At 41.3% G+C, this 71466-nt stretch overlaps 1 protein-coding gene and 3 long non-coding RNA genes across 4 annotated transcripts; 2 read left to right on the forward strand and 2 right to left on the reverse strand.

Annotated features, from left to right (window-relative positions):
- Window positions 1-1148: 1148 nt before the first annotated feature.
- On the reverse strand, window positions 1149-4331 carry LOC126990099 (uncharacterized). Its single transcript, XM_050848654.1, has 4 exons — window positions 4172-4331; window positions 3700-4030; window positions 3248-3382; window positions 1149-2838 (listed from the first exon to the last, which is right to left on the reverse strand). The coding sequence occupies exons 2-4, from the start codon at window positions 4020-4022 to the stop codon at window positions 1974-1976; spliced, it is 1323 nt and encodes a 440-aa protein (XP_050704611.1). The 5' UTR covers window positions 4023-4030; window positions 4172-4331; the 3' UTR covers window positions 1149-1973.
- Window positions 4332-20760: 16429 nt separating this feature from the next.
- Window positions 20761-23876, forward strand: LOC126990111 (uncharacterized). Its single transcript, XR_007744020.1, has 4 exons — window positions 20761-21218; window positions 21611-21778; window positions 22888-23021; window positions 23358-23876. It is a non-coding gene; the product is annotated as an uncharacterized LOC126990111 (long non-coding RNA).
- A 13380-nt stretch (window positions 23877-37256) lies between these two features.
- Window positions 37257-50758, reverse strand: LOC126990100 (uncharacterized). The gene is made up of 4 exons (XR_007744009.1): window positions 50146-50758; window positions 37740-37860; window positions 37464-37642; window positions 37257-37336 (listed from the first exon to the last, which is right to left on the reverse strand). It is a non-coding gene; the product is annotated as an uncharacterized LOC126990100 (long non-coding RNA).
- A 439-nt stretch (window positions 50759-51197) lies between these two features.
- Window positions 51198-60741, forward strand: LOC126990101 (uncharacterized). The gene is made up of 7 exons (XR_007744010.1): window positions 51198-51318; window positions 53621-53779; window positions 54953-55158; window positions 55945-56203; window positions 56871-57068; window positions 57709-57897; window positions 60131-60741. It is a non-coding gene; the product is annotated as an uncharacterized LOC126990101 (long non-coding RNA).
- The last annotated feature ends 10725 nt before the right edge of the window (window positions 60742-71466 follow it).

Consider the following 71466-nt stretch of genomic DNA (forward strand, 5'->3'; position numbering starts at 1 on the left):
TTCTGTTGTCAAGTATTATTGTAATTGTGCCGTGCTAAATAAGTCTGCATTCTCTTTTTAGCCCGAGACAATTAGTATTAGAATAATACCTACTTAGTTCACCAGCCCCTCTCGCTCATGTCAACAAATTTAACCTTCTATTATCAATTATTATTTTATTCGTGCCATGCTAAATAGACAATTAGTATTAGAATAATACCTACATAGTTCACCTGCCTCTCTCACTCATGTCAACAAATTTAACCTTAACATTCATGTAGTATCATTACGCGTATCTCAACCTTATGGTGCACCTCGGGTGATGTGTAAGTATAATTTTAGAAAACGCACAACCTGGCATTAAGTCGCTAACTCCACAAAATTGCATGTATAAACAATATCACAGCTGAGCATCATGATAGAACTAAAATATAAGAGCATCAATCTATTGCATGTAATATATACTACAAATACGGAATCAAATATAATTGCAAATAATATAAACGCATTACTGCTCTAGAGAGTGGAGCGTTCAATGGCGACCTCCCAGTAATCTGGGGTAGAATCGCATTTCAGCATTATTTCTAAAATATACATACATATCAAGTGCTCAATAATTATTAACATGTGCATAATCAGTAAAATACGTGCCTTTACCCCACAATTTGCTTGATGTTCATAGCCCTCCCTTCTGCCTGGTTTTTAGCTTGCTGTTCTAAGGATAATTACTTCTAGGGTAAATTTTATGCATTATCAGTACTTCTTAAGACTAATCAAAGATGGAAACTGCATAGAAGAAAGAAACATCTTAGAATAAGGTGTATCTTATAATAGTGAACTCCTTTTCTTGTTACTACTTCTGTTGAGTTTTCTAAAATAATACCTGATGTATAATTGAATATGTGAGTCATGACATATCTGAATTGTTAACTTTATTTTTTTCATTAAGCATGTTTTTTAATAATAGCATTGTATATCAAACAGTAAAATGAAGCAGTGTTCTAAATTGCATAAATAATTCAACTTTCATTACTAATGCAAATATTCGTTATCCTGTTTTGAGTATAAATTAGACAATTTATTAGGATAATTTGCTTACATCTTCAACTTATGTTGACATGGGTTGGATCATGACGATGTACTCTAAAGCAACAAATAAAACAAGCATCATAATTTCAGAATAGCTATACTTAATTAACAGTCCTAATTTACAGTGGTAATACCATTCAATTTGGTCACCAATGGTACAAAAAAATGGAAGCATATCAGTGTGAGCCTGGAATTAGTGTTTAAAAGGATTTTGGAGCGATGCAGAGTATGGGTTAGCGTACATTGTAGTGCAGTACCAAATGATACGTACTTTTTTTTTTTTACATCATGTGTGGTGGCCAAGGGCAAAACTAAAAGAAATTGATTGATAAACAAAAAAGCCCACTTAGATTGCCACACCCAAAGTGAAGCAGTCACCCATCTTAGGAACAAGCTGTATGAGTAAAAACTTCCAGGATTAAGGAAAAGTAGATTTAGGTAGGCAGAAATGGAAAAGTTTTACCAGGCAGGGTGTGAGCTCAGAAGCACAATTTTTGAGAACAATAGGAAGGACTCCTTCAGGTCCGCAAGTCTCCCGAAGATTAAATCCAGAGAGGGTATGAAAAACATAATTACAAAGAATCTTAATAGTCAGAGTTGGGTGGAGAAGGAGGAACAAGACCAGAATCAGCCAGAGTTGAGTTTTAGGCAAAGGTTTGAGCAAAGAGTTCAGCCTTAGAGATAGAAAGTGACTGATGTGGACCCATCGGGTTGAAATAGAGGACGGAAAGAAGAAGAGAAATTGGAGATTTTTTTGGCTAGATGCCAGAAATCACGAGGGGAGTTAGAAGGTAACAGGTTTTGATATTTTCTATTGATGAAGGAGTTTTTGGCTAATTAGAGATCAGGTTTGGCATGATTTCTGGCAGAAATATAAAGAGCATGAGATTCAGGAGAAGGATGACTTAGTGACCACTACCATGTGATTTGGCATTGGCCACATTGTTCCTAACATTTTCCGCTAGGTTTCGAGGACGTTTAGCTCCCTTTTGCACACACACACCCACACCCACAGTGTGAAGAAAGCTGTTAAATTGATTTGAGGTTTTAACAGATCTTAGCCTCTGGACGAACATTTTAAGAGCTGAGACTGAATCCTCATTACCAAATTTTTTGGATGTTTTTAAAAGCTCTGCTACAGCAATATTGGTCTCATCATGAATGTTGTCAGCTAAAGATGAAGAGCCCCCATGATCACTGCTAGTTTGAGATGACACCGATGCTGTTTCCATACTGCAGCTAGGAGAAATTTCTTCAGCATCCCCTTTGACCTCAAAATTTAATTCACAGGCTTCCTCACTCTTTCCAAACTTCACTGCAGCCTCAATGTTGCTTTTACTAGCTTCATCACTTTTAATTTCTTTCAGTGTCTTGAAGAAATTTTCACTGGGGGCGTCCTTCTGCCCTAGAGCCAACACTGCCAACTGGTGACGGGTATTACTGTTCAGCATAGGCATTTGAGGAACTGTTAGATTTGCACTGTCTGCACATACAGCTTGGTGTTTGCAGACTGCACCAGTATTTCCTTTTGTGCACGTGCAAATACCAATAATTAGATCCACCTCATACATTTGTCCTGGATTAGTTTCACTTCCCACTCGGTACAACCCACTCCCCAAGGGTACAACACTTTCTAAAGGCAGTTTGGTGACATTCATTCTCTTCGTATGCCTTCTGTTGAGTGCTACATCCACTATCCGTTGTTTCATAAAGGAGTTGAAGATTTCAGCCATAAACATTACAAGTTGTGCAGTGTTATATGCCTTACATCTGAAAAAAAAAGAAGAATTAGTTTGGATTTCAGGGGACGGAGGGGGTTAGAAGAGTAGTACCAATTGACATTATGTATGCAGATGATGTGGTTTTGGTTGGTGAGACTAAGCAAGAAATGGAGGAGAGGACAGAGGAGTGGCGAGTAGCATTGGAGAGTCGAGGACTCATCAAAAACAGCGCCCCGTATAAAAACGGGCTAATAACACTGAATAGAAGAAGAAGTATGGATTTCAGGGGCTCTTGAACATTATTTTTCATGGATTTTGCAGGATAAAAATTTAAGATTCTATTGGAGAGCCTGGTAAAAGGATGATGGGTTAAGTAATGCTGTTTACTTGAAGAGTTACTAAATGATTTTTCAGAGAACAGTAACAGAATAGCAAATTCAATTTAGTTTAATCCCTACCTATTAAGGACATTATCCTTTATGATGCACATTGTTGATTTGCAATAGTTATTAGTGTTGTGACCCCTCAACAATGCACCTGCTCTGTAGGCAATTGCCCACTCCTCTCTTCTTTGGTCCAAGGTGTTTAGGTAGCTGAAATTTTGAATTAAAATTACTATTATGTGAATAATTACAGACACCTCACAAGATAAAGGGTAAAAAAGTCAACAATGTGTTCCATGTTTCAGGTAGAAAAAAAAATATACTGGTAGAAGGGCTATTGTCATGAGACTTTTCTTATTTTAATTACTCTTTTGTTATTCAGGCTATGCATTATAGAGTGAGGTGTGAATGCAGAACACCCTATGTGGCTGGATGTGTGGCTGACCTTAATCAAAGGGAAGTCTTAGGGGCAGGTGTATTAGTGTCGTTGGAAGGATTTACATTTAAAACATATATTCTATTATTACCTCTTGAAATTGGGATATTTCTGAAGCAGAGGATGGTGCTGAACTTTCTCCGGTTGATCTTCAAATCTGTCAATTGACTCGGCATGAAGAAGTAGTTTAACTGCACTCATCAATTCTTGTCTATCATTCTTATTGATTCCATGTTTAGAATCAAGAAGCCAGCGCCATACTTGTTGGAGAACATGAAAAATGCAGAGGTATTGTTTTGAATTAGGCCAAATGGCTGCCAATGCATTTCTTTCTGCATTGCAGTTGTCTGTCATGAAATTTTGTGGACCTCCTTGACCAAAAAATCCATCCTCCCCAATCGCCTCCTTTACCATACCAAATCCTGCAAAGGATAAAGTACAAAATTATATTAGCTGCTTTCCTTGACACTTGAATACCTAAAACAGATTTCTAATACTTAAACACTTATACACATTTTAATTGAGAATTAAGAAACAAGCTAGTATAGGCCTACATTAAATACCTTTTGTTAGTGTTGCTTCATCTTGAGATGAGGTGAACAGGACAGCCAATGGTACAGCCCCAGCTGGTCCTGAACAGAGAAGTGGTATCACTGCTGTGTTGACCTGATCAACACAACTTGTTGCATCAACAAATACAACTTCTCCAGCTTCTTGCAACAGCTTGTGCCCTCATCATGAATGGGGTGACCAAAACAACTGCAAATTGATTCCCTTCATTGTGTATCTTTATAATGAGGTCCGGATTTTTTTCAGCGTATGTCTTGATGGCATCAAACATTGACGGCGTATTCAGTCCTCCATGTTCCTTTTTCTTCCATGTACTCCACATATACTCGACGGACTTCGGAGAAGGATTTATTGATTTCTTGGCTTGATTGTACAAGTCTTCGTCGAGTTCCATCTTCAGCAAATGGTGCCTGTAGGCTTGTCCAGGTGCCATACCTGTATGCATAATACTATTGTTATGTTCAACTCAACATACACAGTTATGTGTATATTGTACCTGACACTTACTTATGTAAATTATAACAAAATCAATTGCATACTTTCACAGCATGTAAAATTTCTTCATGCAATTTCTTCTTATTTGTAAAATTAAAACAGTTGATATATGTTCACCTCATTACAGCAACATTAACATGCATCAGGAACAACAAATAATTTCAAATTCCATTGCTTATGCATAAAAAAATCAATATGCATTTTATCATTTACCTTGTCTGAAATAGTTTTCAAACATCTCTGGTGCATGGAGAAACTCTCAGCTGATTTAATACATCAGCTGTATCTAAGGGGTGGTTATGCTGTCCAGTAATCTTCATGAAGCATGGAAAACTTCTTATATCTTCAGGAGATCTTGCATGAACCAACCGGATGGTAGCATCCATGAACACCTTGCAACTGTGAAGTGAAAAAAGACAACAAGCATTAGTAATTTGCAAGAAGAACACAATAATATGAGATACATGCCAGAGTACTTAAGGAGGGTGAAGATATTATTTCTGAGGCACTTAGGTTAATTTTTTATAGATCACTGAGATTTGCAGAGATACCTTAGGACTGGAAGTTAGCTAATGTTACACCAATTAAAAAAAAAAGGTAGGAAGGACCATGCTAGTAATAATAGGTCTGTCTGTTTGACCTGTGTAGTACCTATGTAAGGTATATATTAGAGAAGATTATTATTAAGAATAGCATTTGATATAATTTGAATAAGTATATATTGATTTGAGTAATTTAGCATGGATTTAGATAAGGTAGATCTTGTCTTACTAATTTACTTCTGTTCATAGAGTATATTACCAAACAGTTAGAGGGTAATAGCATAGATGTTACTCATTTAGATTTTAGCAAAGCTCTTGATAAAGTACCACATAAGAGATTAGTGCACAAACTGAGATTACATGGGATAGGAGGTGGATTAGTTAAGTGGATATGTGAGAGGATGAGCGATAGGAACCAGGGAGTAGTATTAAATGTGAAATGTCTAAATGGATAGATAAGTTATGTGAAGGACTGAGCCCTGTTCACGGGCTTTTCATATTGCATTAGCGAGCTGTACTGTACATTTTTGTAGTGTTAATGCATGTATTACATTAGTGTAATGACGAAGTCACTCTGTGACTGACACAGGACAACCTTGTTGGGCCTTGATGACCCTTTGCTGTTCCCTAATATATTTTATGTTACTAATCTCGAGGGAGTTAACTAGAACACTAGAAAACATAACAAAGCATAGCGTAGGACTTACTGATTAAATTAGTACAACTTACCCTGTGTAGGTCTTCTTGATGCCCGCGTGGGTCTCTTTGCCATGGTGACACATCAGTTGTTGGCGAAATAATTTCATTTTTCCTACAGAGAACATCTTGAATGAATTGAAGCACACATTATTCTTTAGGAAAAATGCATTTTTCCAGCGTTCAAAGTCCTCTTCACTTTTAACATTTGTCCTAAATGTTACACAGTCCTTTTGTTTCACAAAATCGTGGATCTCAAAGCCATCCACACGGTAGGTATCATCCACCACACGGTCTTCGCTGATCACAATTACTTCTCCTTCTTCATCCACCTCATGGGACTTCGATGTAAAGTTGTCTGGCCCAACTGCTGGCTCCATGTCCGAAAAGTCTGGCGCCAGTTATTGGGCTACTAAAACCTGATGTTGTTATAAATTACAATATCCTTTGAAGGGCATATATCTTGAACCAAGGGTGTAAAGTGAACGTACATAAATTAACATGATACAAAATTTGCATATGCATGCTTTCCTTTATTTTAAATACAGTATTAGCGTATTTCAGCTAAAAGGTAATCTCGTTTATGTGAGACGGAATTACAGTCAAACTGGCCAAAGCTAACAGTGTTCTCATGTGATGCTCTTGCATTCGGGCATATAAATATAGTGTTTTTACATATTAAATGACACTTGCACATCGTATGACAGAGACATAGTTGTATAGAAATACATATGCATGCATGTATGCATTATAAATGGGCATAAGCACATACTGGCATAGGTTTTTTTTGGTCAAGGTGTTGGCAATACGATCGTGGGAGGAGCCATGCGACCGGAGGGCGGGGCTTGTATGGATTTACCTTGGGTTCAGGAATATGCGAGCGGGCGAGTGAGCCAAGGGAAGGGAAGGGAAGGAATGAAAGGCAGGGGAGGGGCGGGCGAGGGAGCCAAGGAAAGGAAGAAAGGGAAGAGGAGGGAAGGGAAGAAATGAAAGGCAAGGGAGGGGCGGGCGAGGTAGCCGAGGAAAGGAAAGGAAGGGAAGGGAAGGAATGAAAGGCAAGGGAAGAGCGGGCGATGGAGCAGAGGAAGGGAAAGGAAAGGACAGGAAGGGAAGGATTGGGAGGTAATGCAGAGAAAGGGAGGGAGAGCCAGATATTAGCATAGAAGGTCATGAGTGAAAAAAGAGAGTTGGAAAGAATAAGAATAGGAAGAAACTACAAAGAGAAAGAGATTTGAAAGTACTGAATGAAAAAAAACGTGACGATAAACACAAGGAAACGTATAAAACAGAGAAGGAAAAAAATGGGAGAGAAAGAAAAGACAGATTAAACAGACTGAAAAGAAATAAAAGAAACACAATCATATGAAAATTTAGTCTAATAATGTCACTTTTATACTAAGAAAAGGGAAAAGGGGAGAAATAAAAAGGAAAAAGGGGAAAATAATAGGAATAGGAGGGAAACTAAACAAACTAAAGGTAAAGGTAGCGGGCTTTTTTTATGTCTTTTTGTTGCCCTTGCGTTGCTCTCTGTGCTGTAAAAAAAAAAAAAAAAAGGAAGGAAAGAAGAAAGCAGGCGATGACAAGCAAACTGAAAATCGCACAATGGAATCCTGAAATCTTGTTAAGTGGTATTAGCTTTAGAACACTTTGGATCATCAGGTTGATTTCACAAAACTGATGATTGAGAAATATACAGGACGAGCGTGACATTTCATATTGCAGAGACAAGCCCCACACGACCTACACACACACACACACACACACACACACACACACACACACATATCTATTACAGGAAAGGAAGTGAGCCATTGTTGAAAGCGGTATTTGCTCATGGGTATAAAGACATACATATAGAAATTAAAAAAGGTAATATATCCGGTGAGCTTACAATTGTCGGCTGCTTATATATTACAGAAGAGGAAGTAAACAATTGTTGAAAGCGAGTAATTGATCGTGTTTTTAAAGGGATACTCGTTGAAAAAGGAAAGTACACAATGGTCTGACTCAAACGTATTATATCCGGACCACTTAAAATGATCTGTTTCATGTACATTACAAAAGAGGAAGTGAGCCATTGTTGAAAGCGTTAATTGGTGATGATTTTAAAGGGAAACCAGTTGGAAAAAAGGTTAATACATACGTTACACTAAAAAAAATGCCCTAACCCATATACGTTACCGACCAGGATGGTAACTCTATATATTTTTTTACTGTTCCGCGGTTGTTATTTCAGCGGGCTTATGTTTCATTGCGGCGCGGTAAGACAGTATCATCCCACATATCAAAATGGAATCGCCCGAGCTGCCAGTACCGCTCAAAACTTTATATGAAAATCATTTTAATATTTTTTTCAGATGTTTTTTTTATTATCTTAGCGGGGGGGTTTCTACCGGACATTTTTAATAGCAGACTTTTTTTTTAGTGGGCTTGTTTTCTAATGGTCTTCTTTTCTGGCGGGCTGGGGAAGAGTAATCACAAGAGGGAAAGAGTGATGTGAGCTTCCTCGTAGCGTGATGCCAGTAGAGTGGTGATGTATGCTGATCAGATGACTTGGCAATAACTAGGGAAGAGTAATAACAGGAGATAAGAGAAACAGGGTAATTTTTTTATTATTGTTTCCTTTTTTTGTGCCCTTGAGCTGTCTCCTTTGTTGTAAAAAAAAAAAAAAGGAATGGTGAGCTGCTTTAGACTTGACATTGGTTGAAATTGGACGCTGACAAGAGTATATATTGGACTGTATGCTGCCTTGGTGACTTGACAATGACTGGGGAAGAGTAATAACAAGACAAACAGGAGTGACGCGAGCTGCCTTAGACTTAGAAGTGATTGAGGATGGGTGTTTACAGGTGTATAGAACTGTTGTGAGCTGCCCCGGTAAACTGACAATGACTGTGGAAGAGTATTAACAAGTAGAAGTGAAGTGACCTGCCTTGGCAATGACAGGGAAGATTACAACTAAGAGGTAGGAGTGAAGTGAGCTGTCTTAGACTTAACCATGACCGAAAAAGAGCACTAACAGGAGTATAGGAGCTTGTATGTTGTCTAGGTGACTTAGCAAATACTGGGAGGAGTAAGAAAGGAGTGATGTGAGCTGCCTTAGACAAAACAATGATTGAAAACAGTGTTAATAGGAATATCGAAGGGCCTTACAATGGCAATCCGCATTAACAAAAGCATAGAAGTGTTGTTTGCTGGCCTCAAGACTTAACAATCGCTAAGAGTTTTGAGTTAAGTATAAAACTGATGTGTGCTGCTCTGAAAGCACACATCCAAGAGTTGTCACCCTCCCTTACACTTTGAGGACATATCCCCTCTTTCCTTCCTTTCTACAGGTATTCTACCCAGCCTCCAGTCTCAGTCTTCCTCCGATGTTTCAGACACACACACACACACACACACACACACACACACACACACACACACACCAGACTTTACATCCCAATTCCTCGCCGTCGTGTGTGTTCCTATAACGGAGGAAGACCCGAGAGGATTATTTTCCATGCCCGGTCTGTGTTCCGGAGGCCATTCTGTTTTCAATCCCAGATTGGTTTTCTGTGACAAAACCGTAACTCTTCTTAATTTCATAAACTTTCATTCAGCAAACATGGACCTCTTCTTTGTTTGGACGGTCTTCTTAGTGCTGGTGGCCGGGCCTCACGTGGACAGCTCCCGGGTACCGGGGCTGAAGGTGCTCCCGGAGGTGGACTCCTCGTGTGCGGCAGCGGTGAGAGCCGCTCTGGAAGAGTACCGCGCTCTTTTCGAGGGGCAACTTAAAGAAACACCGAATCTGACTGAACTAATGAAGACAAGGTCGGAAATAGCCTCTACCGACACCATTAAGACGATAGAAAGGAAAGTGTTTGTTAATACCGATGAAACGGGGCAAGAAACCGGAAAAAAGACAGTTGTTGAGAAGACGACAGAAACTGACGTAAAACCCAACGGAACTGTATCAAAGACTTCGGAAACCACGATTGATGTAGATGAGGACGGTAAACAACGGGGTGAAAAATCTGTGACCGAGAGTGAAACAGTGACGGGACAGACTCCAGACAACGGGAGCATAGTACAAACGGTTGACGTTAGAAAGGTAATGGACGAAGAGGGTAATGAAATAAAGGAGGAAGTTGTTATTAAGAAGGAATTAATAGTACAGCCTCTTACCAATACAACTGAAGAAAAGCCGCAGGACGATAAAGACGCAAATCTTATCGTTCCAAAAGTAGGGGCGGACGACAAAGGTAAAAACAAAACCGAATCAAAACGAACAGAGCAAAGAAAGGAGATTCTGCCCAGCAATATAACGAATGAAGCAGTTGTGAAAGAGAAAGAAGAACTTCTACCTTCACAGGAAAGCACTAATGTGACATCTGTGGAGGAGAGGAATGTTACAGAGGATGATGGACTTCAGAAGGCTGAACGAACAGAGCAAAAAAAGGAGATTCTGCCCAGCAATATAACGAATGAAATTGTTGTGAAAGAGAAAGAAGAACTTCTACCTTCACAGGAAAGCACGAAAGTGACATCTGTGGAGAAGAAGAATATTACAGAGAAGAGTGATGGAAAAGATGTCGAGAAAGAAACTGTAATTCAAAAAGAAGTCGAAAAGAATGTGTGTAATAGCGACATGAAAGAGGTTCGTAACGAAAAACATCTTAATGAAACAATTGAAGACTTGAAACACCAAGTTGATGACGTGAAAAACAAGATGAAGGAAGAAAAAGCAAAGGCTGAAGAAACAAATACTACGCCAATCACTCAAGACGGTAAAGTCGTTGAAAAGACAGTCCCTGCTGTGACGCCGGCGAAGGTTGTTAGAAAGGATGTGCCCTCGGTGGGAGAAGGAAAAGACTCCGTTGTGACTCGAGTTGTTAAACCCGTTACCCTTTCGGTGGTAGCAGAAAAGGTCCCCGTTGTGACAAATCAGACCGTTGCTGAAAAGATTCCCCCTACGGTGACGGAAGGAAAAGTCCACGTTGTTAAAGAAGAGAAAGTTATTGAAAGGGTTGTGCCCTCGGTGACGGAAGAAAAACTCCCCGTTGTGACAAAGGAGAAGGTTCTTGAGCAGGCTGCCCCTTCGGTGACACAGGAGATCGTAAGTGTCTCTAAGAAGCAAGCAGAACTTCCTCTCGCGGCAGAGGAGAAGAAGGTTATTGAAAAGATTATCCCTCGGTGACAGAAGGAAAAGTCGGTAGTCCCTCAACAGGAGGTTGTTGAAAACGTTGCCCCTTCGACGACAGAAGAAAAAGTTCCTGTTGTGACACAAGAAAGGGTTATTGAGCAGAATGTCCCACAAGAAAGGGTTATTGAACAGTCTGTCCCACAAGAAAGGGTTATTGAAAGGGCTGTCCCACAAGAAAGGGTTATTGAACAGTCTGCCCCACAAGAAAGGGTTATTGAACAGAATGCCCCACAAGAAAGGATTATTGAACAGAATGCCCCACAAGAAAGGGTTATTGAACAGTCTGTCCCACAAGAAAGGGTTATTGAAAGGGTTGTCCCACAAGAAAGGGCTATTGAACAGGCCGCCCCTACGGTGACAGAAGAAAAAGTTCCTGTTGTGACACAAGAAAGGGTTATTGAACAGAACACAAGAAAAGGTTATTGAAGGGTTGCCCCCACAAGAAAGGGTTATTGAACAGGCTGCCCCTACGGCGGCAGAAGGAAAAGTTCCTGTTGTGATAAAAAAGGTTACTGAACAGGCTGCCCCTTCGGTTACAGAAGAGATTGTCACTGTTTCTAAAGAGAAAGAAGAAGTCCCTGTTGTAACAGAGGAAAAGGTTCCCGCTGTGAGAAATGAGACAGTTATTGAAAAGATTACTCCTTCCGTAGCAGAAGAAAAAGTTGTCAATCAACGGATGGTTGTTTCTTACGAAGATGCTACAGAAAATCAGGAAAATAAAGTTACTGGAAATGAAGAAACGGACAAAACTGAATTGAAGTTTATCATCACCATACAAGAGAGAATAGTCCGCGAACAGACAGTCTCGATCATACCCGTGATGGACAAGGGCGCCAACACAAGAAGGAATGGAAAAGTGGCGAAGAAACAACTGAAAAGAATAATGAAGAAGGTGGCCCGCGCCGTACGGGAAGAATTAAGCAAGGAACACAAGACAGCGGGGCAGGGACAGTAGCAGGAGAAGCTGTAACCAGTGTGAGGGAACAGGCTGCCACTCTCCACCAAACCGACAGCCACCACCACCAAAGTGTCCCCTCAACACCCAGCTGCTTGCGATGGGATCCCTAAGAAAGTGTTCCATATTTTCTTGTCTTTTCTTATCTATCTATCTTACTATGGTGTACATTGTAGTATAAACACTTACACTTTGCGTCCCTAGGGAAACCAGGTGTAAGCTCTTTCCAACAGACTGAATCAACTCTTTTTGAGATAGGAGGAGGAGAAGGAGGACGAGGAGGGGGGGGTGGGGGGTGGCCGAGAACGATTTAAAATATGTAAGAAATAAGGAAATAATAATATAAATAAGAGTTAAACTAAATAATGGAGGAGGAGGAGGAGGAGGAGCACGAAGAGGAGGAAAGGAAAGAGAGCGATGCTAGACAAGAAAAAAATGAGATAATTAAGGTAATGGTAAATAGAGGGAGCAAAGGAGTGAAAAACAAGGAAAATGGAGGAGAGAGGAGAAAATCGGGCGTGAAGGAAAATTCAGGAGATCGGGTCGTGGTGACATCGTTCGTACCTGTATGGAGAACAAAAGTGAGTCATTAGAAGCCTCAGCGGAGACCTCGTCCACGGCAGCTGTGATGTCGTCAACTCCAGCTCCGGGAAAACAATAGTTACGCCTACGACGGGGGACTCTGCCACAGAATTCAGCCACCTGATGGCGAATCATAGAGAATCATAGAGAAAAAAAGATGCCCCCCTCCTCCCTCTCCTTCCTCCTCCTCCTTTTCTTAAGTTCTTTTATTCCTCCTCCTCCTCTTATGTTATTGTGTGTCTTCTCCCCCCTGTGTTTTCCTTTCCTCCCTCTCCCACCCTCTTTCACTCCTGTCTCCTCTTCCCTCTTTCTATCTAGTTATTCTGGTATATCTATCTATCTGTCTATCTATCTATGTCTCCCCGCTAAGTTTTCATGGACTTGCGAGCCTGCGGTAAACACAAATTGTTGCGTGTGGCAAATAAAGTTCCCCTACCTACACCTCCCCTCTTCTGCATATTTCCCATTTCTATATCTTGGTCCTGTCCCTCTCCGGTTACGTCACTACTACTACTACTACTACTACTACTACTGGGTATGGGTGCGAGAGGGATTTAGGGGTCTTAGTGAGCTCTGATCTCCGTCCAAGGGCACAATGCATTCAAGCTAGAAATCGAGCAAATAGGGTACTGGGTTTTATTTCAAGGACCGTAAGCAACAGAAGCGCCGAAGTCTTCCTCAAACTATATTTAGCATTAGTTAGACCTCATCTTGACTATGCGGTTCAGTTCTGGTCACCTTACTATAGAATGGATATCAAAATGTTAGAGTCGGTGCAGAGGAGGATGACTAAGATGATTCAAGGTTAAGGAGCTTGCCATACGTGGAAAGACTCAAACAGTTAAACTTGCACTCACTAGAAAGGCGAAGGGTGCGAGGAGACATGATTGAGGTTTATAAATGGATGAAGGGCTTTAATAAGGGGGATATTCATAAGGTTCTGTTGGTAAGAGAACCGGGTAGGACACATAGTAATGGGTTTAAACTGAATAAATTCAGATTCAACAGGGACATAGGCAAAAATGGGTTTACTAAGAGTGGTAGATGAGTGGAACAGGCTGAACAGTCATGTGGTGAGTGCCAATACAATTGTCGCATTAAAAAAATAGATTATGTAAATTCATGGACAGCGATATTAGGTGGAGTTAGATTCACGGGAGCTTAGGTTCAAAGGAGCTGCCTTGTACAGGCCTACCGGCTTCTTGCAGACTTCTACGTTCTTTGTTCTTATGCTCTCTCTCTCTCTCTCTCTCTCTCTCTCTCTCTCTCTCTCTCTCTCTCTCTCTCTCTCTCTCTCTCTCTCTCTCTCTCTCTCTCTCTCTCTCTCTCTCTCTCTCTCTCTCTCTCTCTCTCTCTCTCTCTCTCTCTCTCTCTCTCTCTCTCTCTCTCTCTCTCTCCTGGGGTACTACCTGCCACTCACACGACACGAATAAATGAAAAATTGTTGAAGGTAACCATTCTTAGCTTACCCTTGAAGTCCCTCGTGTGTGTGTGTCTGTGTGTCTGTGTCTGTGTGTGTGTGTGTGTGTGTGTGTGTGTGTGTGTGTGTTCGGGAGGAAAATTCAGTTTATATCTTTTGTGTGTGTTTGTGTGTTTTCTGGCAATAAATGAGAACCAGAAAGTTTCCCGGGGAGTGTTTCTTGACCATAATGGAAGGCTTGAGAGTTGGCCAGTATCTGCAGCGCCACCTGGCCACACTTTAACACACCAGAGAGTAGACGGAGGCAGACTCTTGAATCACCTGGATAGTCTCGCGAAAGGAAAGTGAAAGGAGATCGTGAAAAGGCAGGGAAGGATAGGAAAGAGGGTAGCGACTGAGAGAGAGAGTGATTTACCTGGACTGTCTAGGAAGGAAGGTGAAAGGAGAAAGTGAAAAGGTCAGGAATGAGGGGAGAGAGTGTGTGGGAAGAGTAAACACACACACAACCTATTGAATAAAGAATGGAAGGTGAAAGGGAGAAGGAATAGAGAGGGACAAAACGCAGTTGAAATAGGGAAAAGGTAGAAAGGCCGTAGAAGAAATAGGAGAGGGGGAAGATGACCTCGCTCCTTACTTCTCATTTCGTCGTCATAAATATGTGATTCAGATATTTTTCCTTTCACTATTTCTATTTCTCCTTCTTTCTTTCCTCTCCTTCTCGTCCCCATCTTCTCTTCCGTCTTGCTCCTTTCTTTTCCTTTCGTTATGCCGTCTTAATTCTCTGTATCTTATCCTCTTCTTCCCCACTCTCTTCTCCTTCTCTCTTCCTCGCTTCTTTCTTTTCCGTTCCTTTCTTCGTCTGAAATGTACCACTACCTCCTTCCTTTCCTTTTTTCCTTTATCTTTACGACGAGAGGATTAAACCACAGCGTCTCACACCTCAACGCTTCTCTTTCCACCCATCCCACGTCCACTCTCCTCAACACCTATTCAATACCTTTTTTATGGGTATTTTCTGGCAGCTTTCCTCGATCCATCTTCCAGCGCCACTCTGCCTTTCATAACCTGTTATTACTATTCCGCCTTCCCGCCTCGCCCACAAGAAAAATGAAAGTGGATTGGGAAAGATTTATGCCAGAGTAGATTTCCTTATTCCCGCCGCAATCTGTTATCCGTATAGGTTTCAATGTGATTTTATTCTTCTCCCTTTATTATGGATCCGATTTCCCTCTGTTCTTCTTTAATCTTCCTTACTTCTCAGTGCTATGTTTTTTTTTTGCTTCATTTGCTTCTTTTCATCTTTTCAACAATATGTATTTTTGTGAATCAGCTGTTTTTATTTTTACTAATACCTCGTATTTTTTTTGTCTTTTTCTTTATCAGCTTCCTTCCGTCTTCCTCTTCGTGTTTACCTCAATCTTTTATCGTTCTTTTTTATCTTCTTTTCATCTTCTAAACAACATGTATTTTTGTGAATCAGCTGTTTTTCTTTCTACTAATACCTTTGTTGTTTTTTTTGTCTCTTTCTTTATCAGCTTTCTTCCATCTTCCTCTTCGTCCTTACCTCACTTTTATCGTTCTTATTTCCTCTTCTTCCTCTCCCTTTCCCTCTCCCTTTCTCCTTCTCTCCTCAGCATCACCGCCATCTTTTTCTTATTTTCTTTTTTTCATCTTATAAGCAGTATGTACTTGTGTTTCTTATTCCCATCCCTCCTATTATTTTTTTCTATCTTCTTCCTTTATCAGCTTCCTTCCATCCTCCTCAGATTTACCTCACCCTTTTGTCATTCTTTTTTCTCCTCTTTCTCTCTCTTTCACTCTCTTTTTCTTCGTCCTCAACATCGCCATCACCACCGTTTATTTCTCCTTCCCACTTTATCACCAGTTATCAAACCTTCACTCTCTTCCCATCTGTTTATATCACCTTCCCTCTCTTCCACATTTCTTCTCTTCCTCTTCCTCTTCCTCCTCTTCGCAAAATGAGTCACCTCTAATTCATCACACCACCAGACACACGCTTATTGCATCCTTCCCTTTTCCTCTTCCTTCCTTCCTTCCCTCTCCCCTCAGACTCTATTTATACTCTGCGTATCGTCATGCAACCAGACACATCCTTGCAACATCTCTCTCTCTCTCTCTCTCTCTCTCTCTCTTCGTATCAGTAAAGACGGGACGAAGGAAATAAGAGAGAATGAGAGGTGGTAGGAAGGAGAGAAATGCAAGGACAGGTGGAGTGAGAGAGAGAGAGAGAGAGAGAGAGAGAGAGAGAGAGAGATGAAGTGAGAGGACGAGAGAGAGAGAGATGAGGAGAGGAGAGAGAGAGAGAGAGAGAGAGAGAGAGAGAGAGAGAAGCTGCGGCGTGGTGGAGAGAAGATGAACACAAGGCCCTGAGGGTGAGCCATCGATCAGAGGCAGTCAGTCATCACACACACACACACACACACACACACACACGGAGATACGTCATGTTCTAAGTAGTTGTATAGAAAGCTAGAATTAGAGATAAAATTTAATGATGAATGTGTGACGAGGAAAAAAAAAAATACTCTTGCAATCTGGTAAAAAATATATAAGTGTTACAAATGTTAATAGTATTTCTATTAATAAAGCTCCTTGAATTAATAACACTTATATATATTTTTCACCTGATTTTTCCTAGAAGTATGGTAATGAAAACTGTCTACTACTACTTCTACTAAACCTGGTGCCACTACTACTACTACTACTACTACTTTTATTTATTTATTGATTTTTTTAATTTTTTATTTACGTTGTTGCCTATTGCGCCGGTAGGCATCTTCCCGGTGGGGCCTGATGGTCGGCCCAAGGCTTCTTCCAGGTGGGGCCTGATGATGTACGTAAAGTTTCATGTCATTCATATTATTCACTATATATTATTCCATTCATCATTCCTCTCCGTCTCTTTACTTATTCACACTCCATCACACTCTTTTACTCCTCCACCAATTCAACATCTCTGCCTCCTCCGCCTCCTCCTCTTATTTGTGTAACTCAATGGTAAGACCTCACCTTGAGTGTGCAGTACAGTTATCTCCAAATTACAAGGATGCCAATAAACTACTAGCGAGAGTTCGGCGACGCGCTACGAAAATGATTCCACACTTGAAGACCTGCCTTATGAAGAACGACTCAGGTGACTCAACCTCTTTAGGCTGAAAAAGAGAAGCTTATGATGGGATATAATTAGAGTCTTCAAGTAACTGAGGAGGTTCAGCAACATCGACCACTCTCTCTAAGTATTATTTTTAGCTACAAACCAACTCAAAAACTAGAAATATTGGTCTACTATTCAAGCGAGTCGAGGCAGTACATACATTGGCAGGATTTTTTTCTCAAACCGAGTCATACGCTACTGGAACAACCTTCCTAGAGATTTAGTACGTGCAGGAACCATCAACTCCTTTAAAAATCACATAAACCTTTACTTCTTTGCGTCAGGAGTAAACTGATAATACTCGTACCGATGCGCTTTGAGTGACTGTCGAGCAGATCAGATTACCAGAGCGGGCAATCTCGTAATGAGCCAATGGACTTCCTGTAGCCTATCTTTCCTTGCTTCCATGCTACCTCCTCCTCCTCTCCCTCCTCCTCCTTCTCCTCCTCCTCTTTTCTCTCTCTCTCACTGTCTACTTGTTTTACTTTTCTTCCTCTTTATTTATTTCGACACAATTACTCTCTCCTCCCAAATATTTTTTTGAGCTCCACCCCTTTTTGTCTTCGTTCTCAGGATTCTCTGCTTTTTTTTAATTTCTTCGCTTTTATTTTTCTCTTCACCTTTATCGCCTTCTAAATTTTATCTGCCGACATTCTCCATTTAATTTTGACAATATCTAGTATATCGCAATAATAATTAATTTCATGATATTTACTCCTCTTTTACTTTCCTTTATCTTTTTTCCTTGTTTTTTGCTGCACTCCTCCTCCTCCTCCTCCTCCTCCCCGCCATCAACACGTCCTCCTCTTCATTTTCTTACTCCTCCTCCTTCTCCTCCTATCGTGAGTAGCCAGCTGTCAATACCTCCTCCTCGTTCGCCTTCTCCTCCTCCTCCTCATTTTCTCCTCCTCCTCCTCCCCTTTCTTCTATCTCCCTTCAAGCGCATCGGGCAAAAAAGGAAAAAAAAAAGAGGAAAAAAAGGACTCCAGCTGCCTCTATTTCCGCCGAGGAGAAAACCCAGAAGGTCGGCTCCAAGTTACACTCCATTTTCTTCCCGTTTTCATTAGTGCTAAGTGGGTGACTATTTTTTTATTTCGTCACTGGTGGTGTGGGAAAAGTCAATTATGTTAGTGTTTGTTTAGCTTTTGTGGAGGGGGAAGGTGGGGGGGAAGGCAGGGTGAAGTGTATGGGGAAGGGGTTGTGTGGGGGGAAGGGGGTTGTGTGTGGGAAGGCAGGGTAAAGTGTATGGGGGAAGGGGGTTGTTTGGGGGGGAAGGGGGGTTTGTGTGGGGATGCCGGGTAAAGTGTTTGGGGGAAGGGGGTTGTGTATGGGGGGAAGGGGGTTGTGTGGGGGGAAGGGTAAAGTGTATGGGGGAAGGGGGTTGTGTGTGGGGGGAAGGGGGTTGTGTGTGGGAAGGCAGGGTAAAGTGTATGGGGGGAAGGGGGTTGTGTGTGGGGAGGCAGGGTAAAGTGTATGGGGGAAGGGGGTTGTGTGTGGGGGGAGGAGGGGGTAGTGTGAGTGTGTGTGCGTGTCTGTGTGTGTGTGTGTGTGTGTGTGTGTGTGTTATAATCCCCTACCATTTTTATATTCACAAAAAATGGGTTTTTTTTATTATGGTTATTAATATCATCACTATCACTACTACTATTACTACCACCACTACTACTACTACTACTACTACCACCACCACTCTATCATTATTCGTATTATTATGAAGCGATAATAACCTAAGACACTTTTATCAGTACTAATAAGCTGCCACACATTCATCTCGTTAATGGATTTTTCTGATAATACACTTCATTTCCTCCCCGCACGCCCCCCCACACGATTTTCATTAACGGTTTTACGTCAAAAATATTATGATGATATGATTTTGGAATAGATATTGCCACGTGGATATATATATACACTAGCACGAACACCGTCATTATCACCATGCTACAAGGCCTGCTATCATCACTATCACCACCAGGAAGTCGTAAATTATAATCAACATTACCTAAGTCTGAACAAAACAAATCCAACATTTTCCCGCCTAAACTGCCTCACTCGGGACTTCGTGTTGAGCGGCCAACAACAGATTTCTCCCTATGTTTTGTCTCGTTACCGGGTTTTCCTCTCCCTCTGTTGTGCATTAAGAGATATTGAAGACCCTGCTCGTGGACCAAAGGACAGTGAAATCACGGCAAACAAGGTAAGAATGTGGGTTGTGGGATTGTGGGTGTACCTACATTTGACTCGCCTTGAATGCAGTGATGTTAGGGAAACAGCTGGGTTTTATTTTACAGTATGACAATGCACAAGACTGTAGTTACATCACGTACGTACTACTGTACGTGTAGTACCTATATATAGCAGGGTACAGTTCCAGTTTAACTACTTATTCACTTCTACATTGGAGACCTACCTCAAAGGGTAAGACTCCTTATGCTGAACATTTTGAACCGCATATATGTGTCGCTATAGCAACGCCGCCAGCGATTTTTTAATATTTAACTTTTTATTTGTGAATGCTATCATGGGCGCCCCCCTTGTACCCCCTCAGGATAACCTAACCTAACCTGACCCCAAATTGGTCAGTTGGAAATAATTTCTTGGATGTATCCCAAATTAACTGCTGTGCTTTAGTCTAGCTGTGCAAGTTGCCTGAATGTCTTAAAAACGAGACGAAACCTAATGTAACCGAAACTAACCTGGGTATTTATCCCACTGAGGTCCACCCTGTTGCGTATTGATTTTCTTATCATCTTTATAATCCTCTCATTGAATAGAACAATTTCTTCTAAGTAATCATCCGTCGCAAACTAGTAATAAGCGAGATACGATTTTTTTTAAATATTTATAGTTAAGCGTGTGAGAAGATGCGCCATTACGGCTGTCTAGGAGTCTCTTGGCTGCTGTGTCCCTTCCTCACATGACACTGGGCCTGAGCGAGCTCTTGCAGGAAATTCCTAGATTCCTTCAGCCAATCACCGCCCCTTTTTATTTCTATCAGCTAGTGACATCGTGTCTAGCATCTTCATTCCCTCCCGCTTCATTTTCAAATTCAGTTCCGCTATATGGCTTCCTTGTGTGCCAAATGTCCTAGCTCCGCCTCGTATCTCCAGTGATGAGGACTATGATTCAGACGAATGAGGTGAGCCAGGTTAGGATACAAAGCGTTAAGTTATGTTACGTTACGTTAGTCTAGGTTCAGTTAGGTTATGTTGTTAGGTTTAGTTAGGTTAGGTTGTGTTTGGTGTTTGTTTATTAGTTTCTCATTCAAGAAATTCAGGATGCAATGGTTATTAATGTTTACATGTGATTGCAATATTAATTTCTGCCGTGAATCATTGGTTTCCATTCCCTCACCTCCGGAGGTAATAGCAATAAAACTAATGATTTCTGACAAAAATCAATATTGGAATCACATGTAAAACCCTAATAACCATTGCATTCTGAAATTCTTTAGTGAAAAAGACAGGGTGGACCTCAGTGGGATAATTACCCTAACCTGACCTAACATAACCTAACTGGGGGATACCAAGAAGCTATTTCCGACTGGTAAATGCAACTGATAATGAGATTTAAATGATCAGAATGTTTAAATCCACTGGTAATGTATTGTTATAAACTGCCATTAATAATACCTTTTTTCATAGTCTCCATGTCTGATTTTTGTCTTGATGACGCTAAAGTTCTCTAAGAAACAATGGGTAAAACATAAGGTACTATAGGTTCCCGCCGGAGGTCAATTATATGGGAGACTGAACATATTCTATTGCAATAAGCATGAAATTGATATTTCCAGAATGTGGAAAAGAGCAGTGTGGCTGGAGGGCAGAAAAGAAGAGGAGTGTGTGGTACCATCTACCTGGATAGTTGAAGGCAGACAGATTTTATATTGGCCATCAAAAGTTGATGCTCACAATGCCTTAACTAGTCGAGAAGACCCAGACCCCAAATCATGGAGAAAATTTCCATTGATAAAAGTAAAAATAGCTTCTGGTAAGTAATGCATATTGTATTGACCACAACTGTTAAGCATTGGTAACTGTACTTCATCGGTTCCTTAGCCAAAATTTTATATGAAGTACTACAGTACGCCATCAGTAACGAAGAGGTTAAGGCAGATCGAAAAGATCCTCCCTTATCTGGAAACTCTGCATATCCAATCCAACAAATCTCTGGCCCCATTAATCCAAATACAGGAGGGATTAATGTAATCACTTTCAGTTGTCTTAATTTCTTCCCTCCGTAAATTATATGATCTGTCATTTTTCGCAATAGGGTTAATATACCTGAGGAGTAACACTTTTAAGGGTTTGGAAGTTTAAAAAGTTATTGAGTCATGTTTGCAGTGAAAATCTGAAATAGACAAGCATTTAAATGGGTTTCAGACAGTTACGAGGAATGTGAGCAGTACCAGCTGACATCAGCAGTAGACGGTGACAGAAGCAGCAGTGACCTGGATGGGGAAGACGGTTTGACCTTGCGTGGCAGGAAGAAACGTATGAAGAAAGCTCTGCCAAAGGACTTTGTTAGTAGTCAGGATTTGGATTGTCCACGTAAGTCTGTATTCAGTTACTGACATTTGCAAGCATGCATAAGGTTTTTCTAGACAAAAATATGTACTTACATACATACACTATCTTCTACTCATGCTCATCCCTATACTGTCCAAACCCCTTATGCAAGAGTTAACCAGCATCTTCACTCTTTCATCCCTCACGCTGGTAAACTCTGGAACAATCTTCCTTCATCTGTATTTCCTCCTGCCTACGACTTGAACTCTTTCAAGAGGAGGGTATCAGGACATCTCTCCTCCCGAATTTGACCTTGCTTTTGGACACCTCTTTTGTTTCTTTTTTAGGAGCAGCGAGTAGCGGGCTTTTGTTTTTTTATTGTTTTCTTTTTTGTGTGCCCTTGAGCTGCCTCCTTTGTTGTAAAAAAATAAATAAAAAAATAATGTGATATATATATATATATATATATATATATATATATATATATATATATATATATATATATATATATATATATATATATATATATATATATATGGTGTTGGCGCAGAGAGGGGGTGGCGACGACACGACATACGACTTCCCATTCACACTCCTTCACACCTCTAATCTTCATTCTCATGCAATCAAAACTGTTCTCCATTCGCTTCTGTAACGCACAATCACTCTACTGCTATGCTCTAGTGTCAGTCCCCTTCCCTTAACTGCCTCCTTCACACTATCAATCCATCCCTTTCGCGGCCGCCCTCTCAGATTCCTACCCCTCCCGTTTGAACGTACTATCTTCTTCACCAACCTGTCATCCTCCATTCTTTCAATATGACCAAACCATCTCAGCACACATTGCTTTGCTCTTCCTGCCAAATCTCTCACAACACCTGTTCTCCTTTTCACTTCCTCATTCCTGACTCTATCCATCCATTATATATATATATATATATATATATATATATATATATATATATATATATATATATATATATATATATATATATATATATATATATATATATATATATTATGTATTCTGTATTATGTATATGTCAATGTGTATTTGCTTTATTATAGGTTTGCAGTAGATAAGCATATTTGAATTATTAGATATTACCATAGTAAATTTTGTTTTGTTAACAGCTATTATTTTTTCACAGACTTTGCCTCAGGGCCATCTTTACAAGTAACAGTTGCTCCCCCCCCACCACAAAAGGTTGTCCCATACAACCATCAACACAAAGGCTTGCCAAGTGCAGCAAGAAAAAAATCTGAAAAGACATAATTCTGACAGGTAAGATGTAGCTGTACTCTACAACTAATTTCTTAATGTGATCATGACCTGATGTACAGAAACGAATGCAGTCCAAATGCAGTAAAGGGTCATATTACTGTATTTCTTATATAGGATGAGGTCATCTATGATGTGATCTCAATCTGAGATGAATATAGTATGACAAAATGTAGCTGTGAATCTATCTATCTATATATTGAGGCTGTTTCCCCCATAAAAGGAGTGACTCCACGCTCTCCAAAACCACAAATCTCCTGAACTGTGGCCCATCACCGGATGCAGTTTAATGTCCGACCAGGATAATTACTAATATTTCCTGTTACATATATTTCACAGATGTGAAAGTAACCGGCAAAAGAAGAGTAGTTACCAACAGCAAGATGAAGGCAGTCAGCCTGATACCCTACATATAGCTAGCAGCAGTGGCAGTCAACACGGCAGATTGGACCTGCACGACAACCACAGCCTGAGGAACAGATCTGACCGACAGACGAGACATGACAGCAGTGACCAACAAAGCAGACATGACAGCAGCGATTGACACAGCAGACATGACAGCAGCGATTACACAGCAGACATGACAGCAGCGATTACACAGCAGACATGACAGCAGTGACCGACACAGCAGACATGACAGCAGTGACCAACACAAAAGACATGACAGTCGTGGCCGACGCAGCAGACATGACAGCAGTGACCGACACAACAGACATGACAGTCATGACCGACACAACAGACATGACAGCAGTGACCGACAAGGGAGCGATTGGATTCAGAATCTGTCTAGTGAAGACCTTGATGATGTTCAACCCTTGAACCAAGGAGAAAACCGTCAGAGTGGATTTCCTATGGATTGGGCAAGTAAGTTGAAAAGTTTTTGTGCACTGAGTAGTACTCAAGTGTTTTAAACAATGAACAGTGTAGTGCTTTTAATTAGGTGTTCCAATTCTTCTTGTATGAATATATTGTAAAAGTACTGAGTTATGTTGTCCTAACAGTTTTACGTCCTTTCTGGTTGCATTCAGTGTGATAACAATTTTCGGTAACCTGACATTACAGTGAGTGTACCAAAGTCCTGCTGTCTTTCACTTAGTGGCACCACTCATCATCTACCTGCAGCTTCCAAAGGTTACACAAGTGTCCTATACCATGTACTTACAGCATCATGCCTGATTGTAATTTACAATGCTATGATTTTCACAATGCATCCTGTAAATACTTTTTTTTTAAATGTCCAAAAGTATAAAAATTAATGGAGATGTAGCAACAATGTAACATGCCAGGGCTTTGGAAAGTATTACAATACTGAAAGTCTAAATATTGTTGTTCAGCTTCTCTAGCCATTCCTTGCTCACAGGGCAAAGAGACTATCTTCAGATCACAGTCAAGCTTAACTTTAAAGGCATATGCAAACCCCCTCCCCACTTTATCTTGGACAGATGAGAAAAGCAAATTATAGACAGTGATGGATTTATAAAACATGATTGAGGATTATACTTAACCATGCTTAGGGATACTTTATTTCAGTTAACAAATCTGAAGGAATTTAACTGCATGTATGGAAATTTCCATGTAATTACTGCAAAAATCATTATCAATAGATTATTATTGGATTTGTGTTGTAATTTGTAAAGGAGTTATGATATTAAGTTAATAAATTATTAGCATTAATCTGTATAATATAGGTACTAGTTCATATAAATATTTGGTGGAGAGTGGATTGTTAATTTGTGAGGGTATGTGTAAGTAGGAAGATTCAATAAGTAAGAGTGTAGCTATAAATAGTTTCCACACCATAATTGATATGGTTCACTCACTCAGATTCACCACATTTGGATAATAATATCTGAGGAGGATTGAAATATTGCCTGTTCTAAAATGCCAAGTGTATGTTAAAACTTCTTTTCCTCACTATTTTTTCCAGAATTCCAGAGGCGAGTCATTCATTTGTTGCTGGATAAGAGGACCTCTTTGCATACTCTTACTGGCTCTACACCAAGTGACAATGATATATCAATTCAACAGCTGGACTCTATGGAGGATGCAGAGGCATTTGAAAATGAATTGTGAACACCCTCTCTTCGCAAAGAAATGACAGAAAAATTTGTCCATATAGGTGGAATTTCAGTGAAGGATATGATATCAAAGGTATTGTGCAGCATTATGTCGAAGAAGCTGATGTGTAAGTACAACATGTATGGACAACGGGGCAAAGTAGCTTTTAAAAATACAAGATTGTGAAGTGTCATCACAGACTGTTATGAAGAAATTCAGAGATGTGAGTTTAACAGAAATACAGAAGATGATTGCAACAAAATTGTGTAATGCCCCAAAAATGAAGTAAAGTGGAAACTAAATCATGTAGGGTAGTGGGCAAATAGTGATGCTGGGTCAGGGGATACCATAAAATCAGGTAACTTCAGACATTTTTTAGGGTTTTGGCCTATAAATTCTTGTAGAACTACACTATTTGAAACCTGTCCTTACTGTGAAAACTGTTCTGTGATCTGTCCAACAGTTTGGTTAGACTCAGGAAAACTGTTGATACCCACATTTTTATTCCAGGTACGGTGTGCAAAAAAATGTAGCAACAAGATATGTGTATTCTCAAAGCATGAACAGAAATTTGTATTAGTAATTAAGAGCCACTCCTGTAATATCAAGGCATACTGTGTAGAACAGTCCTTGAGTTAGGGCTGAGGAGGTAAAACTAAAATCTGAAATCTGACTCCTTTATTTTGAAATAACTGCCACAAAATGGTTGTTGATAATGAAACTGGCTTTATAATGCTACCAAGAACTCGGCTGGAGTCGGAGTCATGGTAACTTTACTGACTCCTTCTGTGACAATATTCAATACTCATATTGTTTGTGTGGCTCAGTCACCCCTCACCATTATCCAGTATTCTGTAACCCACTGTTTACATTCTCGAAGAATCCGCTGTGTAACGGCTCGGAGACGGAATACAAAGCACAGGCCACGGGCGTGTATCATTGTCCTTATATAATGCACGCTACTACACATAACCATTACGCTTAAAACATGGTGGCAGCGGTAAAAAGTGACATAATACCTTCGGACACCTATAACAGCAGCGCAGTGGCGAAAGACGTGTTCCAAGCTCGTGAAATGTGTTGAAGAGAGTGACGCCCAACCCTGGTGATACGAGGAGCGGCGGTGCAAGAATCTGGTGAGCCAGCAATATCATTTCTCTGGAGGACACAGGGAGTGAAAGTGAAAATGGCTGTCTCTGCACTGAACGCCCCAGGCAAGATACACCTCGCAGGCAGCTCCGATCAAGCATGGAAGACCTTCAAACAGAAATTTGACCACTATGTGCCTGCTGCAGGGTTTAAGAAGAGATCCGATGAGGAAAAAGTGGCCTTACTTCTAAATGTAGGTGGGGATGAGCTGCTTGATATCTACAATTCTTTTGAGTTCCCTACACCAGATGCTAGTGGGAGTGACCCTGCTAAGACTTTAACCACTGTCCTTGCCAAGTTCGACGCCCACTTTGCTCTAAGGAAGACAACGCTGATTGACAGGTACAAATTCCACAAGTGTCTGCAGCTGAGTGGAGAAACTTTGGAAGCATTCATAACAAGGCTCAGAGTTTTGGCAAAAGACTGTGATTTCAAGATTGAAAAGGACGACCTACTGCGAGACCAGCTGGTGTTTGGCTGCCGAGACGATGCACTCCGGGAGAAGTTTTTCCGAGAAGAAGACCTAACCCTACAACAAGCACAGAAGATCGCCGCAGCACATCAAGCATCACAGAAGCAGATGTCGATCTACAAGGATGGCGCGCAAGAGCCTGTTCACAGAGTCTCACACAAGCCAACCAACAAGCCCAATCAAGTGAAACAAGCTGCAAAGCCTGAGACTTCACCTACACCCAAGCAACTGAAACCCTGCAAATTCTGTGGCACCAAGCACGTCTGGAAGAAAGAAGAATGTCCAGCATACGGCCAGACATGCAGCAAGTGCAACCGGAAGAATCATCTGGCAACAAAATGCAGAGGAAAAACACGACAAGCAAAGGGACCAGCAAGGAATTCCGTTCATGGTGTACAAGATGACGCTGACGATGACCCTGAGGTGCAGTACGTGATGAAGGTATCTGACCGACACAACAACAAGGTGATCATGGCATCTATGTTGGTATGTGACAAACAAGTTGCTTTCCAAGTTGATTGTGGTGCTAGTGTCAATACCATTCCTAGACATATGATCCCAAATATTCAGTTGCAACCCTGTAACACTGTTTTATATATGTATAACTCTACCAAACTATATCCATTGGGTAAATGCAGAATTGTCATTGTCAATTGTAGGACTAATACCAAACATTCAGTGGAGTTTGTGGTAGTAGAAGAAGATGTTACACCAATTCTGGGTAAAAGAGCATCTGAGCAGATGAACTTGATTACAGTAAATTATGAGAACATCAGTATAGTAAGTGATTCCTTTGCTAATTACTATGATGTATTTGCATCAGACCTTGGCAAACTACCTGGTGTTGTGAAATTAACCTTGAGTTCTAATCCAAGTCCAGTGTCAGTACAGTCATGCAGAGTACCGATCAGCATTAAGCAGAGAGTCAACAATAAGCTAAGAGAACTTGAAAGAGCCAAAGTCATTGCCAAAGTTGATGAACCAACAGAGTGGGTAAGCCGCATGGTTGTTGGAAGTAAAAAATCTGGTGACATAAGGATTTGCATTGATCCACAAGCATTAAACAAAGACTTACAAAGGGAATGCATCCTCTTCCAATAATTGATGATGTGCTGCCTAACCTGTCAAAGGCTAAAATATTCTCTAAATTTGATCTTAGGAACGGCTACTGGCATTGTGTTTTGGATGAACAATCCAGCTACTTGACAACATTCCAAACACCACTAGGGAGATATAGATGGTTGAGACTACCTTTTGGTTTAGCTGTCAGCAGTGAAATTTTTCAAAAAAGATTGAATACAGCATTAGAAGGTTTACAAGGAGTTGTGTGTGTAGCTGATGATATATTAGTTTATGGTTTTGGTGACACTGATGATGAAGCACATACTGATCATGATAACAATGTACGCAAGTTGCTAGAAAGATGTAGGAATCAGGGCATCAAGTTAAATACTTGCAAGACTGAACTGAGAAAGTCTGAGATATCTTTTTTAGGCCATAAGATTTCTAAAGATGGACTAAAGCCTGACCCAGATAAAATAGCTTCAATTGTCAGTATGAAAGCCCCACAAAATGTGGTGAAGGTACAGAGACTCACTGGTATGGTTAACTATTTAGCAAGGTTTCTACCCCAATTATCTGACATATTGGAACCCATTCGTCGTCTAACCAACAAAGACGTAGATTGGCAGTGGGGACCAGCTCAAGACACAGTCGGTGACTTCCGCCCCAGTTCTCACTTACTATGACCAGACTAGACCACTTGTTTTACAGTGCGATGCAAGTCAGACAGGTTTAGGTGCAGCATTGATGCAGGATGGTAAACCCATTTCCTATGCCAGCAGAGCTTTGACCCCTACAGAGACTAGATATGCTCAGATAGAAAAGGAAATGTTAGCAGTTGTTTTTGGACTTACCAAGTTTCACCAATATACTTTTGGGAGAATGACTAAAGTAGTGAGTGACCACAAACCTTTGCAGTCAATCATCCGGAAGCCTCTTGATCGAGCTCCAAAGCGTTTACAAGGAATGCTACTCAAAGCTTTTCAGTATAACTTTGAATTAGAATACCTGCCAGGCAAAGACATGCACATAGCAGATTTGCTGTCCAGGCAACATCTACCAAATAATGAAGGCGGTCAAATGTTTGAAAGCATTAACATGATATCCCTTTTGCCCATTAGACCTGAACGTCTAGAGAAAATAAAGCGAGCAACTGCGGATGATGAGACAATGAATTTGCTTTTACAGACAATAATCACAGGATGGCCTGAGGCAAAAGATGACATTGCAAATCAATTATTGCCATATTTCAACTCTAGAAGTGAGTTATCTGCACAAGATGGTCTCATATTCAAAGGAGAAAGGGTTGTCATTCCTCGTGCCCTGCGTGGCGAGATCAAGAAGGCAATACATTCCTCTCATACGGGAGTGGAAGCATGTCTAAGGCGAGCAAGAGAATGTGTTTACTGGCCAAGCATGAATGCTGAAATTAAAGAATATATATCCCAATGTGAAACATGTCTTAAATTCAGCAACAAACAGCAGAGAGAAACTCTAATCAGGGATGGCCCGAGCGGGGGGGTTAAAAAGTCCTAGTGAGTTGGTCAAAAATTTGATTTTTTTTATTTTTTTTTATTTTTTTTTTTTAGGCAGGAATGGCCACAGGCGGGGAGGGATCAGGGAGCATGGATGGCCCGACTGCGTTATTCGGAACTGTATACTGGCTCAGTATCATCACTCTTGAACCAGCCTCCTGCAGGGGTTAGCGCTGGCTATGTTTGGGTGATCCTCCAAATCCTTCCATGCACATTATGTGCTCCAGGTGGAGTAGATGGTGACATGTGGATAGCTTTAAGACACTCGGCAGTGAATAAGGGTTTGCCTGTAGACTGTAGTAGGGCTGGAACTCGGCACCCCGAGAACGTAACCACAACACGCTCACCACTCACCCACCTCACTGCTTTTATTTGACCATCTGAGGTCACCTCAGATGGTCAAATAAAAGTTTAAGGGTTTTTTTCTTTTTATTTAAGAGAGTGATGGTCCAGGAGGGAAGCCCTGGGAACAGTGGGAAGGGATCAGATCAGGGTCCATTCGGAGAGCAGGGATGGTCCAGCCGGAGCCTCAACTCCGGAGCTCTTATTAATAGGTGGTCAAATATTTTTAGAGAAGGTAAAAAAAAAATTTTAAACTTTTTTTAGGTAAGCATGGGCCTCTATGGCCCAAGCAGGGAGGCGACAGGGCGTTATATATATATATATATATATATATATATATATATATATATATATATATATATATATATATATATATATATATATATATATATATATATATATATATATATATATATATATATATATGCTGATGTAAGAAAGAAATAAAAAAATATGAAAAATGACGCCTAGTGAATACAAAGTAATTAATTATTTCAACGTGACTAGTCCCACCACTTTTTTTTTTTCCTAGTTTTGAGTCAAACTGGGATGGTGCGGGAACAGGTAGCTGAGCGGCTGCCGGCTGAGGTACGGCAGGGTACAGGCCTATCTTGTACCTGGGTACCCCAGTCCCTGCACTAATGTTTGCTCTGACTCTGAGCCTCTTGAGTTGGTCAAAAATACTCATTGAGTTGGTCTGAGCCGCTGAGCGAGGGAGAGAGCGAGGCCGAGACGGGTCACAATAGGGGAGGGATATTCCCCCAATGTTTACTCTGTCCGCATAGGCAGGTTCGAACCTCGATGGCCTGGCCCGATCCCAGCCTCCCGGGACCAAGCCACCCCCCGCCGGTCATTCAGTGAACCGCCACTTTTTGTTATAGTTTTGCGAATTTTGAGATGTGCAATAAGCGTAAGTAATTATTTGACAAGCTTTCTGGTCCGAAATCACTGAACGTGTGATTCGCTGCGCTGGTCGCTGCGACGCTGTTAAAATGCTCCCAAGATGTCAACACCGATAACAGCACGTGACTCAAGCCCAGCGATCCGGCTGAGGAAAATGGCACCACGTAATGGAGGAAACAACTTGGTGTGATGCTTGGAGCCAGGCTATGTGACGCTACCTAATTCATATGTTGCAGGTAAGGCTTGAGGCTTCTCAAGTATCTATTAATTTAGTTTTATGTATCATGCCCAAAGGGGCCAGAGACTATAGGCTAGCACTGTTTTACTGTGTAGCAAATGTACATGCTTACAATGGTGAAGGTGTTAATATTATTAATAAGCCGTGCGTAACGCATTATGCACTTGCCTTGTGCCCTTGTTGTGCTTACTGTAAGTACTCTGTAGCACTAGCTTGTAGGCATGTGAAAAAAATGACTGGATGTATAATGCGTGGTAGGTAGGTAGTGGTATAGTCACGCTGTGTGGCTGACTGCCTGTGCATGCCATATTGCCAGTGCAACTGACAACTATACGGTCTGTACCGTACAGTTGTCTGGCAATATGGCACGCACAGCGTGACTGTACCACCGTCTACTACGAATTATACATCCAGTCATATTATTTCACATGCCTACAAGCTATACCTAACTGTTAACATTGTTGATTTATTGGCATAGATAATATATTATACATTCAGGGGAGAGTGTTTCGGTACTTGATAAGTTTGTCAAAGTAAAATATTGAGAAAATCAGGGCCAATATCAGGGAACCACTGTGATGAGTCTGTGACCCATAGACAGTCTATTTTACTCCCAAAATGGTGGTAGTCTAGAGGTACCTATGGACAGTAGACTAGATTTATTTATTTCAAGGATACACTAATTATTTTGTTTCTGATACACTTATTTTGTTTCTAGTCTTGTTTTATGCCATTGACAGCTAGTCTTGTTTTATACGAAAGTATTACACTAGTATATTAATATTATATTATATATGTTCAAATCTCTTTTGATACCGATTTTTTTCAACTTAGGTAATTAATTTATGCCATTATTTTTATATAATTCCTTGCTTGTACAGTTTCTACAAGAATTATAATTCTTAAATGAAGTCTTAGTCTTGCATGGGGTGGGGTCTGACTGGCAAGACCAGTCCTCTGCCATTTGTTGAGTACATGTACATCTTAAATTATTTACTTGTATTCCCAGAAATACTGTAACAATGAAAATATTTGCAGCTTGCCATAAAGTTCACATGTTCATACGTGTAGTTTCTTTGTACCTGCTTAGTTGATCAAACATAACACTTACCAGCAAAGACAAAGTTCAGACAAAACTGGCCTTACAAAGTTACTTCACAAGTTCACCTGCTCCACTAACGACAAACCCCTTGAGCCATAAGCCATTACTGGCAGTGGCAGCAACACAACAGTAACAATATCAACAAATGACACTTTAGACAAGGGTACGCAGAATGACTTAATGACCCTGGGAGAGCAGCCGCCCCCATGACCAAAATTATTATACTCTTAAATGCAAATGAAAAGCATCTGAGACTCATAAATGTCCCTACTTAGGCCTTAAAAATCCACCTACAAAGGTGAGTTTTAAAAACCCCCCCGCTGAATGGCTCGCTTCGCTCGCCAGTTTGGAGTTGGTCATAAAATGACTGAGTTGGTCATAGTTTACCTTACCCCCCCCCCAACTGCATTCCCTTCGGGCCATCCCTGACTCTAATGTCACATGAAGTAACTGACAGACCATGGGAGAGAGTAGGAGTGGACTTATTTCAGTTGGGTAATCAACATTTTCTTGTAACTGTGGACTACTTCAGTAATTTTTGGGAAATTGATGTGTTAACTTCTGTCAATACAATAGCAGTCATCAAGAAGTTAAAAGCTCATTTTGCTAGATATGGCATACCATCAGTTTTGGTTAGTGATAATGGACCACAATTCATTAGCAAAGAGTTCAGTGATTTTGCAGTCCAATATGATTTTGAACACAGGACATCAAGCCCCAAATATCCTCAGTCCAATGGAATGGCTGAATCTGCTGTAAAGACAGCCAAGAACTTGATTAAGAAAGCACTAGCAAGTAAAAGTGATCCTTATTTAGCCATTTTAGACTACAGAAATACCCCATCTCAAGATATGGAATTGAGTCCAGTACAGCGTAGTTTAGGTAGAAGGACGAGAACATTACTACCCACAACAGCTGAGCTCCTAAAACCAAGTGGAATTGATGTTTCATTGGAAAAGAAGAAGAGAAGACTGAAGAACCTGAAAAGTGGGTGGTACTATGACAAGGTAGCAAAAGATCTCACACCACTGAGTGAAGGTGATGCAGTTAGGATCCAACCAACCTCATTAGGAGACTCGGTGTGGAGACGAGGTACAGTTCACAAACGGTTAGATGAGAGATCATATGACATTGAGACTGACTTAGGAATTCTTAGACGCAACAGACAACATCTCAGAAAGACTAATGAACAGAATTTGAATGATGTCGTAGATGACAGCTCTGTGAATGTTAAGTCAGATCTACCGAGCACAGACACACTTGTTTCTGACTCCAGACAAAAACACACACATATGCCAAAAGGAGACATACAAGAAACAGGTCAAACAGGTCAAATCCCCGGAAACACCGCGAGAGCAACGCGAGGTGTTCTTCCATCTAAATTTAAGGATTTTATAGTCAGTAAGTGAACACTATATGTATCTCATGTATGTATTGCTCTAAGATACCTCATGTATTAGTTACCATACCTCATGCAATTTTGTATTTTAGTTGTTAAGGAATATACATCTCAAGTAACTGATACTTTATGTATTAAGGAATATACATGTACTAAATATTTGTTCAAATGTAAACAATGTATCACATATGAATTGCTTTCATTTTTTAAAAGAAAAGGGATGTGACAATATTCAATACTCATATTGTTTGTGTGGCTCAGTCACCCCTCACCATTATCCAGTTTTCTATAACCCACTGTTTACATTCTCGAAGGATCCGCTGTGTAACGGCTCGGAGACGGAATACAAAGCACAGGCCACGGGCGTGTATCATTGTCCTTGTATAATGCACGCTACTATACATAACCATTACGCTTAAAACATGTACAGCTCTATAGGGAGAAAGCAGCCATCATCAAGGAAAATTTTTCCGACAATGGCTGCTCTGCTGAGGCGAAGGCTTGGGGCAGCATTGTCTCTCGCCTAGCGGCACTCCACCCTGGCTTCAGTAGGTGCATAAAGCAGTGCCAGAGACGCTGGCAAACTGTTATGCAGGAAGCAAAAGCTAAAATTAGTGCCTACCAAAAGGCCAGGAATGGAACAGGTAAGATTTTTCTTGAAATAAAATGGTATTCATGAAGTGCAAGGAATGGCTAACAAGCAAAGTGACAGTCCTGTAAATTTCAATGCTTATTAAGTGCTTGATGGAAATAACATTTGTAATGTATTGCCTTTTCTTTTCAATCAAGGGAATTCAATTGACTTAGCCTTGCACTCATGTACCAATATATATATATATATATATATATATATATATATATATATATATATATATATATATATATATATATATATATATATATATATATATATATATATATATATATATATATATATATATATATTCTAGGTGGTGGCCTTCCGCCTAAACCCCTCGGGGAGTTAGAGGTCATCATCGCTGATGTGCTGGGAGAGGGGAACGTCTCAGTCAGTTCTGTTGACAGGACAGTGGTGGACCCTTTTCCACTTGACACTGAAGATGTTCCCGAAAATGGGTGGGTAAATAAAACTTTAGTCATGTATAAATATTTACAGAGCCCTTACATGCCAAAGTGCCGCCCCAGCAAAGTTCTCAGTGACTCCCCCCCTCCCCCCAATCACCACTTCCCACCTCCACCACGTACCTTTACTGCCTATGACCCTAATTTGGGCAATGGGATTATTGGATACCGGTATACATAATAAAAGATGTTTTTGCTGTCTGTGCCGTATAATTAAGTGAAATTTTAAAAATTATTTTTTCATAAATAATAGGAAAAAGCATTCATCAGACTGCAGTGTGGTTGTTATTGTTATTTTCTGAAAAATATTGATTTTAAAATAATTTTGTCAGCCTTGTGGGCGGCAGGTTCAGGCTAGAATTGCCGCCCCCCCTAAAAGTGCCACCCCTGGCTTCCCCCCCCCATGTGAGGGCTCTGAATATTTACTAAACGTTATTTGTACAATCATTAGTAAAATTTGTTATTTCCGTTCCTTGATGATCGTCGTATTTGTCTACTTTAGCTTGTTTGTATGATACACTGATTTGTTATAATTTAGGAATTCTGTACCAACTTTTTATTAAGGTTACAAGCAGACAATATGGATTAACCTAAAATGTCTTATAGGTGTCATTTATTTGTACTACATGTATTGCTTTATGAAGTGTGTCTCATATGTCTGACATTACTTCGTCATTACAAAAATAAGAATAAACATTCTTAAATCCAAATGTACAAAAATATTACTCTAACATGTACATGACATTTCCAAATGATTTATCAGTTGCGTTAGTTCATTTTACTGAGAAATGCCTTTGTCAGGTAGATTGTAGATTTAAAGTTCTCCAAAATAGGTATCGCTGTTACTGTTGAAAATAATTTGCTTTCCTTTTAGAAAACTGCAGTACACAAGGATGAGGTATTGCTCTCCATCTCCTAAAGTCCACAGTTTTCTGCTTAAAGTATTATTATAGAATACTGTTACATATTATTATTATTATTATTTACCCAATACTATCATGCTGCTTTATGCAGTCCATATTAGGGCAATCATGGAATCAAACAGTGAGGAACAATGTGTACAGAAATTTATTCAATTGCTATTGAGAGCTGACTTGATAATGTGTTGAGACATCCTTCCTAGTAATAATAAAAATAAAACGGTCTATTAAGTGATTGCAGCTGTAAAGCTGAAAATATACACGTTTAAAATACAAATTTTGAAACATATTTGAAAAAAATGGGAAATTACAATATGAAAGGGGTATAGGAGGTCAAAAAAGGGTCAGGTCGCCGCTGATGGCAGAGGTGCAGGTAGAGGCGGCTGAACAGAGTTCTCCCAGCAGCATGATGGTCGGGCTGGTGTACCTCGGGGCACCCGGTACGTCGGCTGGATAGTAAGGCCGTGTCGATGTCACACTGACCATTTCTAAATTTCAGTGTCTTCACGGCACCACAAATGCATAGCACTCACTGTCTGTCACCATGATTAAGCTTGATGTCACAATAGTTTCTTACGATGTTGGGTTTTTGATGAAAAGGGAGAGGGGAATGGAGGGGCAGGGGAGACCCCGGGAGAGGCCAACAGGCTGGCCCCGGGCTACTCCATTCGGAGCGCCGTGACCCGCGTCTGACCTCGGTCAGGTCTGCTTACTCGTGAACAATGCTAGTTGTCCTTAACGACGTAGGCATTACGTACTGAACAGCAGAACACCAAAGAAATGACCTCTGGAACACACACTCCTTTCCTACAAAAGCTTTTCAACATAAACTGTATTGTTTCCATAAATGGGGATGTAAGTCAAATAACACAAAAAATTATGAGTGCAGGTACTGATGGATGTATTTTTGCCAGAAGTCTTCAGGTGGATGTCACACCACCTGTCCCTCCCCAACCCAGCACAGACACACCTCAAACCACCACCACACCACCACCAGTAGTTCCTGCCGCTGCAGCTTCCTCCAGTACACCAGTTGGGACCTGCACCATGTTGGTGGATGAGGAGGAGCTGCAGTTCATCCACCTGAAGAGGGAACTTGATCTGCAGGCTTCAGAGTTACAACTGGAAATAAAACAGGCAGAATTAAAAAAAATTAAACAACTGAAAATTTAAAAGTACAAAGAACCCTACTCGAACTGCAAGTAAAAAAACTAATGTAACACACAAATACACTCCACCGTGCCGCTACCACCCCACACACTCCACCCTGTCTCTCCTCTCTTTTGCAAAATCCATCCTGTTTCTACTCTTACACACTCCATCCAGCCTCTTCTCTCCTTCACACACTCCACCATGCCTCTACTCTCCTTCACACACTCCACCCTGCCTCTACTTTCCTTCACACACTCCACCCTGCCTCTACTTTCCTTCACACACTCCACCCTGCCTCTACTTTCCTTCACACACTCCACCCTGCCTCTACTCTCCTTCACACACCTCACCCTGCCTCTTCTCTCCAACACACTCCACCCTGTCTACCCTGCCGGTACTCTCTTCTACATTAGCTTTCCTGTAATATATTTTTCCTTAGGATATCCATTATGTAGTTTTCCTACATAGTTATTTATTATAAAGGAATTTATTTATTTATTTATTGTTAAAAAGGAAATCATTTATTGCTAATATTAGAAAAAAAGTAAAGGCAATCATGAGTATATTGGGTGTTTCAAACCATACATACTGGTGAAAATTTCTTACCAAATACTGTAATAAATTTATTTGAATACTGAGTATAGCTTCTGCATTTATTAGTGATATATATATATATATATATATATATATATATATATATATATATATATATATATATATATATATATATATATATATATATATATATATATATATATATATATATATCAAATCCACACACAATTGTATTACAAACACACACTCTTGGAAGTAGGTGTGGAATTAACCTGTTGATGGGTCGGGAAGCCTCACACAGCTGCACGAGGCTGAAGTTGGGGTCTGTCACTGCAACAAAAATTGAAACATTGCAACAGTAAGATTCTTTAAATGAAAATTTAAAAATAAATACTGAGCAGCATGGAAAGATACAGGCAGATACACAAAACATTTAATTTTGATATTTGTAACTTACATGAAGTGAAGTTGACAAACTCATCCCTGTAGCGCAGACCTTCCCGAACTCGTCCAGGTACAGGTGGTAGTGGGACAGGTGGGTCCTCATGAAGAACTGCACCATCACCCTCGTCCTCTCCTTCCTCGGGTACAGGGAGGCGTCTGTCTTTGTAGATATTGTGCAAAAATAGCACACACCTACAGATAGAGTTAATATTAACAAGTAATAAAAATTATTGTTGTGTAGTGGACGATACAGTATTGAGATGTGATCATCACTTGATTGTCTACATACCTGTGTTATTCTACACACATATGCAGGAGGGCTGACTCTGATTTCACCATGGAGCACATGAAATCTCCGCTTCCACTGGCCAATCCCCCTCTCCACTGTGCTCCTTGTCCTTTTGTGTGCTCTGAAATTTTTAGTTAATGACAATGTAGTGATACTGTAAAAATTGCTTTTGCAACTGAACTTAAAAACAACTTTCGGATAATCTTAAGAATAGCGGCTCCTAGCGGGTGCGCATAAAGGGCACGGTATGGTGGTAATTACAACATTACTAGCACATACGACGGGATTTTGACAAGTGGTCAGCCGTGTTTGTCACAAGGGGTGTATTTCTCCACGCGGGCCTCACGATTTTTTCCAAGTCGATGGGCGATGAGACTGGGTTGCAGGAGGCTGGTGGAATCCATATGTTTGTTTGTGTGCGTACAGGTACTGTGACGTACTGTCACGAACGAATTCTGCAGCTTTTCACACTTGTAGGGTTAGGAGGGGGAGGACAAGGGAAGAACGAATTATACACGAAAAAATGTGTATGTAATTTATTACGCGTCTTTCTGCCTTCAGACAAGGCATGACACTCTTGCCCCAATTTATTACATTGAAAATGAAGTTGAAATCTAAGCCATAACATAATCTGCTTGGGTTCTCATTGAAGAGCATTGCCCCAAATTTAGGGATTTTTTTCACGTTTAGGGATATTCGGGTTTCCTCACCTGCAACTTGGATACCTTAAATTCCTCACCTCCGTCACTTCTGTCTGTGTCATGGCATTGGAAAGGTGTACCGACTGCGATTTTGGCCTCATTGACTTCTGCTTGCGGTACTCCGGGAAAGCAAGAGACTTGCTTGACTTGTGTGTTCGCCACAAACAATATCGAGCGGTTGTGGAGGGAAGCAAAGAGAAAAGTGCCCCTCTTTGGCAGGAGGAAGAAGCACTTTGTGGGGTACCTCGCAAGGTGCATGTTTCTTATGGCCATTAATGACCCTAACAAACGCTTGCATGTCTTCCTTCAAGAGGCAGCTGCACTATATAACCCCTGTAACCGCCCACAGGAGACGCATGCCGCATCTACTTCCTCTTAATTTTGTAAGTATTTCTGAGGCCATTCTATATTTTTTGTTGTTAGGTTGTAAAGTTCGGTTGGGGTAATTTAAGAACGGGGGGGGGTCCAGAGGGAGTCGAGAGGGGGTAGTTAGCTGTTAGGTCGTAAGGTTCGGTTGGGGTAGTTTAAATATATTCGACATGCAGTGTGGCCCATCAAAAAATTATGCGACGCGGGACAGATTGGGAGGGGGGTCACTAAGCTTGCCATCCAATGACACGCCCGACACTCGTCAACAGACCGGCTGCGGCGGCTGCCAAGTTATATTGGAATAGATTACAAGAGCAAGCGTTAGGGACTTTAATTACTTTCGACAAGGGAATTTTTCTGGGGAAATTGTGGGGGCCAAATTTTCAGTGATTTGGGCTTCCCCCCCCTAAACTCAGCTTCCCCACAGGTCACCAGGCTTGTCTTGGGGGTAGGGGGCTGGGGTGGTGGAGGGAATGGAGCCGCTATTCTTAAGATTTATCAAACTTTCCTTTAAGAAAGTCATGTTTCACACTAAGTTCATTAACCCTACCTATATTACATTTTCCCCCTCATAGACTAGTATGTACTAGCAATACTGAAATTACAAAAAGATCAAGCCTAACTGTAACAACCTAAAATGGCAGCAACCTTTTCTAGACAATGCCTTGTCAAGTTTCAAATTAGCAATGCAACGTCATGGGACAACAATATTGTTTCTGTAAGATTTATAATCCTGCAGTTAAGGGTTGTTATGCTAGATTTTTCTAGTGAACATACAAGGGGTTTTAAGGAGAAGTAAAACACAGCCATGATTGGAAAAAGGATGAATGTATAAGAGCACTGTTAGCTAATCATAATATTGTTACCCAACTTAGCTAATTTTCCTACATTAGTGTAGTTTGCATGGCCTAAGCCTGAAATGATAAGCAATGATGAAAGATATTACGGCAATCCTATCACAAAGTGTTCCCTATTGTCTCAGCTCCTCTACATGCGCTGGGCTATGTTGCCAGTAATGCATTTTCTGCTGGTGTTACCACAATATATATATAATGGGTTAGGTTAGGATGAGTAGAACGGTCAGCACGCAGGGAGGGTGGACGTGCCGCTCTCTCTCTTCCCTAACTGAACTTCTGCCTATTATTATTGGTGTTGTGTCTCGCCATGCCACCCAAGCTTTCAAAATACCCTGGTCCTGCTGGCCACTCGTCGAGAACTCCAAAGCAAGATGGCACTATCCCGAAAACAAAAGGACTGGTTGGTACTCGATCCCAGAAAGGAGGGGACCCCCGATCAGCTGATCATGGTGGCACGCCGGTATCAACTCGTACTGATGGTCAACCTGGTTGGTCTGTTGTGTCTCCTTGTGGTAGCTGTGAGGTTGCTGTTGGTCAAGATGGCATTGGATGTGATAAATGTGATAATTGTTTTCATCCTAGTCCACTGTGTATGGGGGTATCTGATCGTGTGATTGATGTCATTCGTGAGGCAGGAGGTGCTGGGGTTGAATATGTTTGTACTCAGTGTAGGGCTCATCCTATGGTTGCTGGAGCTGGTAAGGATTCCTCAGGTGACCCAGCTTTAGCTCAACTCTTTGTAATGGTGAGATCCTTGAGCTCAGCAATTACTAAACTAACAGAAAGGGTGGACTCTCTTGCCTCGCATTCATCTTCTGCCTCTCCGACTCAGGTTACCTCTGGGGATGATTTGAGAATGTCTATTCGGGAGGAAATAGTAGAGATGGACGAGAGAAGAAAAAGGAATGAATCAGTCATATTCAGGGGTGTAAAGGTCGAGTCTAATGAAGATGCAAGGACTAGCATTGCAAACATCACTCGCTATCTTCTGAATACCACTCCATCTATGTCTGATTTATTTTGTATTGATAGAAACAAGGGTCTTTACAGAGTTAAAATTGCCGATGATGACTCGCGAAGGAAGCTAGTGATGGAAGCAAAAAATCTTAGAAACAACCACGAGTTCAATGGCATTTATGTTAATAGGGATTTAACATTCAAACAAAGAAAAGAACTGTATGAGAGGCGACAAAGGAACAGGCTAGCTGGTGCCTCAGCTCAGCCTGTAGCCCAGCCTGCCAGTTCTGATTCTCTTGGCTCAACTCCCCTTTTACTACCCAACTAAATGTTAGTTTGTGTAATGTAAATAGTCTTATCAATAAGGTTGCATTTGTTAAGCACTTCTTATTTTCAAATAATGCACATGTATTAGGGGTTACTGAGACTTGGTTAATTAGTACTATTCCAGATGCTGCAGTTTCAATTACTAACTATAACTTATTCAGAAATGACGTTTCTGGTTCAGTTCATAAACATGGAGTTGGCATTTATGTACATAATTCTTACAGATGTCTCAACATGAACATCAAAACACCTAACGTCTGCTTAGTCTTTCTTCCAGATTACAAAATATTTATTGTAGTTGTTTATAGACCTCCCTCTTACTCTCTTCAAAAAAATAATAAACTCATTGATTTTCTAACAGATTTTTGTACTAACAGGGAAGTAATAGTGATTGGTGATTTTAACCTTCCTTCTATCTCTTGGTTACTAGGCGGTGTAAATAATGTAACAGCTAATACTGATAAACTTTTTCTAGACTGTTTCACCTCATTAGGCCTCACTCAGTGGATTGATGAGCCAACAAACATCAGGGCAGGCAATAATCTATTTCTCACTACTGAAACTGATCGAGTAGGCTCCTCTAATGTATTTCCCCCATTTCCCAACTGTGATCACTGTGTTATACTTTGTGGCTATATTTTCCAGTACAAACCTGTGAAGTCAAATGTCAGCGCTGCATCCCCTTTCTGGCCTAAAGCCAATTTTAAGCAAATTAATCAATTCTTGTCCACTGTAGACTGGGACTTTGAATTCCAGAATATGAACTCTAATGATTCATACAATAAATTTTTGTCCTATATAAACTATCTTGGAAGAACATATGCTCCACAAAAAACTCTTCGCTCCTCATCAAGTGCCCCTTACAAATCATGGGAATACAAACCTCCTAGAGCTCTTATCAACATCCGAAAGAATGGTTGGAACCATTACAAACAGATGAGAGCAGTACATGCTTGAAACTCTGTACTTGCTTTTGAAGCTTTGCAAACATTTCTGGATGTAAATTACCAGTACAGGAACTATTCCACTCAGAAACAGATTTCTTATGAGGAGGACATCCTTAATAATTACTCAGTTAAGCCCAAATTATTTCACTCGTACATACGCGGGAAAAAAGTAGGCTGTCCTCCCGTTGGTCCTCTCGGTGATGCAGAAAACTTAGTATCCGACCCTAAAGAGATGGCTCAGCTCTTAGGTGGTGCTTTTTCCTCAGTGTTTACCATACCCTCTGGTCTTCCACAGTCACCACACCAAGTACATGATGGATCCTTTCACCAGATACACTTCACAGTTCATGATGTTGCTAAGGAACTCGGTGCTATTAACCCTTCCACTGCAATGGGACCTGACTCTGTTCATCCAGTATTACTAAAACATTGCTCCACTAATTTAGCATATCCTCTGTTTAAAATATTCGTTTCATCAATAAATTCGGAGGAGATTCCTGAAATTTGGAAAAAATCTTCAGTAGTACCTATTTTCAAGAAAGGTAAACGAAGTGATCCTCTTAACTATCGACCAGTAAGCCTCACTTCTGTTAGCTGTAAAATTTTAGAGAGAATAATTGTTGCTGCACTGCATAATTATTTGGAAGCCAATTCAATACTGAATGTCAACCAGTTTGATTTTCGCTCTGGCAAGTCTGTGGAGGATCAGCTCTTACTTACGTATGATGCAGTCTCTGAGTGGATGGACACGGGCAATATGGTTGATCTTATTCTCTTTGATTTTTCAAAAGCCTTCGACGCTGTTAATCACCAGATTCTATTTACTAAACTTAATTCAGTGGGCATTAATGGTGTTATTCTATCTTGGATCAAGACATTTCTATCCCATAGGACTATGGAAGTTGCAGTGGGCGGACAGATCAGTTCTTCATTTCCAGTAATTAGCGGTGTGCCACAGGGTTCTGTGTTAGGTCCTACTCTTTTCCTTATTTACATAAATCATATCTCCAATACTTTAGTATCAAACATAAAATTATTTGCTGATGATCTAAAACTTTATCTTCTAATAAAGCCTCAGAGCCTTAATACAGTGTTGGAGGGCATTAGTATTGTCCAAAGAGATATTGATTCTTTAATTAAAGTTGCAGAATCTTGGGACTTAAGGATTAATGCTGACAAAACTAAACTCATGAGCTTTGGCACCGACCTCCGTCAGTCTTATGATTTGGGCCCGTATTCATTTTATACTGTTAAAGGCAATCCCGTAAGTCTCAGTTTTGCTGCAGTAGATCTCGGCATAACCATTGATCCATCATTAAGATTCCATCACCATATCCAATCTGTAGTGTCAAAGGCTGCTGGTTTGTCATATTCCTTTCTTAAGTCAACCTTGTGTCGCTCACCTTCCTTTATGGTTAAACTATTCATTACACATGTACGTCCACTTCTTGAATTTGCATCCCCAGTATGGAACACAGGTTATATTACTGACTTATCTCTTCTAGAATCAGTTCAGCGTCGATGGACTAAGCTTATCACAGGTTGTGAGACTATGTCTTATGATCAGCGACTTAAAACTTTAGATCTTTACTCTGTGAAAGGAAGACTACTGCGTGCAGATATTATTAAATGTTGGAAGATCTTCAATGGTATGTCAGCTATATCACCTACAGATCTATTCACCATGGCACCAACAAGGGATATTACTAGAGGGCACAAGTTCAAAATTTTTGTTCCTCACAGCACTTGCGAAGCCAGACATAGATTTTTCTCAGTTGGTGTGGTGAGGCTGTGGAACTCACTCCCCCCAGAGGTAGCAGAGTCAACCAACCTAATCTCTTTCAAGAAGGGACTTGCTGAGTTCCTGGGAGACACTATTTCATTACTGAGCTCAATCTACTTATTACCATTCTAAACAGGCTTTTAGCACACTTTCCAGTCTTATCTTTCTTTGTCTTGGATTTCTGTTGTTCTCTAATACACAAGACTGGCGTGCTAGCCACTGTGGGGTTCCCTCCAAGGGAGCCCAACCAGGTAAGAACAACCTCGACTCCCAAGGAGTGCCAGGCTGCGCTAAGTTTGGTTAGGTTATATTAGGTTAGACTAGGCTACGTTATGTTAGTATAGGTTATGTTATGTTAGATTAGGTTAGGTTAGGATGGGTTGGGTTAGGTTAGGATAGTTTAGATTATGTTAGGTTAAATTAGGTTAGGTTTGATTAGGTGGTGTCGGGCCATCTCGGCCCATCGCTGTCTCGGCCCATTTCAAACGCCAACTCGGCCCATTTATATGACCAAGTCGGACCATTATCTCCACCAACTCGGACCATCTGTACAAGCTATACACCATTGTCTTTAAGAGACTTTTTGCATAAGGGTGAACTAATTTAATCCAATAATCACTCACTTACCATCGCAATTAGCAGTGATATGTAAAATTTTTAGTGATAAAGATAATAATAATAATAATAATAATAATAATAATAATATAAATTATTATTATTATTATTATTATTATTAATATTATCATTATTATTATTATTATTATTATTATTATTATTATTATTATTATTATTATTATTATTATTATTATTATTATTATTATTATTATTATTACTATTATTATTACACACACCCACACCCAGACACACTGCACACACGCTTGTCGCCTTATCTCCCATCCCATCCCTCCTCCCTCCCTTCCTCCCAGACTCTCCTTCCCAGTCCTTCCCTTCTCCCTCCCTGCTATCTCCCTCTTTCCTTTCCTCCAACCCCACCCTCCTTCCTCACACACACACACACAAAATATATAACTACCAAAATTCATACTAAGGAGCGAAACGTTCAGGTATCATAAGAACATAAGAACATAAGAACATAAGAATGCAGGAGTCTGCAAGAGGCCGGTAGGCCTGTACGAGGCAGCTCCTTTGACCCTAAGCTCCCGTGTATCTAACCCCACCTAATATCGCTGTCCATGAATTTATCTAGTCTATTTTTGAATGTGACAATTGTATTGGCACTCACCACATGACTGCTAAGCCTATTCCACTCATCCACCACCCTGTTAGTAAACCAATTTTTGCCTATGTCCCTGTTGAATCTGAATTTATCCAGTTTAACCCGTAAGCTGCGGGACTGAGATTCTGAGTGCGTCGCCTAGTGCGGCTATATCAGCGAGAGATTGACCTTCAATAAATGATACCTAAGTTACATAAACGTGTCATAAATATTACAATACACATATCTGTAGCTCGAAATGTGTTGTATCCTGCATATTTCTTAGATTTTTCTATCACAAAAATGTTTTTCTGGCAGTATCTGAAGCCGCGGCGGAAACTTTTTGGCGCCTGTTTGAAAAGCCCGCTTCCAGAAAGCTTACAGCAGCTTACCGCTCAGCCGCCCAGAAGGCGTACAGCAGTTTGCGGGTTAAACCCGTTACTTCGTGTCCTACCCGGTTCTCTTACCAACAAAACCTTATGAATGTCTCCCTTATTAAAGCCCTTCATCCATTTATAAACCTCGATCATGTCTCCACGCACCCTTCGCCTTTCTAGAGAATGCAAGTTTAACTGTTTGAGTCTTTCCTCGTATGGCAAGTTTCTCAACCCCTGAATCATCTTAGTCATCCTCCTCTGCACCGATTCTAACATTTTGATATCCATTCTATAGTAGGGTGACCAGAACTGAACCGCATAGTCAAGATGAGGTCTAACTAATGCTAAATATAGTTTGAGGAAGACTTCAGGGCTTCTGTTGCTTACGCTCCTTGAAATAAATCCCAGTACCCTATTAGCTCGATTTCTAGCTTGAATGCATTGTGCCCTTGGACGGAGATCAGAGCTCACTAAGACCCCTAAATCCCTCTCGCACCCAGACCTACTTATGAGAGTGTCGTTTAAGCAATAGTTATGTGAGGGGTTGTTCCTACCTACACTCAGAATACTGCACTTCCCTACATTGAACTCCATCTGCCATTTATCCGCCCAGTCATATAATCTGTTGAGTTCACCTTGGAGAATACTAGCGTCCTGATCCGACTCAATTACTCTACCGATCTTGGTATCATCTGCAAATTTACTAACATCACTACTAATTCCTGTGTCTAAGTCATTGATATAAATAATAAACAAAAGTGGACCTAATACCGAACCTTGTGGGACCCCACTCGTAACACATCCCCAGTCAGATCTTTTACCATTGATTTGCACTCTTTGCTTCCTATTGCTAAGCCACGCCTTGACCCAGTTCAAAACTTTACCCTCTACTCCGTGAGCCTGTAATTTAAGCAACAGTCGTTGGTGAGGAACTTTGTCAAACGCTTTACTAAAATCAAGATAGATTACATCATAATTTTCATCTCTGTCAACCGCCTCAAATACTTTATTGTAGAAGGACAAGAGATTGGTGAGGCATGACCTACCTTTTGTGAACCCATGCTGCGAGTCGTGAATTAAGCTATGTTTCTCTAAATGCTCCCGAATGTTCCTGGCTATTATGGACTCCAGCATCTTCCCTATAACCGATGTTAAGCTAATTGGGCGATAGTTTGAAGCAACTGACCTGTCCCCCTTTTTAAAAATCGGCGTCACATTAGCTACTTTCCATAGGCTCGGCACATAGCCAGTATTTACCGACATCTTAAAGATGTCGGCTAGTGGGTCACTGATTATATCACCTAACTCCTTTAATACCCTCGGAAATATCCCGTCAGGACCTGGCGACTTGTTCTTCTTAAGCTTATCTATCTCATCCTGAGCTACTTGCCTGGTAATGATTATATCCCTCAATTTATCGCCATCCCCGCCCTCGTACACCTGAACTCTTTCCGGTATAGTCGTTCGATCCTCCTGTGTGAATACTGAAAGGAAGTAGTCGTTCAACAATGTGCTCATATTTTCGTAATTTTCTACTAGCTCCCCTGTGTTTGTTTTCAGCGGTCCAATTTTCTCCCGTGTTTTTGTTCTATACATCTGAAAGAAGCCCTTAGGATTACTTTTCGCCTCATTTGCTACTTTGATCTCATAGTTCTTTTTTGCTATCCTGGTGTTTTTCTTAACTAATCTAGATAGTTCGACGTACCGGCCCCTGAGATGTGTTTCCCCATTCTTTATTTTCTGATAAATTCCCTTCTTTAACCCAATCTCGTGTTTTAGTCCACGAGTCATCCACTTAGGATCATTGTTTTCTTTTCTAAGTGTTCGCTGTGGTATATGCTGTTCTTGCCCCTCTACTATTACTCTAACTAAATTATTGTAAGACATTTCTACTTGGTTCTCCTGGCTCTCCAATCCGCAGTTCTGGCCCTCATGAATCCCTAAATTATCCCAGTTTACCCCTTCAAGATGTCTTCGAAGCCCCTCGTAGTTTGCTCTTCTAAAATCTGGCACTAACACTGGGTTTGGTTCGCGTGGGTATCGAAACCGTTCCCATGACAACTGACCTCGTAAGCAAGCTAAGAAAATGAGTTGTATTAAAATGCTGAATGCATAACAAGTAGTGATCTTTGGGCCTAAATACATTTCTATAGTACTTAGCATTAAAAGTCAGCAAATTAATATTTTGTACTGAAACAATAAGTTTCATTAAAATATTGGTGGATGTATAACAAGTAGGGATTTTTACATGTATTTCTAGTTATCAATAAAGGGAGGTGACAGTAGTTGACGGTAGTTGACGGCAGTTGACGGTAGTTAGCAGTTAGCAGTTTGGTAAGTTCTCATGCAACTACCAGGCAGCAGTAGTTTACCAATTGAAAGACGGGACTGAAAAGCGAGGTATTAGGTTGTTTCACGAGGGGAAGACGAGGTGGTGGACTGCTTTGGGAAACAGGTTAGATTTCGCCTGCACTTCGAGGAGGAAGGACTGGTCAGTCAATATGGAGAGTAACTGTTTGGTCTGCGGGAATACCGTGCGCCCTTTACAGGTAAAATGAAATCTAAGTGTATTCTTATAATGTGATAATGACATATTGGTACGTGGATGAAAAACTGTGTGTGCGTGTGTATGTGCATGTGTTTAGAGAGCCTGAAGACTCTTTATTAATGATACTTTTATATTCTTTACAGGAGGCGTTGTTATGCGATAGATGCAGTTTGTGGCAACATCGCAAATGTGGAACTGGAATAACTAGGGACGAATATCGTGCAGCAGTGAGAGAAGGGAGGGAAATTGACTGGATGTGTCACCTGTGCTTCTCCCAAGTAAATGAAATCCCAGTGTTAGAAAATGGTGAATGTTCCTCGCCTATCAATGGTGCTGTGGCAGCAGGGGACTCTGAAACAGAAAGTCCCAGTGAAATTGTGACATATGAAAAGATTTGTTCTTCCACACAGAGAGGGCAACATAAACTTATAGATAGTCTCGGGTATTCATACACAGTGAAAAGGAAAACTAACGTTTGTGTACATTGGCGTTGTTCTGTAAGAAATAGAAATACAACATGCCCAGTGGTAATAAAGAACATAATAATGAGTATATTCGGGGAGAGATGGACCACTGCCATCCACCCGAAGCCTGCCCTGCCCTCTCAACAAAAGTGTCATCCATAGTTAAGAGAAAGGCAATGGAAGATGTCTTCCGCCCCGCAGCAGACATAGTAGACGAGGTTCTAAGGGAACACGTGGACCAAAATGTTCCTCTGACTTCACTTCCCGCTCCTATTAACTTGGCGCGTCAAGGAAACCGAAAACGCAGGGCAAACAGACCAGACGAGCCAGTTGACCTGAACTTTGATTTAAATGAGGATCACATACCATCAGAGTTTTTACAATATGATGTTCGTGTAGGTGAAAGGCGCCATTTGATTTTTGCTACTAATTATCAGCTGAAGTTACTTGCAAAGGCAAAACGATGGTATGCTGACGCTACTTTTAAAGTTGTGAGACAGCCCTTCACGCAGCTATTTAGTATTCATGCATTTGTGCAGCGTGATGGAAATTTTAAACAAGTTCCTCTTTTATTTGCTTTAATGTCTGGAAAACGGAGGAGAGACTATAAGAAAATTCTGGCTAAAACAAAGGAAATCCTAGGTGATAGTTTTAAATTAACGGAAATTTTAATTGATTTCGAGGCAAGCGTTTGGCGCGCAATTCCTGAAATCTTCCCAGAGGTTGAGATTCGTGGATGTGTATTTCATTGGGGCCAGGCCGTATGGAGGAAAATACAAGAACTTGGCCTTTAGAGTCCTTATACTAATGACGTAGATATGCACAAGTACTTAAGAAAGCTACTTTCTCTTCCATATGTGCCAGCAGAGAACATTGAAGAATTATTCATCCGATTTTACAGGAAAGCCAACGGATCGCCACAGCTGCTACAACTTCTAGACTATGTCAAGACCACGTGGATTACCTCAAGCATATGGCCTCCGACTTCTTGGTGTGCATTTCAGCGAAGTATACGCACAAACAACGATGTTGAAGGTTGGCACTGCATACTAAATTTGAAGGCGAGGAAAGGCCAACTAAACTTTTACCTGTTAGTAAAACTTCTACATGATGAAGCCAAGCTGGTCTCCATTCAAGTAAGGCTTTTGTCGGATGGAAAAGTTTTGAGGTACCAGAAACAGAAGTATCGGAAACAACATGGACAGCTTGTGAACCTCTGGGAAGAATTCAGTAATGGCCAGCGTTCTGCCAAGAACTTACTAAGGGCTGTCTCACATCATATTGCAGTTAATCCATGAGTTTTAACTTTTGATTGCATGTATTTTAGAACTTTTTCTTTTACTTAGTTTTACTTTTTAACTATTCATATTAGTTTTTTTTCTTTTTTATTTGACTGCTTTTATACCATCTTGTTGTTGTATTTTACGTTTTGCTTGTTTTTTTACTTGTTTCATATTTACAAATATTAGTATCGCTGCTCATTCAGTTTCTGCCACGCTCTTATCATGGAAAAAAGCGATGATAGCAATTTCAACATGGGCCGAGATGGTATCTTATGAGCCGAGTTGGTATTCTAACGGGCCGAGTTGCCGATGGGCCGAGTTGCCGATGGGCCGAGATGCCGATGGGCCGAGTTTGCCTAGGAGCGATTAGGTTAGGTTTTTAAGCTTGGTAGAGTTGAGGAGTGTGAGTGTAACACCGTGGTAACACTGCAGCACAGAATGAATAAGACTGGCAACCTAGCCCAGCGCGGGTAGAACAGATGAGGCTGCAGGGACCACTTTGCCATAGTAGACATTAATTACAACACGAATGTCGGTGTGTGTGTGTGTGTGTGTGTGTGTGTGCACAAAAACTTACCTATTATAGGCGGACTGTGGGCCCGGCTGAGGTCGTACATAGGGTGTCAGGAGCCACTTCTTGGAGGGGTAGGCACTGTCTCCCAATAAGTGGCATCCTGCAGGGACCATACCCCTCTCGAACCCTGTGAACAGAGCACTTTCACGCAAGATACGTGCGTCATGGACAGACCCGGGCCAGTTTGCAGTTTGGTGTAAAATTCTCCCGTGTGTCACATACGATTTGCACATTTATAGAGTGGTGCCCTTTTCTGTTCACATACTCTGCCTCAAATTCCTTGGGTGCAACAATCCTCACATGTGTTCCGTCTACTGCCCCTACCACACCAGGAAATCCCGCAATTTCCTCAAACTCTCGCCGCTTCACCTGAGTTTCTTGCACAGTGAGGGGGAACTTGATGAAGCGTCTCACTATATGAGGCTGTGCAAGGGCGTACACAGTCTCCCGGGTGACCCTGCTGACGGTCTGTTGTGAAGGCCCCAAGTCGTCGCTGCTACACTGCTGCATTTTGCCCGTAGCAAGATACCTCAGTGTTACGAGGACCTTCATCTCAGGGGAGAGGGCTTGGTTCCTGTTTGTAGGAGCAGTCAAGGCCTCACGCACCAAATCGGTCACGAAGAGGTGCCCAATAACGAGACTCAGATATAGTTATCACTAAAACCGTTGATTCCTGATGTGTTTTGGCAATGGTTAAGCGTCGAAAACCGGTACACGCACGAGGGCGAGATGATGAAGGCAAGTTATCCCAGCATCGTTTCCAGAATGTCGTACTCGGAGCATTACATTTACCAGCTTCTCCCGCATAAATATCACCAGGAAACAGGAATAATAAACCATTTCAACAATAACTACAAATAAATATCGTTATTGTGACCCAGGAAACAGTTTTGGGGATGGAAATTGGGAAATATGAGAAACTGAGTACGACAATCTGGCAACGTTGTACATAAATCCCAGCCATCAGCTGTTCAGACTGAACAGCTGATGGCTGGGATAACACGGATAACAAGGGGAAGCACGGAGCACAGCGTCCCTTCCTCTTTCTCCCGCGAGGAGAAAGAGGAAGGGACGCTGTGCTCCGTGCTTCCCCTTGTTATCCGTGTTATCCACGTGTCCACCCTTGTTATCCTCGTGCTGTAGCGGTGCCGTGGCGGGGGGTGTAGGCGTTGACATGTAAGCCCCGGTCATCTACCCTCCGTGCCCTATGGGGGTCCGTGGACGGGGCAGGTAGTTTGGGTGGATAATATTCAGGAGGTATGGGCTCTCTCTACCGCCGTTAATACTCACGTTTTCTGCATTATTTCTGTATCAGTATATAGTGTAGACCCTGTTCACTTCCGGAAACCATAAAAAATAAAAAAAAATAAAATACATAAAAAAAAAAAATTATTCCTGGACCCCGAGAGACATACACCCTCCCTTTATCACATACTGCGCATGACTGATTGTCGCAGAAGCAGTTAGGTTAGGTTAGGATAGGTTAGGTTAGGTTAGGTTAGGTTAGGATAGGTTAGGTTAGGATAGGTTAGGTTAGGATAGGTTAGGTTAGGTTAGGTTAGGTTAGGTTAGGTTAGGTTAGGTTAGGTTAGGATAGGTTAGGTTAGGTTAGGCACAAACTATTTTTTTCTGGGTAATTTGTGGTGTTTTTTTCATGTGGAGATGGTTTTTTTCCGGAAATATTAGGATTGTGACTTGATCAAGAAAATTGAAATAGCCCCTTTCCTAATAGTTTCCGGAAAAAAAGACTATCTCCACTTGAAAAAGCACCACATTTTACCTAGAAAAAAATAGTTTGTGCCTGGAAATTCGAGAGCCCACATCTCCTGAATTATTACCGTTTGGGTTATTCTGAGTTTACGTGGAGGGTCAAAGTGTGTGGTCAGGGTCACCGGGGAAGGCTGTGAGGTCAGGTTATGGTCGGGGTCAGTCCTGTGGTGGTACCGGCTGGGTTGCTGAAGTGCTAGTCCCTGAGGTCAAGGCCAGGGTGCTGTTCCAGATTGTCAGCCGCCTCACAGCCTTGGTGCTGTATGAAGTGTTCAGTGTCCACACAACACGCTGCTGGGTTGCCTCGATGCTGCAAGTAGAAGGGGGGTTGAGGGGGGTGAAGGCCCCTCATTAGGTAGGTTAGGGTTAGGTTTGGTTAGTTTAGGCTTATTGGGCAGGCAGTGCGGAGATCAGAAATATGCAGCGCAGGACGGGACATGGAAGCAGCGGCCCACCACGCTAGCCGGTGTTGTGAGAAATACCTCCAGGCAGAAATATGTCGCTGTGCTGTCCACCACTGTTGTGGCAACACTGGTGTTTGGAAGCAGAGAATGAGCTCTCCAAGATTCAAGCTTTTTCTGTAATAATTAGGACACCAGCATGAAAGCCTTGCAAAATCAAGCAAAACTGAACTTTTTAAAAAATCTATATTTCATTTTTTGCTGAGTACCTGCTTTTGGTGCATCAGCTTCGCATTTGTCGGAATTTATCAAAAACATTAGGGCATCAAGCATCTCATAGCATCCACTGTTTGATTTCTGGGGGACACTGGCTTTGGCTTGCAGTGTAACGCTCCACCCTCAACCTCTGGTCTTGAACGCCATCACCACTGACTTGACCACCCTTTTCACAGCGGCAGGCATCCACCCAAGGTCTTGAACCACCCCAGACAAAATGCAGCAGTCATTTGAGGGTGGAGCATAATATTCTGGAAGTGGACCCAAACACCTGGCCGCCCTAGTGTTGGTGGGGGAGGTGGTTATCGAGATGCTTGACGCCCTAATGTTTTTGATGAATTCCATCAAATGCGACACTGCATTTGCAGGCACTCAGCAAATACTGTAATACAAACAGAATTTTTCTAAAGAGTTCACTTCTGCTTGCTCCACAGCCTGACTTTCATGCAGAAACGAATTTTAAAGAGGAGAACCTTGCATCGGTCATTTATTTCCTCTCGTTTACCAATAAATAAAACGACGAGAATGATCTGCTACATTTTTGTTAACAACAGTGTCACTCATTGTACTGAAGTGTAATTGCCACAAGCCCCAGAGAAACAGGGAATTTACAATAATTGAAAAAATAGTTCAAGCCGGGTGGACCCTGTGACCTAAAACCCACGGACTGGAACTCTGAATATACCTCACTGGAGGGAACTTAGTCTGTTAACCTGTCCGCTGCGGTTGGCACGGATTTGGATTTCACTGTTAGCCTAGTCTCATATATATAGTCTCATGTCTTTCTCTGTCTCTGTGGTGGATAGTGGAGTGTTTCCCATGTGGCATTGGTGTGCTGAATATCCTCTCCCAAAGTGCAGGACTTTACATTTTCTTCATTGAATTGTAGCAGCCACTTTTTGTTCCACTCCTGTAGCTTGATGAGGTCTTCTGCTAGGAAATGCACAGTCAAGGGGTCAAATATAATTTTCCCATTTCATTTCAACAGAGTAAATTTTAATGTGTTATCTGTAGTGTCTTGTGGTTCATTACAGCCGTGGCGCTGACTGACCACATCAGGGTGTGCTGGCAGCCCCCCGCACAGCACAATGTGATGCTGTGCGGCTACACCATTGCCTGGGACCGAGGCGTGGCGGACATCTACTCCAAGAGCGTGGACAGCAAGCAGCGCGGTTACATCATTGATAAGCTGGGTGTGTAAGATGATCATTTGTGACTAATTTTCCATTTTCTGGCCTAGTAGTATGCAGACCTGCAGTGTGATTCTCCACAAGACAGGGATTTTGAATTAGCCACTTCTACATTTGTGTTGAGCAAAGAGAAAGTAAAGAATTTGTTAGCCCGTCAAATGTGATTGGCACGGATTTGCCTTCACTGTTAGTCTGGTAACCTTTCTCTGTCTCTCTGGTGGATAGTGGAGTGTTTCGCATGTGGTATTGGTGTGCTGGATATCCCCTCCCAAGGTGCAGGACTTTACATTTTTCTTCACTGAATTTTAGTAGAAACATTTTGATCCATTCCTATAGCTTGGTGAGGTCTTCTGGTAGGAAATCCACAGTCAATGGGTTAAATGATACCATAGTTTCACCCCTCTCCAAAAAAAAAAATGATGATGGAGTCCATAACAAGTTTTCATTTAAGCAAAGTAAAGTGAAGGTAGAGATCTTGTTAAGTAGATCATAGTTAAACATTTATTGAGTCTGTTAACATTTCACACACACACACACACATACACACACACACACACACACACACAAACACACACAGAAAAGTATTTGTAAACACACCATCATAAAAGTTAGCTCTCCATATTGTGAAGACCCTGGACCATGAGAGCAATTAGTATTGAGGGAAAGGAGGTGGTATTCTAAGCTGCCATTTTCAGACTCATCATCGTTCAGGCTCATTCCTCTGTCTGCCCTGAACTCTCAGATATTTCCTGGGTGGTCATAATGTTAGTCAGGTTATTCATTGGTAATCCATGGCCTGTTATCTGTCTTTCTACCTGTTATTCTACCTGTTGTCTGTTAGTCTATCTTATTTGTTATCTGTTCTGCCCAGTTTAACCCCTTGACTGCGGATTTCCTAGCAGCAGACCTCGCCAAGCTACAGGAATGGAACAAAAAGCTACAATTCAATGAAGAAAAGTGTAGTCCTGCACCTTGGGAGGGGATATCCAGCACACCAATACCACATGGGAAACACTCCACTATCCACCACAGACAGCGAGAGAAAGACCTGGGACTATGTTACCAGGCTACCATTGAAGGCAAAATCCGTGCCAATCGCAGCGGACGGGTTAAGGGTCGTGAAAAAATTGTTGTATTGTTACGATTAGGTCCATAACAAGTTCTCCGTCTCCTCAGAACCCAACATGGAGTTTGTGATAAGCCTGCGAGCCTTCAACAACGTAGGTGACGGGCAACCGGTGTACCAGTAAGTCCGCACCCAGACAGAGGAGGAGGAGGTGGTGGCACCCACGCTGGACCCGGCGGTGGGGGTGAAGGCCGTGGTGCTGACACCCTTCACCGTGGTGCTGCAGTGGCCGGACACCATGCTGAGCCAGAACCAGGTTATTTATTTATTTATTTTTATTATTATTATTATTTTTATTTTTATTTTTTATTTTTTTATTTTTTTTGCAAGGGACGCAATTCAAGGTAAAAAAATTAAACAACAATTAAAAGGCCACTAGATGCCGTTCCAAACACAAGCATGAAGAATGGGAGGTCAAAAGAGGTCAGTTTTGGGTAGTGTTGCTGGGCTGCTTCAGGGAGGGCAGTTATCAGCTGGAAAATATATGTTTTATCTCATGTTCTTTGTGCACTGTGTCACAGACTTGCCACTTGCATCAACACAGCTGTGGAAAAGTTAGTCATTTGTCAAGGAACTTATTCACCACCTACACATTCTTGTTTCTCTGCACACACTCCCTTATTCACCTCATATCCACCTCTCCACATCCTTATTCGTAACTTGCATCCTTCTCCCTCCTACAAACAGCCCCTCATTCACCTCATATCTTCCTCTCTATATCCTTATCCATTACTTACTCATACTCTCGTCCCAGCAAACTCCCTTATTCGCCTCACGTCCACCTCACACATCCTTATTCATAACTCATGCATCCTCTTTTTCCTGCAAACAGTCCCTTATACACCTCATATCCTCCCTCATACATCCTTATCCTTCACTTACACATCCTCTTTTTCCTGCAAGCACTCCCTCACACCCTTCCTATCCTCCTGTCATTCATGTCTCATTTCACAAGCCAGTCCTTCATCCAGTGACCTTTCTTATGTTTTCCCTCCGTCCTTGTACCTGACTCCCTGTTAATACTGACCTTTGACTCCTGCAGTACAACAGCTGCACTACCTTCTCGTCCTAATCCTCCAGCCGCTACGTCAACGCCACGGATGTGACCTGCCTCATTGACAGCCTCAAGCCATCAACAGTGTGTGAGTTTGCTGTGAAGACCATCAGGGTGAGACCACAGTGCTGGAAGCCTTCGTTCTTCTTTCAGTAAATATTCACTCAGTCCTGCAACACTTCTCAAGGAAATCCTGCACAGCTGAATCCTTGCTGTGATGAGGCACAGAGAAATTATGACTCATAGGGTGAGCTATTATTAGTGTTTGAGATATTGATTTTTTCACCGACCTTTTGCAAGTACTTAAAAATGGACCTTACATAATGGTATTAGAAACAGCACAGCAGGGTTGGCAATGATTTAATCAAATTGATTTAATCAAATGATTAAATCATTGATTTTATATGTATTTTTTCTGAGTAAAAGTATTCCATAGGTTAAATGATGTGCTCCAAAGATGATAAAGTAAAAACCTATTCATGTGCAATGATTCATTTATTCTCTTCAAAGTATATAAAAAAAGGTTCCTACATTATTATATCCTCTTGCGCTAATGTTGCCAACTTGACATGTTTTTTACTAGGTAAAAAATCAGCCTCCTTTAGTCTTTACTAACTTGGCCGGCAGTGTATCATAATAGCAACCAAGGTTTGCAACCAAACCGTAACAGAATAAAAGTAGATATTCTTCTGTATGGTAATAATATAATATTCTGTCATGAAAATGACAACTTCAGGCAACTCTGTCTGTCCTAAACCTGCTCCTGTACCAACTACAAACAAGTACTGAACAAGTATGTATCTGGATCCTTGACTGTGCTATAAATGTATAAATGATATAAATGTATGATGGGGGAACTTTGAAGTTTTGGTGTGCCAAAATCACACTTTTTCTCACACACTTGTCCCCATCAGGTTTGGCGTGAGTCCCCCTATAGCCTGGTGGCCCAGCCGTCCTGGCCCTCCCTGGCCAGCCGTCCACCACCACCTTCACCCAGCAGCCGTCCACCACCACCTTCACCCAGCAGCCGTCCACCACCACCTTCACCCAGCAGCCGTCCACCACCACCTTCACCCGGCAGCCGCTGCAGCGGAACAACGGGAGGATCACAGGTGAGCTGATGGGTTACCAGGATGGCATCTTCAAATTATAAAAATAAAAAAAGAGTCAGTGTGCCAAACCACAGTGATGTACTAGACTACATAGTTAAGGGAACACACCTTCACTGACGTGGAAAAGACCTGGATATATAGTAAATAAACAGTGACTTGGGTCGTGGTGGTGGGCAGCGTGGGCCAGGCAGGAAGCAAGAACCATACATCTTGTCAGCCACTATAAATACAATTTGCCTGAGCCACTACTGGGCTGGGGTCATCCAAGAGGCCCCTCCAAAGAGCCTACTGGAGCTATGGGCAGCACTTAACCCAGTAGCTGCAGGGATCATGTTTCTGAAAGGCCACTCTAAGCACTGCCTTGGGCCAACCATCAGGACCCACCGGGAAGAAGCCTACCGGCACAATAGGCCGCGACGTAAAAGAGAGAGAGAGAGAGAGAAAAAATCATCACTCAGGCAAACCATTTTATAATATATATCAATGCATTTGTGATCAGTTTATGCATCATCTATTTTGGGGGCTTATATCATAGCAAAAATTAGGCCCGTCGCTGCTACACGGTAAAGCCACAAATTTTGCCTGTCACTGGTACACGGTTAAATAAAGATTATTGAGAGAGTAATTTTGTTTGTTCCAGGCTACTTGATATTCCTCACCACGGACCAAACTGTCAGTGACTGGGTGACGGGGGAAGTGACGGGGGACTGGCTCACCCTCTCTGTCCATGGACTGACGCCTTCAAGGAAGTATTTGCACAAGATGCACACTCACAATGTCAAAGGTTTTGGTCCATTCTCCTCCGTGGAAAGCTTCACGACTCTTCCAGGTAAGGAAGTGTTAGTTTTAGGGAGCCGTCATTGCTGTGGTGCATCAGTCACTGTTCTCCCAGTTATGCACATGTTGTGTTCCACCATACTCTGTCCCTCATCATGGAGCACTCCCTCCCTGAGGCTGACTTGAGGCCCATTACCTGCATGCTGTGTGTTGTGGTGCATCAGTCACTGTTCTCCCAGTTATGCACATGTTGTGTCCCACCATACTCTGTCCCTCATCATGGAGCACTCCCTCCCTGAGGCTGACTTGAGGCCCATTACCTGCATGCTGTGTGTTGTGGTGCATCAGTCACTGTTCTCCCAGTTATGCACATGTTGTGTCCCACCATACTCTCTCCCTCATCATGGAGCACTCCCTCCCTGAGGCTGACTTGAGGCCCATTACCTGCATGCTCTGTGAATGCCACCTCTGGCTCTATGGGCATGTGGGTAAACCCTGCTTACCAGGTTGTTTATGTAAGAGACAATCCTTAGTAAAGAGTGTGCCCAGAAAGTTGGGTTAGAGCAGATTGATGGATCCTGCTGGGAGGTACAGTCGCGATATGAAGTGATGTCGCCCCTCTCAAAATGTTTCGTACGGGAGCATTTGAAGGTAACGGAAGTGATGTGTATTTATTATTTATGTTATAATGTTCCCTTTTAATGATAATCTATAATACTTTGTGATGTAAAACACGGTAAAATAACATAGTAGTACCTGAATTACAATTATACATTCATTTGTTTAAAAAAATGCGACTGCGAATGTCATGTGTTGTCTTCAGTGCTGAAGACAACCTTGAAATGATTTAGCTCACGTCGTGTGCTTATCTTTCCAAAACAGTTGTTATACGTTGTTCAGATTTATATATATATATATATATATATATATATATATATATATATCTCTATATATATCTATATATATATATATATATATATATAGATATATTCTGTGTCATACCATGAACTGTCTTCTGCAGTTATTAATACACACGCACAGTATGACACGAAGGGAATGGACAGTTGGTGGCATTACTTTGCGTTTTATTGATTAAGAAACGATCAAATAATAAGGTTTCATATTAAACACCTTTTATTCACTATGATGGCTTCTTATCATAAGCATGGCCACTGAAATATATAGTAACATTGCTCAGTAACGATGATGAATGAAGAATGCCTTCATAGGTAGGGTTGCCATAATTATCTGAACTATCAAAATTCCGGACGCCTCTACGAACACTCGACCATAGCCTAATGTTTAGCAACGCTGCCATTAGCTTACCCGCCCGACCACCACCTCCATTTCAAAGCCATATATTCTTATTTCCCCACCTTCCTCGATTATTCTGTGGCACTTATAAGCTGTGGACATGTTCCACTGATCACCTCCAAGCATTAGAAGTCTACATGAAGCTTTTGTCATAGTTATATTGACCAAGAAAGGCAATGATGTTTGCGATCGGCGGCAAAGAGTGAGTTACAAAACACGACTATTATGAAGATATATATTCTTATTTTTCCATCTCCCACTATCCCTCGGTAGTTATAGGCTGTGGGCATCTTCCCTTGATCACTATCATGCATTAGAAGTCCACGGAAAGCTTTTGTTATCGTTATGTTGACCACGAAAGGCAAAGAGTGAGTCAGGGATGAATCATAGGTATGGTGCGCGGGCGATGACGTCATCATCAAACGAGAGTATAAATTCAATAAACTACGCCATCCTAGTTTAGGATATCGACTAATTATGCATGTCCTATATATTGTGCATATGGTAGATTTAGTGTTGTCAACAATGATCATGAAAAAATAATTTTACTTTCTGTTTGAGTAATATGTCGATATTTGGACTTCATTTGACTTGTTCCTTAGTGAACGAAAACACTTTGTGTCAAAATATTTCGACAAGTCTTCGTAAGACATCATTGAAAATTTCTTTTCTATTTTTTTCTAGCTTGTAAAATATATTTAGTTAAGTTGTGATGAAGATACAGGAAAATAATGGTACTCTTCAAAATATATAACGATACTTGCGTGATCGAAAATAAACGTACACGGCAACATCACTTCATATCGCGACTGTACATGGTATGGGGAAGGTGCCTGCATGGGGACCTGCACAGAGGAACCGCCAAGAATGGTGTCATAGTTTGGGTGAGGCAGGCTGGCAGAGGCCCCCATTGATTGACTGATTGATTAAGCCAATGTTAAAAATATTATACATCTGCTCCTGTGTTCCAGCTGTTGACAAGAGCATCGGTGAGCCCCCAGGCTGGTGTGTGGAGCGAGAGGCCTGATTGTGCTGGTGATCGCTGGCGTGGCAGGAGCCATGACCAGCTGGGGGCCTTCTTGGCCACCACACTGTACTGCCGCGGGTCAAGGCGGAGCCCAGGCCAAGCATTGTGTAAGGTGGCAGGACAGTTTCTTGTTGGTGTGTTTCATCCCATGACTCATTTCAGCAATCCTTTACACTGACTGCAGGAACTTTTTATTCACTTTGTAATATGGAGAACAAGGCTGCAGGGCATAGTCCACAAAGACTTAAGTTTGCCAAGATTAGAGGAAGAAAAAGAAAGGTAAACTTGTTCTTAGGAAATGTTCAAGATGGACTTTCATTTTGTGCTATACATAGTTGCAGGGTAACAAGTGACCTCTGTTTGTGATATCTGTGTCTCTTGGTGGAGCAGCTAACACGTGTTTCTAACTTGTGATTGCTTGCAGTGTGCTGGCTGGGAGCTATTTCTTTAAATGAATTCAAATATGCTTTGTTGAACTCAAACCTCATGCCTTTAACATCCATCCTGTTTTGAAGATTTCATACTCACAGATACTCACAGATGACTTCTGGAAGAGGCCCCTTCAGGCCTGTGACTCCAGTTCCAAACTTACTATATCCTGGTCTGGGTGCCGGACGCGCTGGCCATCTTCAATACTTGCTCTGTAATCATATTTTATACTTTGTCCTTTCCATATTTTATCCAGTTTCTTTTCAAAACTTATAACAGACTCTGCATTCACCACTTCTTCCGGCAGACTATTCCAAGTATTTACCACTCTGTTACAGAAAGCATATTTCCTCTCGTCCAACCTTGACCTGCTCTTGTACAACTTTTTACTGTGTCCTCTTGTTCCTGCATCTACACTCATGGTAAATAAGTCCCCACATACTTCTCCATCATATATTCTGCTTAATATTTTGTAAGTTTCAATCATATCTCCTCGTACTCTTCTATATGCCAGTGTTGGTAAATCAAGTTTAATCAGTCTTTCCTCATATGTCATGTTCTTAAGTGTTGGGATTTGTTTGGTGGCTCTTCTCTGGACATTTTCAATAGTTTCGATGTCTTTCTTTTTAAAAGGGCACCATACTTGATTTGCGTATTCAAGGTGAGGGCGTACCATTGCAGTAAACAAGGCCTTGAACTTTGACTCATCCAAAGTTATAAATGTTCTAATAATTCCCACAATCTTGTTTGCCTTGTTTACTTTTTCAGCCAGGTGTTCATCAAAACTCAAATTATTGTCAATTATTACTCCTAAATCCTTTTCATGTTTAACCTCCCGTAATTCTTCTTCCATTTTGTATATAAAACTCTCTTCCTGAGCACTTCCGATTCTCATGACACAACACTTTTGGGGGTGAAACCTTAACAACCATTTCTTAGACCAACTTTCCATTCTCAGTAAGTCTTCTTGCAATGCCTCACAGTCTTCCTTATTCTTAATTTCCTTAAACAATTTGGTGTCATCTGCGTACAAAAATACACTGCTGTTATGGATTTCTTCTACCAGGTCATTCACATATATCACGAACAAGAGTGGACCCAAAACTGATCCCTGAGGCACGCCACTTATAACTTCTTTCATTTCTGACCTCTCCCCATTCACAATGACCTGTTGTTTCCTACCACACAAAAATGATTTCATCCAGTCAAGTAGTTCTCCAGTAATATTATAACTCCTGAGTTTTTCAAGCAACCGTCTATGGGGGACTGTATCGAAGGCTTTCCTTAAATCACAATAAGCCACATCCACTGCATATCCTTTATCAACAGACTCGGTCCACATATCCAACACTTGAATCAGCTGTAGTACGGTAGACCTCCCTGGTAAAAAGCCATACTGTCTTTTGCTAAATAATTTATTACTATCCATGTGTTTCATAATGTTTTCCCTCACGATGGTTTCCATAACCTTACTTAATACACTAGTAAGACTCACAGGTCTGTAATTGCTTGGATCACTCTTATCCCCTTTCTTAAATATTGCTGTAATATTAGCAGTTTTCCACTCCCAGGGAACTTGACGCATTTTCATGGAATTTGTGAAGATAATCCATAATGGTTCCACAAGCACGTCAGCAACCTCCAATATAACCCTAGGGTGTAGTCCATCTGGTCCGGGGATTTATTTTCTTTAACTTTTTTCATTGTTTTGATTAAATCATTCCTTGATATCTCCATAGTTGACAACTGTGGGGTTTGTCTCACTTCCAATTCTGGCACTGCTCCTGGTGGTTCAATTGTAAATACTGATGAAAAAAATTCTCCCAACTCATCGGCTTTCTCCTTGTCACTTTCTGTCTTTTTATTTTGGTCACCTCCTTATATAATTCTGTAATCCCAGATACTGTCTTTGTCTTGGAGTTAACATACTTCCAGAAATTTTTGGATTGTGTTTTACATTTTGTGCTATTGTTTGTTCCTTCAATTTAACTCCTTTCCTTGTTTCTTTCCTAACCTGATTATTTAAATGTCTGTACTCACTTAAAACTCTCTGATATTCCTCATTTCCACTGTTATTTCTTTCTGACAATTTCTTCAATCTTTCCCATAGCCTTTGCTTTTTCTTAATCTTCGCCCTAAGTTTTCTGTTCATGGGTAAATCACTGTTTACGTTTTTCCTTGTTTCCCTTTCTTTAAACACTCTGCATGGTATGCATTCTCTGATAACTTCTTGCATTTTAGTTGTAAATCTATTCCACATGTCATCTATACTTCCAGTATTCAAGTATACTTTCCAGTCTATACTTAGCTTCTCCTTCATTCTTAAGTAATTTCCCCTTTCATATAAGTACACATTCTTCTTTGTCTTCCTTATCTGTGGTTCTATATCACAATGAAAAATTATACTACTATGGTCACTTTTGCCGAGTGGGCTGGTTACCTCAATCTCCTCTACTCTCAGGTCATCATCAGTAAACACAAGGTCAAGCACATTCCCTTTGTCGTTTCCTCTACATCTTGTTATGTCTTTTACATGTTGCACTAAGAAACAATCTCTTATTCTTTCTATAAAACTGTGACTATACTGATCTCCATTTGATACTGTGCAAGTTGTCCAGTTTATATTAGGCAAGTTAAAATCCCCTATAACTATTTTATGATTCGTTCGTTGGTCAGCAATTTCTTGTAACAGATCCAATAATCTATTATCGTTCACACTGGTGCTGTTTGGACTCCTGTATACAGCCGTGAGCAATATGTCCTCTTTACCTTTTATATTAATTTTTATATATTCACAAAAATCACCACCCTTCTCAATACTGTAGCACACCCCATGCCTCACATATAACAGCAAACCTCTCCCACAGCTTTCTTCGGATATATTTTCCCCTGACACCTCATATCCCTCAATGTTGAACTCCACAATACTCCTTTCATATCTATAGTTCTTTGGCTTCACCTCAAGTATTACTATCACATGGGGTTTCACTTCCATATCTTCTATTCTTTCCTCAAGTTCATTCACTTTGTCTCTTGTAAATGTATCAACATTACTAAACATCACACATATTTTATTTTGACACTTCATCTTTTCCCCATTATGCCTCAAGTTTGCTGGATATTTCCTTCTTACTTTCTCCTCACACACAACAGGTACCTTTTCCATGGCTTTCCTCTCACCACATAAAAATTTCCAGTGTCCTTCTCCTCATCACTCTTTTCTTTGGCCTGTTTCCTTAGTTCTTTCTCTCTCTCACGTTCCTCCCTTGTCATATCATGGTACACTACCACATTCCTGAATAAAGGTTCCTTAGCATTTCTTAGTTTATACAAGTTCCTCATGATCCTCATTTTCATTCCTTCCTTTAATGTCACAATCATTGGTCTTGACTTTCTTTCTGGTGCACTGTTCTCACCTCCTTCATTACTTGCGGGCTGAGGCACCATACCTATTCTCCGTAATTCCACAACGTCACTATCAAAACAATTTAGGTCCAACTCTCCACAAAACTCTTTAAACATTAGCTTATCATGTCTCATCTTGTCTTCTCTATCCTCCATATTAAACCCACTTATCATGACTTCCGGCATTCTGTGAAGAATTATATTATTCTCTCTACGGAGAATGTCCTTAACTTGTTCCACTGCCTCCTCTGCAATCCCACTTTTGCCTGCTTTTGTAGTACTTTGTGAGTTGTAAGTATTCTGAGTTTCCATCACATAATCCTTGCAAGATTTTACTAAATCATCCTTTACCTCATTGTAAATTTTCTCCTTAGCTTCTTCAATTAGATTACCTTTTATGACATTCATATCCTTATGCACCTCTACAAGCTTATCTGTCTTTCCCATTTCCAACACTCTAAGTTCTTCGATTTTCTCTATCACTCCATCCATTTCTATACTAAGTCGGCTCTTAACTTCGGCTACTTCACTTTCAACAGCACCAAGCTTAACATATGTCTCCTTCTCAAAATTCTTCATCCTTGTTTCCATTACATCTTGTCTCTTTTCTAACTTTGTAATGTGGTTCAGAACCTTACCAGCAACAATATCACATTTGTTGCAGTACCAGTGGAGTTTGCTAGCATCAGCCCTCCCTAAAAATTTATATACCTCTCTTGATACTCCTTCACACTTAATATGGTGCCAAAATTCACAAAGACCGCACAGTAATGCATCATCATATTCCTGTACCTTCACTTTGCAGTCTGGACAAACCTCCCCCTCTTGAGCCACCACCTTCTCTGTTTGTTTACGTGTGTCACCTCCTTCCGCCATGGCTGATCGGCTGATCCTGGGATGGTAATTTCTTCCTATGTATTTGTCCACTTCTTGCTGGAAACACTTCTCCAGATCCAGTCAATATACTCCTTGGCTTCTTATATTTGATTTAAACAGCTTGCCACTATTCAACTATAATTCAAACTCATAAACAATCGAGCAAATGCAGAGCCAGCCAGAAACACGTCCAACACCAAGAAGACGCTTCTGTCATGTCATGTGCCCTTCCATCTCCCTCTGGACAGCCCTGTGAGGTACAGCAGCAGCACTCAGTAGTTTTTAGCAGCTAGTAAGATGCATCACTTCCTTGCAGTGTTGGCAGCAGCTGCAGTGCGAGCAACAAGCCTGGCGTCCAGCCTCCAGACCTGTGGATCCATCACGGCCACTTGGAGCTGAAGAACTTTGACAAGGGTGAGTGCAGCAACTCCCCCAACCACGCCTCCATCATCCAGCACACAGGTGGGTGTCTTTGTCAGTCACTGAACAGTGTGCAGCTCATGGGAGTCCTGTCATTTATGTGGTATTTTTTGTTATATTTGGTTGTTGGTGTTTTGTTGCCAGTCACTGCTGCGTTGTAGTGTGCCAGTGACGCCGCACACAACCTTACACAACCCACGGACACTCCACTATGAGAGTCATCACACATTACAGAGTTTTCATCTTCCTCTATCCAGACTCCCTCCTTGCCTGCTCAAAGTTTCTCAAAGATCTTTCCCCCCTCTCCCTAACGTACTCTTGCACCCTATCCCTCCATTTCACTGGAGGTCGTCCTCTAGCATTCCCTCCCTCTATCTCACTCACATACACCCTTCTGGTCATCTTACTCTCCTCCATTCGCTCCATGTGGCCAAACCACTTTAAAGTCTGTCGCTTCATTTCTTCCACCACTCCACACTTCTTCCCTTCACCCCGTGACACACTCCAAAACTCTTGTACACACTTTCATTACTCATTCCATCCATTCTACTCACACCACAAGCACTCCTCAAATAACTCATTTCCACTGCCTGCACTCTAGACCTCTGACTTTCATTCCAGGCCCTCATTTCACTTGCATATGTTAGGGTTGGTACTATTATTGTATTTCCCAAATCCCTCTTTACCTCCATGCTCACAATTCTGCCATTCATGATTTGTCTCAAAGACCCTACCACCCTTCTTCCTTGCAATGCAATGCAATGAGAGAGAGAGAGAGAGAGAGAGAGAGAGAGAGAGAGAGAGAGAGAGAGAGAGAGAGAGAGAGAGAGAGAGAGAGAGAGAGAGAGAGAGAGAGAGAGAGAGAGAGAATTACATAGAATTACAAAGAATTACATAGAAAATCAGACCACACAGACCCCATGGTCCAGACTAGGTGGTCTGTCCTTAAACCTAAGTGATTCTACATTAATCAGATGGCTCCAAAACGTTGCTTTTCTACTCTAGTTAATATTAAGTTCAAGGAAGTGACTGTCGAGCTTGTTTTTAAAGGAGTCAATCGTGTTACACTGGACCACTGATGGTGGGAGCTTATTCCATTCTCGCACTACAACGTTGGTGAAGAAAAATTTGGAGCAGTCTGAATTTACTTGTCTACATTTGAATTTTATGCCATTGTTCCTCGTTCGCAGTGTCATCGATCATAAACAATTTTGTTCTGTCTACATTCGTGAAACCATTAAGTATTTTAAAACATTCGATCAGTTTTCCTCGGAGGATCAGTTTTCCTCGGAGGCGACGTTTCTCGAGAGAACATGTTAAGGGTGGAAAGCCTTTCTTCGTAGGATTTGTTGCGCAAGGAAGGGATCATTTTTGTTGCTCGACGCTGAACACCTTCTAGTTTAGCAATGTCCTTTGCATGGTGGGGAGACCAAAACTGTACCGCATATTCCAAGTGGGGTCTGACTAAACTATTGTAGAGCGGAAGTATTACATCTTTATTTTTTAATAAAAGTTTCTTTTAATGAAGCCCAACATTCTGTTCGCTTTATTTGCTGCATCGATGCATTGATGTGAGAATTTGAGGTTTGACGCGATTTTGACCCCCAGGTCCTTAACGCATTGAACGCTTGTGAGTTTAACGCCGCGCATTTCATAATCGAACTTCTTATTTTTTGTTCCAGCTTGAAGGACCTGGCACTTGTCTACGTTAAAGGGCATCTCCCATTTATCCGACCAAGCTGAAATTTTGTACAAATCCTCTTGGAGGCTTTGCCTGTCTTAGTCAGTGAGAACCGAGTTACCAATCTTTGTGTCGTCTGCAATTTTACTAATGTGATTATTGAGTCCAACATCCACATCGTTGATGTAAATAATGACGAGCACTGGGCCAAGAACCGAGCCCTGAGGGACGCCACTAGTGACTGGCGCCCACTCTGAGTTAAATCCATCAATCACCACTCTTTGTTGTCTGTTGCTCAACCAATTCGCGATCCATTGGTTTACTTGACCGTCAATGCCTATTTGCTTTAATTTATATAGTAATTTATGATGTGGGACTTTATCAAACGCTTTCTGGAAATCAAGATAGACTACGTCCAATGATTTAGTTACGTCATAAACTGAGAAGAGATCGTTATAAAAGGTCAGTAGGTTTGACAGGCAGGATCTTTTGTCACGGAAGCCATGTTGTGAGTCCCCAATTAATGAGTGGCTTTTGAGGTAACTCACAATTTTGTCTCTAATTATGCTCTCGAGTAGCTTACCTACAATTGAAGTTAGACTAATGGGTCGGTAGTTACCTGGTATTTTTTTGTCTCCTTTCTTAAAAATCGGTGTCACGTTAGCCTTTTTCCAATCCGAAGGGACGATGCCTTGTCGCAAGGACATATTGAATACGGTAGTGAGGGAGGAGAGTATTTCGCTCTTTGTTTCTTTAAGCAGTATAGGATATACTTTGTCGGGTCCGGGACTTTTATTTGTTTTAAGTGAATGGAGAACTTTAAGGACTTCATCGGTTGTTATTTCAAAATTAGGCAATGCATGCTCGAGATTTACAATAGTACTGGTGTTGGTGGTAGGGGGAGGAAGACTGTTAGTATTAAACACCGAGGAAAAGTAATTGTTTAAGAGGTTTGCAATGTGTTGGCTGTCAGTCACTAGTGCACCGTCGCTGTTTGTTAAAGTTCCAATACCACTTTTGATCGCCTTTCTGTTGTTTATGTAACTGAAGAAAGATTTCGGATTATTTTTACAGTTGGCTGCAATATTTTCTTCATATCTACGCTTTGCCTGACCTACTAGTCTTTTTACTCGTCGCCTGGCATCATTATAAAGTCTAATGTTTTCAGCCGTGCTTTGTTCTTTAACCTGTAAAACAATTTTCTCTCATTGACTGATTGTTTAATTTCGCTATTAAACCACGGTGGGCTTTTATTAGTGTTAATTCGCTTCTCGCACAAGGGGACGAATGTGTTCTGCTGAGTGAGTAAGTGATTTTTAAAGCTTAGCCAGGCTTCCTCTACGTTGCCGTCATCTGATAGTTGTATTTCTGTTAGTTTTTGTCGGATTTCTACGAAGTTAGCTCTTTTGGAATTGGGCACCTTTACTTTATTTTCAGTCACTGATGATTGATTGAGAGAGAGAGAGAGAGAGAGAGAGAGAGAGAGAGAGAGAGAGAGAGAGAGAGAGAGAGAGAGAGAGAGAAGAGAGCAGCATGGAAGAGAGGAACGATTAAGAGAAGAAAAATAAAATAAAATAATGACGGAAAATGGAAGAAAAAGTAATAGGAAGAAAGGGAAGGAGAGAGAGAGAGAGAGAGAGAGAGAGAGAGAGAGAGAGAGAGAGAGAGAGAGAGAGAGAGAGAGAGAGAGAGAGAGAGAGAGAGAGAAACCAACTTTCTATAAATCAAAGTGAGGTCATTCCTTGTTGATTTATACCATAGGGTGCTGGCCATCATGTGTCTGAAGATACCCTGAATTTAGCCTAACATAATTTAACAAAACGCAGTCACTATAGGTCTTCACTCAGAAAACTCATCTATGCTTCCTTACTAATGAGACTTTCTATACAACAAAGTGTGGTTATTCCTGGTGGCAGTTTAACCCTTCTCCTCTACCATGAACCTAAAATACCACTTTTAAATACCCGACTGATCTTCTTCTTTGGCCTTCTCTCCTCCTGAAGTTGATCTCCCCTGTGGCCTCTCATGCCTTTGCTGGAGCAGTGCTGGGCCTGGCTCCTGTTTTGCTGCCCTTGTGCACCTTCATTGCTGTAAAAAACTAAACTGTACCTCTTTTTATCCTTGAGACATGTTCCCTTTTCAGCTTCTCACTGTGTCCTCTCAGTCTCCTCCTCCACTCTGTCACAACCAGCTCCATTCTATGTATACACTGTCCAGTCCACCAGTTAATTATACAAAGCTATTACATCTGCTCGTCGTGTGTGTGTGTGTGTGTGTGTGTGTGTGTGTGTGTGTGTGTGTGTGTGTGTGTGTGTGTTACTTTTTTAGGTTTTCAGATTAAATAAGAAGTATGAGTGTGGCAATCTGTTTATGAAGGTGATTTTTTTTTAAGTAAGGGCAAGTTCTGTACAAACCCAGAGCACCAAAACACTCTCAGTAAGGGGCCAGGGACTATCTGGAGCACTCTGGGTAAGCACAGCAGTGTCCTTGACAGCAACAGTTGGCCACTCCACCTGCAGAGAAAGGTGTGGCCTGTGGGTTATAAAGTCACCACTGGAGTACCTGTGTGCTGGGGGAGTACTCCAAGATGGCACGTCACTTTCTTCACAGCCAACACTGACAGCCTACGTCTCATTCCTCCACTCTTATATCATGCTTCCACCAGTGGTCACCACAACTTTAAATATACAGGCTTAAGCTCTAATGGCTCTGTGTTTCCGGCAGCTGAAGATCAGCAACAAGGAGATGACGGCACTGGACCAGAGGCTTGGGGCACTCCGGGAGGCTCTGCAAGACAAGGCCAAGGAAGCAAAGAGTGGCCAGGCTGTGGGACTGAGGCACAGAGAGCCAAGACGGCCGAGGGTTTATCAAGACTGACAGCAACATGACGGTCAGAGTGTTAGAGGTAAGAGCCTTACATGATGAAACATTGTGGAAGCCTTGCCAGAGTATACAGCCCCACATGTCCTGTAGCTTCTGAATGAGTGCCTTCAAGCTCTGGTGCTGGTGTTGCTGCCTCCCTTCCTTTGTTATGAGTGTTTCCATACTTACTGCTCAAGGTCTTCAACTCCAGCTCATCCCTGTGGCCTCCAACTCTCTAATTCAAGAGTTGCATCGCAGCTCATTCTTCCATTCCTTGACTGGTGAATAATTATCTAACTTCTTCTATATTTCCAAGCTCATCCCGTGGCCTCCAACTCTCTAATTCAAGAGTTGCATCGTAGCTCATTCTTTCATTCCTTGACTGGTGAATAATTATCTAACTTCTTCTATATTTCCAAGCTCATCCCTGTGGCCTCCAACTCTCTAATTCAAGAGTTGTAGTGCATCTAATTCTTCCATTTCTTGAACAACTTAATTTCTGGTATTCTAGCACTTAAGTACTGCTACTAAAAGACCTCTTGAACTATTAAATTTGATAGCCTCTTGGCATCTCCTAGTCTGAAAACTCACAGTCCTTTCAACCTTCCCATGACCTAAACTTCTTCAGAATGGGAGAGCCAAAAGTCTTCCAGTCTCCCCTGTGGTACATTCCCTCCTCCCAGTCTTCATCACAGTCCTTTCCTCCTTCCCATGACCTAAACTTCTTCAGAATGGGAGTGCCAAAAGTCTTCCAGTCTCCCCTGTGGTACATTCCCTCCTCCCAGTCTTCATCACAGTCCTTTCTTCCTTCCCATGACCTAAACTTCTTCAGAATGGGAGAGCCAAAAGTCTTCCAGTCTCCCCTGTGGTACATTCCCTCCTCCCAGTCTTCATCACAGTCCTTTCTTCCTTCCCATGACCTAAACTTCTTCAGAATGGGAGAGCCAAAAGTCTTCCAGTCTCCCTGTGGTACATTCCTCCTCCCAGTATTAATCACAGTCCTTTCTTCCTTCCCATGACCTAAACTTCTTCAGAATGGGAGTGCCAAAAGTCTTCCAGTCTCCCCTGTGGTACATTCCCTCCTCCCAGTCTTCATCACAGTCCTTTCCTCCTTCCCATGACCTAAACTTCTTCAGAATGGGAGTGCCAAAAGTCTTCCAGTCTCCCCTGTGGTACATTCCCTCCTCCCAGTCTTCATCACAGTCACCTTCTGTATAACGTCATGTTTTCCCATAGTGCTTACCTCCTGCCATGAAGAGTCAGGGTGCTCGAGAAGGCATCAGTTTTCTTCCTTTTCTTCTTCTTCTTCTTCCTTCCTCTTACTTCTTCCTTCTTCTGTCTGTTGTCACTTTCCAGGAACACCTTTGGCCAGGGTCTCGTTTCCGGGGACAAGCACGGAAGTTTCTTTTTGTTTTTTTTGTTTTTTTTTTCATTTATTTCTTTTATTATATTTTTTCTGCTTTTTTCTTCATGTTTTCTCCTTCATTTTTTTTGTTTTTCTGCTTTTTTCTTCCTTTTTCTTCATGTTTTCTTCTTCATTTTTCTTCTTATTCTACTTTTCCTTTCTACTTTTTCTTCTTGCTATTATTCGTGTTTTTTTTTTTGTT

Source organism: Eriocheir sinensis, unplaced genomic scaffold (genome assembly GCF_024679095.1).
Source record: "Eriocheir sinensis breed Jianghai 21 unplaced genomic scaffold, ASM2467909v1 Scaffold145, whole genome shotgun sequence".
Classification (NCBI taxonomy): Eukaryota; Metazoa; Arthropoda; class Malacostraca; order Decapoda; family Varunidae; genus Eriocheir; species Eriocheir sinensis.

Bases quoted from the DNA above. Each gene is read 5' to 3' on its own strand.
- LOC126990099 (XM_050848654.1), bottom strand. From the start codon at position 4,022: ATGGTAAAGGAGGCGATTGGGGAGGATGGATTTTTTGGTCAAGGAGGT. The intron at 3,383-3,699 runs GTAATAATAGAA...TCAAAATTTCAG, and splicing joins AAATATCCCAATTTCAAGAG to CTACCTAAACACCTTGGACC. The intron at 2,839-3,247 runs GTAGGGATTAAA...TTTTTTTTTCAG, and splicing joins AAGGATAATGTCCTTAATAG to ATGTAAGGCATATAACACTG.